At 41.9% G+C, this 70,999-nt stretch overlaps 4 protein-coding genes and 1 pseudogene across 6 annotated transcripts in view; 1 reads left to right on the forward strand and 4 right to left on the reverse strand.

Annotated features, from left to right (window-relative positions):
* Window positions 1-1,513: 1,513 nt before the first annotated feature.
* On the forward strand, window positions 1,514-13,552 carry klc3 (kinesin light chain 3). 2 transcript variants are annotated; one of them, XM_061047201.1, is made up of 15 exons: window positions 1,514-1,716; window positions 3,305-3,554; window positions 4,097-4,162; window positions 4,432-4,596; window positions 6,204-6,279; window positions 7,698-7,843; window positions 7,959-8,041; window positions 8,348-8,435; window positions 8,774-8,875; window positions 9,942-10,115; window positions 10,442-10,541; window positions 10,957-11,137; window positions 11,253-11,319; window positions 11,669-11,751; window positions 11,850-13,552. In XM_061047201.1, coding segments are annotated over exons 2-15 (1,542 nt in total). In that variant the 5' UTR covers window positions 1,514-1,716; window positions 3,305-3,344; the 3' UTR covers window positions 11,851-13,552. The 2 variants fall into 2 exon arrangements, with proteins under 2 accessions (XP_060903184.1, XP_060903183.1); XM_061047200.1 differs by having other exon boundaries at window positions 11,854-13,552.
* Window positions 13,553-14,240: 688 nt separating this feature from the next.
* ercc2 (excision repair cross-complementation group 2) lies at window positions 14,241-27,002 on the reverse strand. Its single transcript, XM_061047202.1, has 23 exons — window positions 26,861-27,002; window positions 26,467-26,566; window positions 24,543-24,620; window positions 24,367-24,429; window positions 24,120-24,233; window positions 23,821-23,937; window positions 22,501-22,617; window positions 22,245-22,368; window positions 21,606-21,702; window positions 21,321-21,454; window positions 21,057-21,225; window positions 20,804-20,922; window positions 20,175-20,244; window positions 19,710-19,779; window positions 19,059-19,160; window positions 18,458-18,521; window positions 17,465-17,586; window positions 17,208-17,300; window positions 16,906-16,978; window positions 16,624-16,694; window positions 15,951-16,094; window positions 15,616-15,759; window positions 14,241-15,325 (listed from the first exon to the last, which is right to left on the reverse strand). The coding sequence occupies exons 1-23, from the start codon at window positions 26,863-26,865 to the stop codon at window positions 15,233-15,235; spliced, it is 2,283 nt and encodes a 760-aa protein (XP_060903185.1). The 5' UTR covers window positions 26,866-27,002; the 3' UTR covers window positions 14,241-15,232.
* Window positions 27,003-28,891: 1,889 nt separating this feature from the next.
* Window positions 28,892-38,374, reverse strand: zgc:154093 (uncharacterized protein LOC777623 homolog). The gene is made up of 2 exons (XM_061047204.1): window positions 38,248-38,374; window positions 28,892-30,602 (listed from the first exon to the last, which is right to left on the reverse strand). The coding sequence occupies exon 2, from the start codon at window positions 30,286-30,288 to the stop codon at window positions 29,356-29,358; it is 933 nt and encodes a 310-aa protein (XP_060903187.1). The 5' UTR covers window positions 30,289-30,602; window positions 38,248-38,374; the 3' UTR covers window positions 28,892-29,355.
* Window positions 38,375-53,475: 15,101 nt separating this feature from the next.
* On the reverse strand, window positions 53,476-54,699 carry LOC132979900 (cilia- and flagella-associated protein 251-like; annotated as a pseudogene).
* An 11,181-nt stretch (window positions 54,700-65,880) lies between these two features.
* Window positions 65,881-70,999, reverse strand: part of zc3h4 (zinc finger CCCH-type containing 4) — a 13,765-nt gene continuing 8,646 nt past the window's right edge. For both annotated transcript variants that reach the window (XM_061047206.1, XM_061047205.1), the window contains exons 12-14: window positions 70,553-70,872; window positions 70,207-70,449; window positions 65,881-69,921 (exon numbers count right to left, since the gene is read on the reverse strand). In XM_061047206.1, coding sequence (XP_060903189.1) covers window positions 68,246-69,921; window positions 70,207-70,449; window positions 70,553-70,872 — 2,239 coding nt within the window. In that variant the 3' untranslated portion in view covers window positions 65,881-68,245. The remainder of the gene's footprint in view (window positions 69,922-70,206; window positions 70,450-70,552; window positions 70,873-70,999) is intronic.

A 70,999-nucleotide genomic window follows, 5' to 3' on the forward strand; every position in this document is an offset into this window, starting at 1 on the left:
GCTCGGTCACACATGGACCTCCCAGTTACTCCCACTGCATGAACATCTTAACCTTTGTTAGAGTAAGGAAACAACTGGACACATTTACAAATGTATTATTTACAACAGAGACTTTTAAAAATATTTAAAATGTTCATTTTTTAAAATGAGTTCAACACACCAGCTTTGTTCTCAGAGATTATTATCAATGAACACAGAATAAATCATTTTCATGTTTATCAAAGTCAGATAAGTTATATCATATGTAGTGTATAAGAATATGATTACAATAGGAAATAGAAAAATGCCATTAACATTATCTTTTACTTACACAATTATTAAAATAAAAAAATATTTAAATCACTTTGAAATGAATTTAATATATATTTGTAGTTTTTTTTAATCTTATATTTATTACAAATGATCTTTAAAGACAGATGATGTATTTAGATGATGTATTAGAACACGGCTGTGAAATACTGATGGCATGTCATAAATAATTTGTCATAAATAATTTGTAATAAATAATCTGTCAGTAATAATCTGTCAGTAATAATCTGGTTAATAATCTGTTTCTGCTCCCGGGAGGAAGTTCACCTCTCCCACAGATAGGTGGCCTTGTCCCGGGACGGACAGCCCCGGGTACAGTACAGCCCCGTTGGCGCAGTGCATGGTGGGAATTATGGGATCAGGTAAGCCCTTCAACTGCGTCAAGCCACGGGGACAAAACTGTGCAAATCCAGGAAGTAGGGCGATTTGGCCTTCAGAATAAAAGCAGTTCGTTTTACTTTAATGTGAAGACATGTCAACACTCAAAAAGTTTAACTTCATATAAGCTTTTGAACCCTGAATAATGAATATGTGGTTCATTATATGTTAAGAACAGAGTTCTTAGTTATTAGGGTGTGGATGATGTTTCTATTTTAAGATCTCTTTTAAATTAATTAAAAACAGCAGTTTACGTCCTTAAAAGTAATTTAAAAGTACAATATTTGCCAATGAAATGACAATCAGTAGAAATAAAAGATCTATAGAAATACTCAGATAATAATAATAACCTATGTGCAGTACTTGTGTAGATATGTTTTAACTTCTCAGTATGCACTCGTTCACTTGTAAACAATTCTTAGAACTGAAAACTCTTGTTATTTATGATATTCACATTATTTACTTTTATTAAGAACATTTGCTGTGTTCTTGTTTCCGGTGTGACTATTTGTTTGTGATGTAATGCTCTGTGTTACTCTGTGGTTTGTGTGTCGTCACCTGTATTTAATGCTGTTTTATTATCATGTGTTTTAAATGGTTACCTGCCAGATGAAAACTACCTTTATTGGCCTATTACCTTTATTTTTTATATGGTAAATCGTCTCTTTACAACTAAAATAAAACAAATAGAAACATACAAATGTCCTGTGATCATTAGTACACACATTGATGGCCTCTATAAGGCTTTTACTTTGAAGGCGAGAACCGGATGTCGGATGTTACCGCCGCCAGCTTGAAGCTAAAGCCTCTGTGATGACAGGAGGAGCTGAGAGCCGAGGAGGCAGCAGGTGAATAATTTACAGCTTCTACTTTTTTTTCCCGTCCCACCTGTTCAGCAACGATTCAGAAACAGAAACACATCGAGAGCCGACATGTGTAAACTACAGGTTCCACTTTTTATATGAAAATATAAAAACATCCGGTCAGTTTGGAGAATAAGACGGAACCACGCCGCCGGAGCCTTAGCAGGTAGGCTATAAATAAACTTAGTGTTGATGTGTCTGTCTGTGTTTACATCCTGTCCTGCAGCTTCATCAGCAACCAAAACAAACGTGTTGACATGTTTTTAAAACTCTCGGTTAAATTATCAGACAGATAAATTCAGCAGACTTCGTTTTGTGTTGTTTTTTTTCAATTAGCATAAAAAAAAAAAACACGATAATAATAATTCCTTTCACCTCCTGGCCTGCTGCACTGAGAGTGATTACTGTCACATTAAACTCCAAGAACCAGAGCTGGGAACTATTAACATACTAATCCATTATTCATAATGTCTGGCACACTTCATGTTTTACATATTTTGTATTTAAAAGCGTTAAAAATAATATTTAAAACTATAAATTAAAGTGTTCCTGATGGTATTTTGGCATTTTTGTTAATCAAAGAGGAAACATGTGGAGTGAGGAGCAGGGTAAAATACAGATGTGAGTCAGTTTTTGGGGTCAAACTAGTGATTGAGTTCTGCACAGGGTCAACAAAAAGATGTGAATAAATCAGATACTCTTCAAGGATAAAGGGACAGAGGTCAAAGGGCAAATAAAATAAAAGACTTTTCAGGTTGTTTGCAAAAAAAAAATGTTCAAGAAGAACAAAAAATCCGAGACACTGTGATGCAGCATTTCATGGAAATGTGATGTAGATTATTAAATGATAAAAACACATAAAATAATGAAGAACTGAGGATTCATTTGGAGTCAATCTGCTCTTGTTTTCTTCTGTTTTGTATCGCTGATGTTCTGGTTTATATTAATGTTGTATATGATGGGCAGAAATAAGCCTATTACTATTTTTTTAGTGTTTAAATTGTTTGAATTTTATGGTGACATGAACCAGTGTAAACATGTAAAGTGGTCTTCTTATTCTTTAATGAATGGACCGATTGTAAAATATTTATCATTCATTCATCACAGTATATATATACAGTACTATATATATATAGTCCCTGTAATTTAAAGGTGTAATGTTACCCTCAGGTGACTGTAAGGACTGAAAAAGAGAGAAAATTCAAAATACTGTATGTGACAACCTTCCTCTCCGTCCCTGGGGTTGACAGATTTGTCTTCTCATATTCATTTTGTTATTTTTTTGTTCCTCCGTTTACATGTTTATGTCAGATTTACGGTTGAAAAAGTGAATTTGCACGAGTGAACTGTCTGCATGTTACTGTAGGTAATGAAATACTTCTGTGTTTAGCTCTTAATGCTAACTTCAGCTTTCAGACTTTTTGTTTCGAACAGACAAAAAAACAGGAAGCTGAAAACCAGTATGTGTTTGCTGACAGTTCAAATGATTATCCACAGCTCGGTTACTATTTCTACTTCTACTCTCACTTTGACTGTTATTGTTCTTCTACAGCTTCAACCCACACTCTTAATTATTCTGTTACTTTTAACAGATACCTCAACGACTGGCAGCTAGTATCATTATTATATTACTGCAACAAACCCTGCTGCTGCTCTTAGTTATTTATGTACTTCTGACCCTTCATGAACACTAGGAGAACTCCTAATCACTTTGTTTTTACCCTTCATGTTTTCTCTTTTTGTTTTGTTCCCAGGTCAGTTGTTGCCAGACGAGGAACCTCAGAAAAGGAAACCATGTTGTCGGCGGATGAGATTCTGTGCAGCACGCAGCAGGTGATCGCGGGTCTGGAGGCGCTGAGGGGGGAGAACTGCAGCCTGCTGGAGAGCCTTCAGGAGCCGGTAGAGAGCCGGACGGCGCTGGAGAGCGGCAGCGTGGAGCAGGAGAAGACCAGCATCATCCGCCAATCACTGGAGAGGATAGAGCTGGGGCTGAGCGAGGCCCAGGTGAGAACAGAAGAGGAAACAAGAATGTGTTTATCCTCTTTTTTTGAGTACTACTAACATGTAGCATCTCTTAAAAATGTATTATTGGGAGTGATTTATCACTTACTGCAGCTTTTTGGAGCAATATAGCCTCTTTTAGCTTCTTGTTTTGGATTCTTTTTCTGCATACTACTTGTCATAAGCATTATATTTTTTCAGGAGACTTACATTATCTGATAAGAAACATGACTCCTGCAAACATGCAACCTTTTCCCACAAAAGAAACACGTTTACATTTGGCTCAAAGGAAGACTAGCTCAGAAATAATATCCAAATGTCTTAAAACTGAATTATCCTGCACAGAAAAGAAGATACATGAAGTTAAAGAAGGTGCATTTAAAGCAAAGGGTGCAGAAATGAACATGCATACAATTTTCATTTTGTAGATAAGCTCTAAAGTCTCGTCCTTCATCATTGTATTTTTGGGAGAAAAGCTTTCTTTCTTTCTTTTTTTTCCATCTGAGGGTATTTCTGTCGTTGTAATGAGCGTCTCGTCCCTCCAGGTGATGATGGCGTTATCGGCTCACCTGGGTTCTCTCGAGGCGGAGAAACAGAAGCTGCGTGCTCAGGTTAGTTTCTGCAGGATTTAAAAGAAGGAGAAGAATAAGAATAAGACGTCTGTCAAGTCTTCTCTTGAGCTTTAAGGAAATGTTGATCATCCGACAAACTACTCATCCCTCTCCTCCTCATCTGTTCCTCTCTGCTGTCGTCCTCCCTCTGTTGCTATTTCTACTTTTTATTCCCTTCCTGTTTCTATTTCCCCCACTTCTATCCTCCCCTCCCCCGTCTCTCCCTCACTCTTCTGCTCAACCTTCCTCTTCCTCTCTTTTCTCCTCAGGTGCGTCGTCTGTGTCAGGAGAACCAGTGGTTGAGGGACGAGCTGGCGGGTGCTCAGCAGCGGCTGCAGGATCGGGAGCAGGAGGTGGTCACCCTGGAGGAGCAGAACAAACATCTGCAGTTCATGTCCTCCATACGCAAATATGACCTGGAGGAGCCGCAGCTGGTGAGGAGACGACAAACTGACCGTACAAAAACACAAATATATATGTGTGTGTTTGAGAAGAGTTTGCTGTCAGGGGTTAACCACACTAGGATCTGAAGTAACTGATGATAATAAGATAAGGGAGAATTAAACTTTGAGGTTGAGCCCCTTGAAGAGTCTGCTTTTTAAAAAAAAACCTTTTAACACAGCGACTTGAACTGATGCTCTGTATTTATTCAGGACACCCAGGCTGAAATCTAATCCATGATCAATTTAAAAAGTGAGCCCGGTTTGAAGCCATCATTGAGACTGACTCTTAAATGTAGAGATATTTGGTGTGCGACTGCACCGTCCTAAGACAAACGGGACATAGTGCTGCCCCGCCCCCTCTCCTCTCAGACAACATGCATCTGTTGACAAACAGAAGGTGTGAAGACGTTTTCAGAAGCTAAACGAACACGTCGACTGACAGGGTCGAGTCATATTACCGGATTCTGCGCAAATATGTTGTTTGCAAACTGTTTGCGAGTGGAGTGTCTGGATGTTTATTCAACTGTTACCATGACGACCAAAGGCCGTGGCTAGATGGCTACGTTGGAGAGGATCATTTATTAAAAGCTAGTTGAGTTTTTAAGGATCTAAACTTGTAAAGCTAACTTGAAGATCAACAAGGAAAGAGAAAAGTTTTTGGATGTTTTTATTTATTTATTTATATGTTTCAATCCTGAGACATAAATTCTACAATTCACTTATCACCACTTTTATCCAAAGCGACGTACATCAGAGAGTAAGAACAACACAAGCAAGGATCTAGAAAAAAGGGAACAATGTCAGTAAGAGCAAACGATCAGCTTTGAGTCTGATTGGACACACAGGTGCTGACAGGAAGTGACCAGAGGCAAAGCACAACATTGAGGGCAGTTCTTGAGAGCTCTAATCAGTATAGAAACCATCTTATAAGTGAACTTAACTCGGGTTAGATGACTTCCTGCAGCCGGTGAAACTGCTAAACATGAGACAACGTTGACTTTGATAACAACACAGCCTAACTTAACGTCTCGATCTGTTACGATCTGCAGGGATGAACACTCTGCCTCTCCTCTCTTTTCCTCTTCTTAACTTCATCCCTCCTCGTCCTCTTCCTCTTAGCCTCGGCCATGTTATGAAACAGCACTGAGACGAGCTTTTAGAAACTGAAGTCTGCTGGATGAACTGGTTCCTTACTGTAAGATAAGACCTCGGCCCGCTGCCAAAGTTACATAGTGCAGTAATCAGATGATCAGGCAGCGCTGAGGTGTGAAAGTTACATATCTATTCCTTAAAGCTGCAGTAACGTCTTTATGGCATTGATAGTTTATTTGTTTATTTCGCTGCTGATTGCTCCGGTGCTGTGCTCAGTTTGGATCTAGACAGAAAGCATCGAGTGTGTTTATCAGAGTGGGAAGTAAAATCAAACCTGTTACATAATGATGATAATAAAAGATAATTAAAGAGTGATGATTAGTCGAGCTGTAAAAAGACTTTAGGCCCCTAAAGTCTGCTTCAAACAAATTGCTTCATGTTGAGAATATATTGAGATGATACTTCACTTGTATCTTGACTGAGTGTGACTCTCTCTCTCTTCTCAGGACGATAAGGACACTTCTGCTAACAAGGAGTCTCTGGATGACCTGTTTCCCACAGAGGACGAGGAGCAGTCACAGAGTAAGGTCACACTGTCGGTTCTTAATAAGATAAGATACTCCTTTGTTCATCCCACATCGGGGGAATGTACAGTGTTACAGCAGCAAAGAGCGAGCATTGAAAACAAAAGATTCCAGCTGCGGGTGTAAACAATAAGGTCACTGCTGCACGAGACCTCCGCGGTCACAGAGCAAACTCAACACGACTTGTGTCCATCTTGTGGTAGTTAATTGGAGTAATCAAAGAAAAAGAACAGGAGTAAAAAAAGCTACAATATTTAAAAAAACAAGGAAAAACTGAGCGATGGGCAGGAGCTGCTGTGACATGTGACCATTAGTGCGGCGCCATCTTTAAAGTCTCTCTGTCTGAAATGTAAAGTTTTCTTTGCAGAGCATGAACATGGTGCTTTTCTGTTTCCTTAAATGACGATGTGTCTGACACTGATGTGTTAGTAATTAAATCCAGTTGTTTTGATTTCTTCAGGAGGTTTTTTGAGTGAATTTTATCTGATTGTAAAAAAACAGGTTTGATTTCTGTTTCTGAACTGTTGAAGTCTCCACGGCTCTGTTGTTGTTCCTGCTCCACATGTTTTGAGTTTTTCACGCACAGCAAAGACATTTCAAGCTGTGATGTTACATTTCCAGCTCGTAAATCACACAAGGTGATAATGAGTTAAATGCACATGAGCGGAAAAGTCGGTTTGAGGGATGCTTTTAGAGTAATGCAAGTTGTTAATATGATTTAAATAACTTTTTGTTTTGCAGCTACAAAGCATGACAGAACTTAAACTTCACCAAGCTTTAACAATAATCTTAAATAATTTTTATTGAGGTAGCAATAATAAAACATTCAATATTACAGATATTTTCCTCCTTTTAAATTAAATTAAGAAAAACTAAAATAACAGGCAAACATACAAGTCAACAGGTGTAGTGAGTAACACTAAATGAACAACAACAACAAAAAAAAGGATAAAACAATTCTCAAATACCACCCAGCCCCAATACATTGAAGCAGGGGAACCCAAGTCTTGTTGTATTGCCTTGTTTATTTGACAGCGAGAGCTGAATTCTCTCCATATGAGAGAGTTTTAACATTTCTTTCTAACCATACTTTAACAGGTGGAGCCTCTGCTTTTTTCCAAAACATTAAGATGAGTTTTTTAGTTATTGTGAGTCGCTGCTGACTTTTATTCAACTGGGAAGTCTGATCAGAAACTCCAAACAGCACCATCATTTTGGACAGTCAAAAAAAACTATGAAGAAAGTTTTCTTAAACTATTTTTAACTTCATCAATAACATGTGACTCAAACTTGTTTAAACAAAATCTTTCTTACATTTTGTTCCTGATCTAAGTCTACTCTCATGTAAAGCTTAACTTGAGGTACTGAACTGTGTCTTTACTTCTTTGCACTTTTTGTCTCTTTGTGGATGTTCAGTGTCACAGCCTCATCACAGCAGTGCAGCGGCTGCAGCCCAGCAGGGCGGCTACGAGATCCCTGCCCGCCTCCGAACACTCCACAACCTGGTCATCCAGTACGCGTCCCAGGGACGGTATGAGGTGGCTGTACCGCTCTGCAAACAGGTGAGAGACGTGTCTCCTGACTCCCCTCACAGTGTCGCTCTTTAAGTATGAAATAACGGTAATGCAGATGAAATGTGTTTGAATGTCTCCTGATTTGAGTTTATATTCTGAACAGGCTTTGGAGGACCTGGAGAAGTCCTCAGGACACACACACCCAGACGTAGCCACCATGCTAAACATACTGGCGCTCGTGTACAGGTGAGTTCATGTCCTTTAGCTGAATGTCCATCTTGTCTTCAGTTTTCGGAAATATTTATGACAAGAAGAAGAATCCCCAAAAAAATGGCAAATTCATTGTTTCCAATTTAACAATATTTGTCTGAACGTTGGTAACTGAAGTTTGAGATTCTGACAAGTTTCCTCGTTTGTGTGTGTGTGTGTGTGTGTGTGTGTGTGTGTGTGTGTGTGTGTGTGTGTGTGTGTGTGTGTGTGTGTGTGTGTGTGTGTGTGTGTGTGTGTGTGTGTGTGTGTGTGTGTGTGTGTGTGTGTGTTTTTCTCCTCCAGAGACCAGAACAAATACAAAGAAGCAGCTAACCTGCTGAATGACGCGTTAGCGATCAGGGAGAAAACCCTGGGTATGGACCATCCGGCTGTAAGTTACACTCTTCAGTAATCTATTAACCAGAAGTCAGAATGAAACAGCTGCAGCACTATGATCAGATTATCATCAGATCAACACAAACTGAATCTAAACTGCTCTGAATATTAAATGTTTGCTTGATTTTCACTTCTTAATAAACTGAAGCCAAACTGTTTTTGTAGGATGTTGCAGTGTCACACCTCATTGAAACATCTTATTTATAATGAATACTTGAAGCTCTATTCATTTTCTATGCTGGGAGTGCTGCCTGTGTTTCCTGATAGTTTAATCAGACACATTAAGTTGTCATTAAATGTACATTATGTGTGTTTTTTTGTGCTTTCTTGCAGGTGGCAGCAACACTGAACAACCTGGCGGTGCTTTATGGCAAAAGAGGAAAATACAAGGAAGCAGAGCCGCTGTGTAAACGAGCTCTGCAGATCAGAGAGAAAGTGAGAAAACAAACAGTTTGACTCTTACACTTTCACTAACCTCAGCTTTCACACTTAACAAACTCATTATTCATATTTTAAAAGATAGAGTCAGTGGGTTTTTCTTAGAATATAATGTAGACTTTTGCACAAGAAATGCCACATCTGGGCCTCCGTACATGTGTGGTGGTGACTGTGTCTGCAGAGACTCTGTTTTTCATGTTTTAGGTTTGTTTAGTTTGACTCGGGATGTTTCTGGGCGGGGAGCTGGTGTGTTTCCTCCCAGCCAATGACAGCGTGCCGGTGAGTTAGGAGTGGATACAATCCAGCGAATAAAAATGGACGTGCACGTAGCGGTGAAGAAGAGAAAATATAATCAAAGTGAGGCCAAAACGCCAAGCGGATGAAGCTCGTTCTAAAACGAGGGTGAACCTCGTGTTTTCTTTTATCCCAGACGTGGAGTTGTTCTACTTCCTGTTGGTCAGGCAGGTGACAAACAAGTTAGCTTGTGCTAACGTGCGGTAGCTTGCAGTGTAGGTACAAGCGGTAAACGTACACGCTGAAGTCCTGCAGTGAGTGAGAGCTTCTCAGGGCGATGAGCGCAGGAGGAGGAGGAGGAGGGGCCAAGTTTGAATGTTGTGTTTACAATCTGCAACAAACATTTCTACTGACTCCACCTTTAACTTTAATCCTAAACAGTGTTCTGTTTCCCGTCTGAAGGAATGAAAACAGATATAAATATCTTCTGTTTGGAGAATGTACTTGTATCTGTAATGCTTTAAAGTTCATTAAATAAATATGTCTTCATAAAACTTAACTTGTATGTAGAGAGTCGGCCATTTTGGCTCTTTCTTTGGCTATATAACACTTTTTCTTTTTATGCTTTAAACTGGTACTTTAATTAATTTTGTTTTTTAATGCACAACAGAATTTTTTTTTTTTCAGTGTTTAATTATTTCTTTTAAGATCAGAATCTGAAAATGTTTTCCACTTTTGACCCTCAAACACATCCCTCAGTGTACGACCAATATCAAGTGTCATAGTGTTTTATGTCCTCAGTGTATTTATGGTCTTGAATGCCCCTCAGGTTCTCGGTACAGACCACCCAGATGTGGCCAAGCAGCTGAACAACCTGGCTCTGCTGTGTCAGAACCAGGGCAAGTACCAGGAGGTGGAGCAGTACTACGAGCGCGCTCTGCACATCTACCAGAGCAAACTGGGACCGGACGACGCCAACGTGGCCAAGACCAAGAACAACTTGGTGAGGCCGACCTTCTGGGAAATGTGCAAGAGACTCTTAATGTGTGTCAGTGTTTTCCACACAGAGTTTTTCATTTTGCATTTAACAGATTATAGAGAGATAGAATGATCACAGGTGTAAATGTGCAGTTACATCATAGAGAGCTGTGCAAGTCCAGTGATGCATCGTTTCCTGTATCTGGATCCTGGTTTCAGCAGAACCAGTCTGTTGGAGCAGCGGTCTGTCCAGCAGCTATAGTCCTCTCTTGCTCACTCTTATTTGTCGTTTAAAGTAAATTTGTCTCTCTGCTAATGGAACTCACTTGATCCGTCTCTGTTCCTCCTCAGGCGTCGTGTTATCTGAAGCAAGGGAAGTACAGACAAGCCGAAGCTCTCTACAAAGAGATCCTGACCAGAGCACATGAAAAAGAGTTTGGATCTGTAGAAGGTAACACAACCGTGCAGACGAATCAAATACAAGGTCAGCTACGATATTCTGAAGTCACAGATTGGAAAGAAAAAACTGAACCAATGACTTTTAAATGGACTGTGTGTTTGATTAATGTCACAGTTTATCTAAAGCTTTACAACGTCTCTCTTAAAAACAAGCAGATTATCCTTCATTGGTGGCAGGCAGAAAGTCAGTAAATCATTTTATTTAAGACACAAGAACACATAAAGGCAACGATACATTCTGAGGAGGGTATTTATAATCCTAAAAACGTCCCTTTTTGATTGAAGCTTGTTTGTCCTGTAGACAGATGTTGAGCAGAACAATGTGGATAATTAGTTTCCTAAGTTTAATTCAAGAAAGTCAAACACAGATTAATTATTATTTGTTTACCTTCTCTTTGTTTTTTCAGGAGATGGACGTCCCAGCTGGTCGGGTGCTGAGGACGGCAGCTCCGGTCAGGACGGACTCAGCAACCTGAAGCGCAGCGGCTCCTTCACCAAACTCAGAGAATCGATACGGAGGAGCAGCGAAAAACTGGTGCGCAAGCTGAAAGGAGTCGGAATGGAGGAGACAACCCCGAGGAATGCTGGGTAATATTTACATTTTCCTGTTAAATCAAAGACACCCAGTGTTGGTCCAACTGAGAGCAGGTCTCGTTTACTCCTGATATTAAGCCCTCTGTGACATTCTGCTTTCTGCTCTCAGGATGAAGAGGGCGAACTCTTTGAATGTGTTGAACGTTGAAGCCAGAGAGAGTCGAGACGGAGTCCAGGTGAGGTGACGGCTGGTGATGTCATCAGGGGGACAGTGATGACATCATGCAGACACTACAGTCATAGACCTGCCTAATAGACTTTCAGTTTTTGATTCAGTGATGTATTTGGTGCCATGTTTCACTCCATGGAAATGTTACACATTGAAAATCAAAAGTTGATGTGAAACTGAATCCACTTCCCTTATTTCTTTTTGCAAAGGCCCAAAACTATTTGAGAAGGAACCATACAGTATCAGAAATCAGTTGCATATATACATCTCCTCATCAAACGATTTACTTTCTGCACATTCAGGCACAGAAATCTGTAACCTGAACGTCTGTTTTGTGTTTTTATTTTGTTCCTCAGTCGAGCCATTTGACGGATGTTCGAGGGCTGAGCTCGAGCACGCAGAGCCTGACGAGAAGAGGTTCATTCGGTGGGACCAGCTAACACACACACACACACACACACACACACACACACACACACACACACACACACACACACACACACACACACACACACACACACACACACACACACACACACACACACACACACACACACACAGGGTCAACAAAGCCTCTCGAGGTAACTGGAGAGACGGTCACAGTGAGAATTCAGAGGTACTGCTTAAACGTGGATCCCCCATGATGAGTCCCTTTACAGTAAAAACTGAGAAACACCTCAAAATGTTTTTCTAAATACCCCTCATTAAAAAAGAAAAAATAGTTTCTGTTTTCTCCTCCCTTTCCAAGTTTTCCACGTTGCACCGTAATCACATCATTCCTTCCTTCCTGGTTTTTTAAATTTTTATTAAGTTTGTTAACAAATTAAGATTTTAAATCCAAAGTTAACTTTTAACTTAAAGAAATGAAAGAAAACTGAAGCTGTGTTTTATACAGAAATATATTTGTTTACACATCAACCCCTTAAGACTACCTAAACTAACATCAGCTCAGTTTTCACTCAACTTTATTTAAAAAAGACATTTTAACAGGTTAACAAAAGTTTAAGTTTTAACGTGGCTCCTCAGCTCTTTTAGGTACATTTGTTTTAACAGAATGGAAAATTAGTTATTTATTTATTTTAAATAAAGATGAGATGACATTGGCGTTACAGTAAAAAAAAACTTGATATTTGTTTGAATCCTGAAGGACACAAAGCTGTTTGCACTGTGATCAAAGACATGACATTAAAATGTAAATGTGTTTTGTTAACGAGGACAAATTTTATCTCTAAAGTTTATTATGTCGAAGATTTTTAAATGAAAATGACTTTTTGCCTTTTTAAAAAAAAATTGCAGGTCAATCTTCTTTTATTTTCATATTGTCAAAGTGATAAAACATGATGTGTGTTTCTACGTCGTTCGTCCGGTCCTGCCATTCCACATTATAAGAAAAAGGACCGCCTCTTACTTAAGTCCTCGTTCTTTATCTGAAGCGTTTGAATATAATGAATGAATCTGACTTTAACGACGGTACTCCTCTGAGACTTTTGCACATTGCCGACCAGCTGGTCCGTACCCAGAACTTTTTCTGTTCATGTTTTAACGTTGACAATGAATGACATATCTTTATAACACATTTCAATATTCAGTAATTATGTATCCGTCTTAATGTCTGTTCAGGCTCTATGGACACCACATGTTTTTTTGTCATATGCTGGAGTTCATGTGCTCTCTAACCGGCCTTGGATTTGACAGAGCTGCATTAACTCAAAGCCCCTCTGTGCAGGAGGGGAACGTCTCTGACCCCTCGGGGGTTTCAAAAACAGACGGAGGAACATGAATATCATGCATGTCAAAAGAATTTCATATGAAGCAGCACAACTTAACTTGTTTCTTCAGACGTAATCTTGTGACTCCGTCGCTGCGTAATCAAAACATTCACAGCATCTTCCATTTGATGATGATGTTAGGGTTAAAAACCATTTGACCTTCATGGATTTCATTCCAATAAACTCCTTTAAGGTTTACTTCCACTTGTTTGAAACACTGTTTTCCTGAATCGACAGAGAGCTACTGATTTAATAACTGTGGTAGAAGGTCTCACTGCTGTCAGGACTGAAGTCGCACTATGTTAGATACTGTAGGAAGAACAGTTTGTAAGAATGTTACGTACACAATGGTATAAAAATATGTAGGACCTGGAACTGTGTTTCCTCTGATGCTTTGTTTATTTTGCTTAATTTCAATGGTTGTATTTTATATTTGCAAATTTAAGTTGAAATAAATTACTATAAAACATGTTTTAGTGTTTTTCTTTGCATGGAAACATTACGTAATGTTGAGCTGATTTGAAAAAGTTAAAGGTCACATATTCTGTGAAATCCTCTTCACCTTGTTCCTCTAACTCTAACATGTGTCTCTAGTCTGTCTACAAACCCCCAATGATGAGAAAAGTCCATCCTCTCCGTCTTCTGCCTGCTCCACTTTTCAGAAAATGTGTGCTCAAACAGGCTGTTTGGAGATTTCCCCTTCATGACATCACAAAGGGCAGTAGCCCCTCCCCCAAGTGGGTGACACTCCCACAGCTAGGTGTTTGTTCTGCCCTCTGAGTCTGCCTTCTCACCGTAAACAATAGGACATGGAGCGAGAAAGCACCGAGTACACCCAAGCCCTTCCAGAGAGGGGGCGTGGTCAGACACAGCTCATTTACATATTTAAAGGTACAGACACAGAAACAGCCTGTTCTGAGCAGGGCTGAAATAGAGGGGTTTGTAGACATGATCAAATACAGGATCAGAGTGGATTTAGAACAAGAAACTTCACACACATGTTTTGAGGAGCTCTGAGACTTATTTAAACTGAAGAGGAGGAGAATATGTCACCTTTAATATGTGATATCTTTGAGTTCAGGACTTTAGTGTTAGTATTGAAAAGCCTCTAGTTTAAAACTCTTTTCCTGTCAAGATAACAAAAAAGACAAGTCAAAAGCTTCATACAAACATGTATATTCAAACTCCTTGGTTTATAAGCAGATACACAAATAGTCATGTTCAGTATAAAATCTTTTTACAGCTTCAGAAGCAAAGAAAACTAAAAGTAGTCTTGCCTGTATGACAGACGAAACACACTGATGTTACACCCACAGATGGAATAACATTTCTGTTGTTATTGACCCACAGACCACTGCTTACATCTTGTTTCAAACAAAACATGTTACTTATGAAAATAGCATCACATAACGCCAATCATTTTGAAAAACTGATTTTTTCCCCCACAAATTTGCAGAACTCTGAATGTGCTTTTAAACAGCTCATCATATGTTGGAGTTTTTTGTTGTTGTTATTATTTAGGATCGCTCCTGTCAGTGCATCTGAGAGCAAGTTTTAATACTGAATAGAAACACTGAAAATACAAAATGTTAGAGTTCAAAATCCTGCACACTCATGTAACGCTGTGTGGACCAATGAAATCAACAGTTTTGTCCCAAATCACGGCTGCTCTCTTTTCACTCGGGGGGGGAAACTAAGCAGATTTACAACAGGATGTAACAGTATTAAATTGTTCTAAGATGTCATTCTATCACTGTTTTACTTGTTTGATGCATCATGCAGTTATTCATGTACATAAACAGAATTATGTGCTGAGCTGTTAAAAAAGAAAACGTGATTTTAGGCTGTAATTCAGTCACAAACTGGCAAGTGGATTGATTTTACATCTAGCACAGACGTGGCTACAGTTCTTTCATATGTTCGTTTCTGAAGCTGATATGTAGATAATTACAACACCAGCAGTGTGTGTACACGCTTTGGTGTGACCTGAATATCTGAACGCTTTAACTACTTGACAGCGAATGGCAGCTTTCAAAAACCAAACACTTTCTTGATGGTGATTCTACGTACATCTGCCACGTCGGATACTCTGCCAATCACATCCTCTGGGTGTTGCTATGGTGATGACATTTTGTGCAGTGCATGTCACCTTCAGGTCTGATGAGCAATCTGAGAGATTTTCTGCAGCATCTCCTCCGACTCCAGCTGCTCGAGAGTCAGCAGAGACAGACCCAACTGGTCCTCCTGAAGACAGAGAGAGGGGGGAGGAGGAGAGATTTTTAGGGAAAGGTTACAAGAAATGGGAATCAAGAAAGGTGAGTTTGTGTGGGTAAGAGAGTCTCATTTGTTAGTAGCCATGTGTCCACTTTAGCACTTTCCAGTTTTTTAAAATTTGACTGCAGTAGCCATTTTAAACACTCCGCCTCAGAGCTACATATTGGTCCTTTAAACTACCCCGATAATAAGTTGAAGCAGGCCCTTTAAAGCACAGATTGTTCAGCTGTGGAGTGGTGCCTTGCTGGTGCGACTCGTACCTGTCTGAAAGGCTGAGCCATCTGGCGCAGGAAGTGCTTGGAGAGCTGGACGGTTTCGTCCACGGTGAGGTTCAGACTGCCGTCATTGATGTGCTCCTGGATCCAGCGAGGAAGCTTCCCCCGTTTGTCCGCTCGCGCATAACGCTGTGTGAGGGAGAATCATTTAATCATGACCTGTAAGAACTCAAAACACCAACTTTCCCACTGGAGCTTTTGTAAAGCTGAAATGTGAACACTGTGTCTGTAATGGGATCTCACAGAAAGGTATGTGAAGTAGGCTGATCTTATAAATGTGTTGTTCATAGAGAAGTTTGGACTGGGTGAAAATCACAAACCTTGTCAGCAAAAATCATGAGTCCATAGTCGGTCTTGCCTCTGATGGCTCTGCCAACGCACTGGGCAGCGTGCCGCATGGCATCAAACGTCAGGAAGTCATTTTCTCTGATCTGAAACTGATCCCGAAGGTACTCCAGACGAGCCTGAAAAATAACACTTTAATCATTATCAGAATATTAATGAGGAAATAATTTAAAGAAAGTTACTTCCTCCTAAATTAAATGCGGTAAAGAAATACTACAACAAGAAAGAGAAATGTTGAATCTGGACTCTGTTTTATGAACATACGTCCAAAGCTTTGGGGTAACAATTTGACGATTTGAAAAATGGTTATCTGAAGATACTAAACTCCTTTGAGGTTTGACATTTCTCCTGCTGCACAGAGGATTCTGGATCAGAGTAGAAAAAAAGCACGCTGGGTTGCACGCTGCAAAATGTACCAGTACTAGTATGTAGCTTACAGTGTTTGACGTTCCTCTAGAGGACACTGACTGAAACATTTAGGCACAATAACTGGCATGTAAATCTGTAAAGCTGCACTTTAAATCTATTCATGTAGTAATTTGTATAGGCAATATACATTTGACTTTCAAAAAAATAAGTACAATAAAATAGCAGAAAGTAAACACGGTGTGTTTTATAGTAAGAGTGACACACAGTGATGGTTCTGACCTTTAGGATGCGGCTCTGGGTGTAAACATAAGGCACTCCAAACATGATGACTGCTCGGCCAAAGTGATGAACTGAACAGAAAACAGAACAAGATGTGCGGTTATTATGTTGACAATTCGACAACCATCTTAAAGTTTTGTGGATTTATAACAAAAGAATAAATCCAACGTGTTGCTTTCACTGTTTGTTTTTTCATTTTATTCTTTCGACTGCTTCCACATGTCTCCACAGGGGGTTTCCTCTTTAATAACCTCTGTAACCTGCAGCCTCCTGAACATTTACCAAAATCTATTCCTTCGGAGACTTTTCCCCTGGCCACCGACAGGAGGATGGCTCCTCTGCCGTTCTCACACGCCTGAAAAGAGGAGACACAGAGAACCGTCCATGATCAGAAAAGTGAGACACTCCGGGAGAACAGGAAGAAGTAACACACCATCTTACTATCCTTATATAGAGTGCCAATGCTAAATGGATCACCACAGGCATTTTTTCACAGAGGAAGCAATGGCTACTAACTTTGGATATTTGTAACTTATTTTAAAATCTAAATGCATAAAAAACAAGACGACAGGAGTCTCACTGACCTCCTGGTATTTCTCCAGGGCCATGCTGGTCTCTGCAGCGTCTGGAGTCTCAATGAAGATCAGCTTGTTTCTCTGAATATTCTCCAAGATACCCTGAAAACAAACATGTACAAAAACACATCACACCTGTGGTCTTCTTCACATACACAAAGAAAAAAACAAAGTGTTATTATTCATAAGATAAATGTGGGATTCAGGTGTAAAAGAAGCAGCTCCGCCTCTCAGGTGTGTGTGTCTGTGTCTGTCCACACACTCACCTGCTCATACCAAGACGCCACGATGTTCTCCATGTACACGTAGCTGGTGAAAAACGCAACGATGCCATCGGGAACGATTGCAGACATCTCGAGGAGAAGGTTGCCGTAGTTACGGATCACAGCTGGAAACAAAGAAATGATGACATTGCACTTGAACACAGAATAATAAAATGGTTTTGTTTTTAAGAACTGCTTACAGATACGATCATTGAAACTGAGTTTGTTTTTATGTAAAAGTGAAAAATTTCAACAAATAGATAAACGTCTTTAGGACATAATGATCTACGACAACAATTAAATAATAATAATAACTTTATATATAAAGCACTTATCTAAACAAGGTTACAAAGTGCTTTACAGAACGCATACAATCAAACTAAATAAAACATACATTAAAAGTGCTTCACAAAATAATGAGGACAAAACATTGGTGAGTTATAAAAATGGATTAAATTAATTAAAGCAGGACATTAATTACTAATCAATCATTAAAAAGGCCTTCCTTTAAAAATATGTTTTGAGGAAGGATTTAAAAATAGGAGTCTGCCAGCCTAATTTCTTTGAGTAGGGAGTTCCAGAGGTTAGGGGCTCTGATGGCAAATGCCCGGTCACCTTGGTAACCAGCCTCGATCTAGGAACGACTAATAGAGGTGCTGATGATCTAAGATCTCGGCTTGGGGCATAGGGGGTTAAAAGATCTGTAATATAAGGGGGGGGGGGGGGGGGGTGTTGTGACCGTGTTGTGTTTTAAAAGTTGTTAAGAGAATTTTTAAATCAACCCTGTAAATAACGGGCGGCCAATGGAGGGAGGAAAGGATCGGGGTAATGTGGGACCTGCGGTTCGTAGTCACTTGCTGGAGTCCATTGAGGACTGATTAAAGCGAGTTAGGGGGTTAGGGTAGTCCAAACGTGGAAAGACAAAGGCATGAATAAGCTTCTCTAGATCAGGGAAAGACAGAGTTGATTTAATGAATTAAAGACGTATCTACTCACCAAAGTCTTCTCTGGTCTCAAACTTTGAGCTGAGTGCCACCTGATCGTTTCCTCTGCCGACAATCTAGATCAGGGAAGAAATAAAGGAGTCAAAAACATGAACATGTAGTTATGTATAATGTGTAATATGTAATATGTACTATATTATATAGTATAGCATAGTTCACTTAAACAGTCGAGGGGTCATTTTTAGCGGGTCGTGTATGTATGCCCCCCCCCCCCCAAAAAAAGAAGAATTGTAGTAATGCAACTTAACACCGGTTACCACAACTGATTAAAAACAAAATAAATTATAAAATGTAAAGATTTTTGTTATGCTGCCAGTTCAGCGTGGTCAAACTAAAAGAAGTCACAGAGTGCATGAAATATGTTTTTTCTTTCTTTAATCTAAATGACCAACAGGAGACCTCATGCACACCCTAAACGTTCTCAGGTGAGCACGGTTGCAGGAACGTGCCATGAAAAATAAATCTACAATCCGAGGCACACTGAAAACGACTTCACAGTAACTTTATTATGAGCGAGCAGCGCGTTACGCCTGCAGCTTCCTCTCTGTTACATCATTGGTCAGTTTTTAGTCTTTGAGTGTAGAGAGACGCACCAGAGGACAGAGGCAGGTCCGGGCCAGCGTCATGGTGAAGGACGCCATGGTAACCGGGCGGAAGTCGAGGATTTTGGGATAGATGTCGAGCGGAGAGAGAGTCTGAAGAAGAGGGTGAAAGAGGAGAAGCACATCAACAGTCCAGTGAACACAGACTGTATCAGAAACAAAACAACAACAATGAAATGATGAAACACATTCAAGATTCTGCAAAAGACTTTTGATTTGTGTCAATCAAAGCAGTACTTTTTTCTCTTTTCTGATTTGTTCTGTACATGAGTAAGTGTTGTCTCACTAAACATTTATCCTGCTTTCTTGTAACAGCTAAACGTCTCACTAACCAGCTGATAACTCCACAAAGGAGCATTATAATGAAGGCCACTGATGTGAACAAAATGTTGTTTTCTTACTACACGATGAACATTTAACAAACTATATTTTCCTCAACTACTAAAATGGAATAATGGGAGACTAAGTTGGTTATCTTTAAAGTTGGAATATTTTTTTTTACCACTCTGCGCTGTCTGGGAATTTAGGGGTTTAAAAATAAACACATGTTCTTTTCCTTTTTGTCAAAGCCACCAGACAACAGTTCCAGGACTGACCGTCTGTAAACGGAGCAAAAAGAAACAAAGTGGTGACTCAACTTACCCCCGAGGTTATGACAACTGACTGAAACCTTTGAAAAACAGGTTTGATGGCTATAGACGGATCCATGCAGCTGGAAGAGGACACAGAGGACAACAACTGATCAGTCACACCCCGAGGCTCAGAGGTTCATGTTTACATCACACAGGTATCATCACCTGCTTTAATCTACTCAATGAATAAAGAATAAATACATTTTAAAAGTGTCGTTCTTTTAAACAGTGACTTTTTGTCAGTCTGTGTAGTGTAACACAGCTGGTCCTCAGTCAGAGAGCAGCTGAATGTTTAAAGTAAGTATTGGAGAAGTGATGCTTACAGAAGAAAGTCCTCCAATAAAAACAGGTCTGAAGACATTCAACAGAATAATCAGGCATCTTTACTAATCTCCAGTGTATTTGTCTGCCTTGCCCATGAAGACATTGAAACTACAATCTTGCACGATTTGTTCGTTTGTCACTTCTAACCAACCTGAAGTGCAGCACGGGGTTGGCGATGGTCGGAGTTCTGTCTTCAAAAGGCTCGATGATGATGGTAAAACCTGCAGCAGAGCGGGAAAATAAATGATTAAAAGAAGAACAGAACAAAAATCAATCAGAGTATTGCAAAGTTTGAAACTTTCCTTTTAACAAAATAATATGTAAAATCATCTTCTCCATGTTCCTCTAACTCTAACATGTGTCTCTAGTCCGTCTACAAACCCCCCAATGATGAGAAAAGTCCATCCTCTCTGTCTTCTGCCTGCTCCACTTTTCAGAAAATGTGTGCTCAAACAGGCCGTTTGTAGATGTTCCCTTCATGACATCACAAAGGGCATTAGCCCCTCCCCCAGGTGGGTGACACTCCCACAGCTAGGTGTTTGTTCTGCCCTCTGAGTCTGCCTTCTCACCGTAAACAATAGGACATGGAGAGAGAAAGCACCGAGTACACCCAAGCCCTTCCAGAGAGGGGGCGTGGTCAGACACAGCTCATTTACATATTTAAAGGTACAGACACAGAAACAGCCTGTTCTGAGCAGGGCTGAAATAGAGGGGTTTATAGACATGATCAAATACAGGATCAGAGGGGGTGAAACTTATTTAAACAGAGTGTTTTAGTACCTTGGCTGTAGGTGCTGACCAGAGTTGCAAAGCTGGAGATGAGAGTAACAGCTGAGAAGTCTGCTATGTCTGCGATCTCCAGAGTTCGTAGTAACGACTGTAATCGCTCCGCACAGAACCTGAAGAGACACAGAAGATGAGTGAGGAAGAAGGGAGTGAGAAAGTGAGGAGAAGACTGTCTAAAGATCTGGTTAGTCCGGAGAGTTGAAGCTCAAAACAGATGTTGAGTTTTAGGTGGTTAACTGATTCTGACCTTAGCGGTTTGCGGTCGATGCAGACTTTCTCAAAAATGTCTTTGAGGAACTGCGGGGCGCTCTCCTGCACCACATGCTGGACCCTCAGGCGGGACTTCAGGTACTCCAGGAAACGCCTCAGGAACCCGACAAAGTGCTCCGCTGTACGGATCGTGCCGGGGACGGCCTCTGAGAGAGCGACGGCAGGAGTGATCAGCGTTATGATGATGAAGAATAAAACCAGAGACTATTTAGTTTTTTAAATGTCCCGCTGATGGTCGTACCTTTGAGAATTTCATCCGGTAACACGGGGTTCGCGAGGTAGACGTCTGTTTCCCTGGCAACATTTGCTTCCTTCAGCCCCTCCACCAACCGCCTGTACTCCTCCTTCAGTTTAGCAGAGTCTGTCTCTTTTATCCTGTCAGAAGAAAGGAAAGTGATTTAATTTCTTACTCTATAATGTGGACAAAATATAAAGGTGTCAGGAAACTCAAATAACTTTTGTAACTTTCTGTTCAGGCTGCTGTGAAGATAATAAGAAAGCTTGTGAAGGATATATGGGTGTGTACTTTTGTATGGTGGTCTGAAGCGTGTCCACGTTGGTCTGGCAGCGGTCGAGTGTGCGTCTGGTGATGTTCACACTCATGGCGTCGATGCACACATTGTCTGAGCAAGAAACAAGAGACGGAGAGCAGAGGGATGAAAAACAACAAAATGTAAGAAGACATGAAACACTTTTTTTTTTAATGCATTTTTTTATATAAAAATTTGACAACAAGCATTTCCTATCTTTTCTCTTTTCTCTTTTCTTCTTTTCTTCCACATATTTTTTTCTATATGTAAGGTAGTAACTGTACAGCGAATGATAGTACTATTTAATACATACAAAACAAAGCAAAAAATAATGATAATAATAACAAAGAGAAAAAAGAAAGAAAGAAAATAAATTAAAATCAATAAAGAAAATAAACGCAAATGAACCTTTCACGACGAAAAAGAAGAAAAATATATACAGACAGAGATTTAAATGTGTAACTGTTGTGGATAATCACATGTAAGTTAATTTACCTGAGATCATATTATTCAATTGTTTATATATTACTACATTCTAGGATGTTACATGACATGAAACACTTGACGATCTGTATGATTCTTTGTAATGAATTCATTGATTTATTAAATTGAAATAAAGTGAATCTCCTCCTCACCTATGTTGTGAGCCTCGTCGAAGACCACCACTGACTTCTTGGACAGCTCTTTGGACACCATGTCGGCGATCTTAGGGTCCAGCAGGTAGTGATAGCTGTACACCACGATGTTAGCGTGCAGGATCTGAGAAGACAGCAGACCGGACAAACTCAGAGAAACTTTACCCACAACATGGTGAGAAACTTTAAATTCAGCAGTTGTGAAAAGTTCCTCCTGATGACAAAACTTTAAATACTTGACGGCGGGGTAACGTACTGCGTAACGGGCCATGTAGTACGGACACCAGCCTTTCCTCCTGCCAAAGTCCTTCAGGTCGTCCAGGTTGTAGATGCCAGCGGGAAGAGGAACCTGTCGGCCCACAGCATCAAACTCCTGCAGACAGAAAGAAAAACAATCACAGGAGAAGTTCATGGACACAAACAGAACAGACCAGTGTGAACACATACAGGTAACATCACATTCAATCTGCACCTGATGGGAGCTTTGACTCTAACAGAGGTATGTTTCATTTCACAGTCAGTTTGAGCCCTGTCAGAGGTCAGAGGTCAGAGGTCAGGTGTCAGGTGTTTGAGTAAAAAGTTCATTTAAATGTTCCCAGTTTAAAACCAGCCGTCACTGATGTAATATAACTTACTGGTTCAGGACACTACCAGAGAAAGTTCATTCAGAAGACGACTGGTAACCAGACACTCTCTCCTTTAGCTCGACAACATGTAATGTGAGTTCTTCTTATTGTTCACTTCATCCTAGTGAGACATCCTAACAAGGCGGTAACAGATTGATATCAGTTACCAGGTGTGGTTGCCATGGTGCTGCAGGCCGCTGCAGTGAGCTTCTGATGTAAATGATGGTCTCTCACAGTCTTCAAATACACCGTTCACATGAAGTTAATAAAACATCTCAGTCAGAGCTACTTTACAGATCAGATGATGCAAAGTGATGAAGGTGAAGGTGAATTTATCAAACCCATGCAGAGATGAAAAACTAAGTTTGAATCACTTCAGTTGATGACACAAAATGCACCAACAGATTAATTATTAGATAATAATTTGAGTCTGTTTTAAAGCCTTAACACTGGGTTTATTTTGACATATTGTTTAACATACATAAATGTACTTGTTTTATACATATTATATACAGTGTTTCCCCTACCATTATATATATATATTTTTTTTTTTAAGATTTATTTTTGGGCTTTTTATGCCTTTATTGTAGAGATAGGATAGTGGATAGAGTCGGAAATCAGGGAAAGAAGTCATTTAAGGATACCTTTCCAATAGAACAGGACAGCTGTCATTAAAAGTAACACATGAACACCAAGATTCCTTAAAGTGTTTGTGTCGGCATGTCGCCTTGTCCCCACCCCCCCAACGCTGTAAACCTAGGGGAAACACTGATATATATATAGATTTACAGAATGTGTTGGTAAATGTTAAACTTTGAATACTTAAAGAAACACAGTCATCCTCTCCTGAAGCTCACTCAGATGTGACTGAGGATATTTTCTGACCTTTGCCTCGGTCTCTTTCACTTATAAAATCCTGTTCTGAGCAGGATGAATTCAGAGTTTCTCACCTCGTAGAAGCGACACACAGGCTGGTCAGGGTTGGTGTGGCGCTGCGCTCGAATGTACGATGCTGTCAGACTGTGGCACTTCCCATCAACCTCCTTACCGAAGCGCAGAGCGCTCACCTGAAGAGAAGCAGACGATCGCGGTCAGAGTCAAAGCAGAGAAACATTGATTTAATCCTTCAGACGAGAGCAGGTCAGAAAGCATGGATCTGTATCTAGAAGTCAGATTAAGGCTGATTCATTGCTCAGTCAGCTTTAAAAGTGCATGTTTGCAGTGATGTACGTGCAGCTGCTGTTTTTACCTCGGGGTGGATGCAGAGGTTTTTCCTGGAGGAGAGCGCCAGAGCCAGGAAGTTGTTGCTCTCTCCAGTTTGCTTGGAATAAAACTCCATCAACTTCCTCAGCTCCTCCACGACCTGATCACACAGCAGATCAAAAATGATTAGATTGAACTTATCTTTTTTAGAACAGAAGAGAAAGTAAGACAGGATAAAGTGTTCTTCTACGTTCTCTTTCACTGAGTGTGATCTTCATTTGACACCGACTCACCTTCTCAATCTCGGGGACCGTTCTCGAGCAGTAGATCAGCTTTGTCACCTCCAGGGGAAACATCTGGAGAGAGAGATCGTACCATGAAAAGGTGCTTTTGTGGTGTTCACTGGTGGGAAGCAGCAGATGACCAAAACAGGAACACATATAAAGAAACCCACAGGAGGTCAACTCACCTTTTGATAAGCTACGATGAGAGACAGCAGAGAGATGGTCTTCCCTGTTCCTGATGGCATCTCCAGGACTCCATGACCCTGAACAGAAACAGCATTTATGAAAACAAAACACACGCTCAAATAGAGTGAACATTGTGTAGCTGTCCTCCCGATTTTTCCGATTCCCTCACGATTAATTTTACAAAATGAGACTGTAGACAAATGAAGACAGAAAAAGAATCCTTTAGGGAAGCGTGGTTTGGCCTTTTCATGTTTTGTTTCTCTCAACAAGGGGAGGTGATGGGCTCGTTGTGGTGTGGATTAAACGCTGCATCATGTTGGTCGTGCTGTTTGTGTAGTTCTCTGTCTTCTTGCAATATTTGCACTCAGTTTTTGTCTCATCTGTTATCTTCTCACCTCTTTCTTTTTGTGTCTTGAGGAAGCCAAAATGCTTCCTCACCTCCGATTTAAAAGACGGTGGTGCGTCCTTAAATTTCAAAATCTTGCTCTACAGCTGCTGACGCTCACTATATTGTTGTAATTCATTTTTCAGAGTACAGATGTGAATCTTGACACCTCTGAATCGATTTATCACGATTGACTTTTACATCCCTAATGTATAGCTTAATCACAAACAAGCGTTTTACTCTTACAGAGAGAGAGTGGTACTGAAGGACGTGGTAAGGCGGTGTCGGTTTGAATAATTCTTCAATTCTACAATTCACTTATCAGACGCTTTTATCCAAAGCGATGTACATCAGAGAGTAAGAACAACACAAGCAAGGATCTAGAAAAAAGGGAACAATGTCAGTAAGAGCAAACGATCAGCTTTGAGTCTGATTGGACACACAGGTGCTGACAGGAAGTGACCAGAGGCAAAGCACAACATTGAGGGCAGTTCTTGAGAGCTCTAATCAGTATAGAAACCATCTTATAAGTCGTCGTTATCAAACAAAAACCATCGTCATTACCATCATCATCATCAATAATATGGAGACCATCATCATTAAGTTAGTAGGTATTCATGAAAGAGCTGGGTCTTTAGCTTTTTCTTAAAGGTGCAGAGGGACTCTTCGTTTCACCACCGGGGGGCGACAGAGGAGAAGAGTCTAGTCAGAGACTTAGGACCCTGTTGTGAAGGTTGGATCAGACGCCTTTCATTGGCAGAGCGTATAATAATGAATAGTGGATGAGCTGTCATTCTGAAGGTTGTGTCTCTGTGTGTGTGTGTTACATTACAACACACACACACAGTGTATATGTGTGTTACATTACAACACACACAGTGTATATATGTGTGTTACATTACAACACACACAGTGTGTATATGTGTGTTACATTACAACACACACACAGTGTGTGTTACATTACAACACACACAGTGTATATATGTGTGTTACATTACAACACACACAGTGTGTATATGTGTGTTACATTACAACACACACAGTGTATATATGTGTGTTACATTACAACACACACAGTGTGTATATGTGTGTTACATTACAACACACACAGTGTGTATATGTGTGTTACATTACAACACACACAGTGTATATATGTGTGTTACATTACAACACACACAGTGTATATATGTGTGTTACATTACAACACACACAGTGTGTATATGTGTGTTACATTACAACACACACACAGTGTGTGTTACATTACAACACACACAGTGTATATATGTGTGTTACATTACAACACACACACAGTGTATATATGTGTGTTACATTACAACACACACACAGTGTATATATGTGTGTTACATTACAACACACACACAGTGTATATATGTGTGTTACATTACAACACACACACAGTGTATATATGTGTGTTACATTACAACACACACACAGTGTATATATGTGTGTTACATTACAACACACACAGTGTGTATATGTGTGTTACATGAATCTATTGTTCGTCATCATTAACTCACCTTAGCATCCAGAGTCCTCTTCAGCTCCAACATGTAGGAGTACTGCTCCGGATAAATGTAATCATATGGAAAGTAGACCAACAGACCATCTATGTTGAGCCTGATACACACACACACACACACACACACACACACACACACACACACACACACACACACACACACACACACACACACACACACACACACACACAGTATTAAATATCATCTTCAGGGAGGGTTAATTAATTAAATTCATTAGAATAACCTCTGTTAACACTTCTTCTTCAGCTCATATTTAAATAAACATCTTGATGTTCAGATAAAATGTAAACAATAAAAAGCTAATGACGCCATCAGCAACACATCATCATGTCTGTGTGGATAGTTTCTTATTTAAGTTTTAAACACTCACTTCATTTCTGTAAAACGTGAAGCAGAAGATCCTCCTCTTTGTCAAAGTCGATATTTTTAAATATTCATTGATAACTTTAAGTTTTGGGTCCTAAACATCAGTGAGACACACTACTGCGACTACAGGACCCACGAAGAAGACGCTTCTTCTTCTGCTTCTTCGTGTATATTTATGTCGGTCTAAAATCCCGTGCGCTCACTACCGCCGCCTACAGGGTGGAAAACATATTAATATATAACATATTAATTTAATCCTCGTCTGTAACGTCGTTTGTAACGTTTTTTATTTATCAAAAATACATCTACACACAACATGGCATTTAGATTCCTGAAAATAAATAAAGAATTAAATCGTATACACAATAAAAATAATGATGAAATAATTATGATAAATAAACAAAATAAACAACTAAAGAAGTAAGTTATATTCTTCTACAATACTGAGGAGCTTCGTTGCATTACACGTTGTCATACCTTTGAGGGTCCTCTTACGTTTAAGATCAATCTGTGTCGTGTATTTTATATATTTTTTTTTAATTTCCTGATTGACTACATTTGAGTTTAGTTTTTTGTTAAATATTTTAACAAGCAAAAATAATCTTAGTATTAGACTCAAAAAAAACCAGCAATAACATAAACAGCTGTCTGTTTGTTTTATTTTCTAAGCTTTTTGTGTGTATTTGTTTAGTGAACGTTTAGATTTTATTCCTCAGTATGTTTTTTAGGTATGTTTATATGTTACTTGTCCTTTTCTGTCACACTGCTGGGGGGAGGAGACAAGCAGTGTTTTTTAAATCTATCATCTAGATTAAACATTTTAAAATGTTAAAATAACATATCTCAGGTTTAAACTACAGTAACGCACTTTGGCCGCCAGAGGGAAGCAGAGAGAACCATTTCACGTCCACTTCTGATTACTTATATTTTATCTGATATTATGTTGACATGCTGCAAATCCTTTAAAGAAGGTTTATTGAACCACATTTATTAAAGATATTAAATATATTTTCTGTTTACTCTTCAGTGTTCAGGCAGAGCGAGCAGAGGAACCGGGGAATCCTTTTTACCCTTTCGGCCTCCCAGAGGGTGAATTTGAGTTTTAATGAGTTTCTGTGAGCTGTAAAGCTTTTATTTATTACCTTTCACCTCGTAAATCAATACATCACATATCAAAAGAATATCAAAGAACATCGGCTGAATACTTTTCCAAAAAGAGACTTTTTCAAAAATAACTTAACCACCTAAATCATAGTTAACAAACACACAATAAATGATAAATGAACTGGAGCTTGAAAAAAGCTTTTCTAGTCAACTCAAAACACTTTTACACCACAGGTCACACCTACACACTCACACACTATTTCTAACTATAATAGAAGTATGTGTGTGTGTGTGTGAGAGAGAGAGAGAGAGAGAGAGAGGAGAGAGAGAGAGAGGGAGAGACAGAGAGAGAGAGAGAGACAGAGAGAGAGAGAGACAGAGAGAGAGAGAGGGAGAGACAGAGAGAGAGAGAGAGACAGAGAGAGAGAGAGAGACATGTATGAGAGTCTTTCTGTCTTTGTTTAAACATTATATATTTTGTAACTCTTATTTTCCTGATTGTAAGAGAGAGAAATAAAATTGTCCACACAAGTTTTAATATATTTTTGTAGGAATGTTTTATTCGTACATTTACAGTGATATATACGGATATATATAAGCAGCGTAAATGACATTTGAATAATAGGCTACTGTGATCCTGCAGACGGTGAACATGTAAGAGGAGTGTTTTTTAAGATGACCAGAATTTGATGATTATCTACAAAAGCAGCACATTCTTATAGTTAAAACATAACTTTAGTGTAACTACAATATTAGAGTTTCCCTTTGATCGAGATCATGTTAGCTTACATCTTTATTACAGGATTTAAATCACTTCTTCACATTTCATCCAGAATTAAAGCTTTACAGTAAAGAGGATGTAACAGGCGGGGAGGACAAAGTGTAGCCTTCAGCTTCTGTGTTTTCAGGTCAGCTTAGAGTCACCGAGCAGTTTCTTTTTTTATCTCAATGCAGAAACAAACATCCAAAGATACGAGACGTTACTTATTAGTAGCTGCGGTTAGAGGTGACGTTCTTCTGTTCACAGCTGCTGCTTCTTTATCAGTCTGCAGACATTCATATCAGGATCTGTGAGAAACATTTAACAAGCAGAGGACTGTCAGCATGAGTCGGGGGAAGAGATAGTTTGGTGTGCAGTAGCTGCTGTAAAGTCTCTTTTTGTCTCAGTTTAAGAGTTTGTGAGTTCAGCTGTGATGACCTGAGGACCGGCCTGCAGCCCATCAACGCCCCAGCGCTGAACATCAACATCCATATCTTCCTGAAGTCTTTTAGTGTCCTTTAACCTCAGCTGTCATTCCCCCCCCCCCCTCCTCCGCCCGCCCAACCCCGCCCCCAAAGTGTCTTTAATAAAATGTATAAAAAAATATCTGTGCATCTCGTTTGTGTCTCCGTTCTTCACAGCTCACAGCGGTTGTCATCACTCTTGTAGCGCTCCATGATACTCAGGACGTCCTCCATGATGGACGGGCCCAGGTCCAGGTTCAACCCTGCCAGAGAGTCAGACCGGGAGACGCCTGTTGGCGCCGTGAGACCGGCCGGGTGTTGGGTGGTGCAGGGCGAGTCGCTGCGGTCGCTCCTCAGATCCTCATTGCTCAGGCCGGCGTCGGAGTCCAGACTGAGGCCCCGGCGGACGTCCGGGGGCCCGCAGGTTTCCGACATGGAGTCCTCGGAGGAGGCCTCGGAGAAGGAGCCGGAGGAGGGGACGAGCCTGCGGAGGGTCGGCGAGATGGAGATGTCTCTGCAGGGCTCCGACGCCAAACGACCCACCACCCCGTTCTGGAAGAGCGACAGGGTCGGGTGCGGCTCGTCCGCGTGGCTGTGGCCGTTTGTCTGCCTGCAGCTGGTGTCTCTCTGGGGGACGGGCTCGAAGTGGTTTTGGTTGGAGGGCAGAGACGGAGGAGAGGGGTCGTCGAGGTGGAGGCGGGGGGGTTTGGGCGGAGCCTGCTCGTGGGCGATGAACACGGGCATGGAGATGGTGGTCTTCAGCAGGCCGGTGGCGGTGTGCTGGTAGTGGTAGCCGTTGTAGGCGTAGCTGTGCGTCTCGTCCTTCGAGCCGAAGTCGTCGTCGTGGTGACGCTCCACGCTGTGCGAGCGCGTGTGCCCGTTGTTGTGCGTGCGGCTCAGAGTCGGCAGCATGTTCATCTTGCCCTGCAGGAAGCCCACGTCGCCGAACATGTCGCCCTCGCCCTCGGGCCCCACGTGGGCGCTGTGACGCACGTCGCCCAGCGGGGGGCTGATCATGTCACCCGAGAGGACGTCGCGGAGCTTCATCTTCTTCCCCTTCTTGGGAGTTGTAGTTTTTAAGTACATCGGCGTCTTGGCCGGCATTTTTGTCTTCTCGCAGGGTTGTTGTGCGGCGATTTCTTTATCTGACAGGAGTTGAAGTTTTCCTCTCTCAGCTCAGATCCAGCCTGTTTCTTCTCCCACTGAGTACACAAGTATTCAGGTCGGTTTAGAGCGGTGTTAGTCTCACACTGTCATGTGACTGCCGGGGGAGAGGAGGAAGGCCTTGACCTCAGCTCAGCTCCCTCCGTCCCTCTCTCTCTGGCACAGAGAAGTCATTTCCAGTGAAAACTCTCTGCAAGCTTTCCCCCTCCGGTCTCAAGAAACTTCAGGAATGTGACAACGCGGACTCTGGAGATCTGTGAGGAGACACAAGAGAGAGAGAGAAGAGTCAGAAAGAGATGAAGAGAGGGAGGAGGAAAAGCCGGGGGCTGATGGATGGGGCGAGGGAGGAGATGGGGGAGAGAGGAGTAAAGGTGGGAGGAGATTTACAACCTCCTCTTCAGAGAGCCGGGGGACATTTTATAGAAAAGACTCCAAAGAATCCACCAGAGTGTTTGCTAACTCTGGAGTGTTTGGTCGGCCTCCTCATAATGACGAGTCGAGGTCTTTGCTCTTTGCATGAGTCAGCACAGACTCTCCCTCGACCTCGCTCGCTGGAAACACAAAAAAAAACCAAGCGCTCGGAAATTGTTGGCTTCTTTGTTTTTTATGTCACAGCCCGTGCGTCCTCGTCCTGTTATCAGAGAAAAAATCTGAAAGGCTCTTTCCGGAGCAAACACTATGAATTATGGGACGTCAGTCAGGTCAGGCCCCGGAGGCTCTGTGATCTTGTGATCCCGTCACCGTCCTGAATGTTGCTCTGGAATTTTAACCCTTTCAACATAAAGAGCAGCTCTGTTTGGAGTTCAGAGGTTTGACCCTTTGAGGAATGAGAGTCACTTCACTGATACACAGACGATCCAGATCAGTGGAGGATCTGAAGACTCACTGCAGGACTTAGAAAAGTAGAATCAAGTTTTACAACAAAGTAGAGAAATATTTAGATTAAACCACCAACACTGAGTTCCTTCAATTTCAAAAAACAAAAGTTATCGATTTAATCATAAACTGTTTTTTTATTCTAGTCTAAAGTTTGTAATGCTCTGTCTCTGTTAATAATAAGATGAAGAGATCTGTGTGAAGAGATTCATGTTGGGACAGTCGGACTTTAAGTTGAGGAGAGTTTCTGTTCTCTGTGTAGAGGAATGTGTGAACGACCGCAAAGAAAACTAATTCACTCTGTTATAAACTCTGCATTAAAAACAAATATTTAAAGTTTTTATTTTTTAAATGACAGCAACAACAAACGTCTTTCTCCACAGAGTCATCGTCACATCGCCATGGCAACATCTGAAGTCTTCCTGTGAACGTTCACACAGTGTTCACGTCTAGGTCACTGAAGTTCACTCAGGATTTTAAAGAGTTTAAAGACCAACTTTTGAGGGAATAAGTAGAAGATAGTCTAAGAATTACAAGTTATTCATTTGAAAAGAAGAAGAAGAATGAAATAAATGTTACACTCTGTTGTTGAACATGCGACACACACACAGGCTGAAACACACACACAAACAGGATCTTGTGGATGTGCACTAACAGAGAGATGTCAGAGTGAGGGGGCTGCACACAGAGAGCGATCCTGAGCTGGTGTGGACGGGGTTGGTGCCTTGCTCAAGTGGAGAGGTGCCAGGAAGTGAACTGGCACCTCTCCAGTTACCAGACCAATTTCCAGATTTGGTCCGCCCTAGAGACAGAGCTACTGCCGGCCCACCTTCTACCACCCCTGAATCCTCATCCTGTCCTCGTGTTCTGGGACAAACTGTCCTCAGCTGAAGTCGATTTCTTTGTATTTCTCTGACGAGATGTTTGGAAACCAACAAACACAAACTGTTCAAGGATTTTCTTCTGAGACACGACTGAAAACTATTTTTAACTTTCTGCAGAGTTCACTTTTAAACAAAACTTCAGATGACGTCTCAACACCAGCTGCTGAGTTCTTCCTCGCCTTTAAATATTTCTATAAAGATCAGAACATCTCGTCCAGGAAATGTTCATGTTGCACAGATTTTCTCTAAGAGGCACTGACGTTAAATTGTTTGTCTACATGGAAAGAATCAATACTGATACATTATGACGCCAGAAACCTCATCAGTAATCTCGTTTTTCTTTCACATCAGGAGTTCTTATATTGATAAAAAACAAACAAATACTGTTAATATTAATGGCCAAAGCCTGGAGTGATGGAGTCACACGTCTGTTCCTGTAAGGGGGCTTTGGAGTCCCATCGCTGGCGGTCTCCATCCTGTCTAACTCTAACTTTAAGTCAACCTAACGACAGACTGAGAGCTGGAGCCTGTCATCAGGTCAGCTACACGCCTTATTGTGAATAACTCTTATCCTTCATAAAATCAAAACAGATGAGTTATCATAAAAATCACCCCCCGTACAGTGTGAGCTAATCACACCTATTTTGGTTTTTGAACCAGGCTGTAAACATGTTCATCTGTGCTGTAAAAACAACCTCTTTAGAATGGGTGTGTATGTGACTTCCTGTGTTTCTGCAGCCAGCCTCTAGTGGACACTCGAGGAACTGCAGGATTTTGCACTTCCTCATCTGCTTCATTTTTCAAAACCAGAAGTTGCGGCTTTACCAAAAACTAAGTAAGTTTAGATTTAAGGTACTTTATGTTTTTACCTGATTAAAATCAGGCTGGACTGATATACAGAATGAATTAATTAGATGTTATTTAGTCTCCCACTCGAAGTTCACAGCACTGATTGGTTGATTTTCAGGTCCAAAAGGTTTTATAATATTTTAAAAAGAACTGGACTAAATCACTGGAAAGGTTAATGTTTCTTTCTCATAACTAATGTCTGAGTACTTCAGCGTTCTGTAAGGATGAGCGTACACTGAAACCAGCCAACTGTAAAGGACAGAGACGTTAATCTGTGACTCATCATCTTTTGCAACAAAGCGCTGAGTAACCGTCTCAGGAGCGACTTCAGAGGAACGAGTGATGAAACACACGAGTTTAAATCTGCTCATGATGAGACAAACACGTCTGTTTCATCCTCTCAGATCAGACCATTAATCCATCCTGTAATGTAACTTATTGTTGTGCACCAATTGGGTCAACACTGACACATCTCAACAACTGTTAGATGGATATTATTACATTTCATAATGACCTCAACGTTTCCTGGAGGACGACCTTCCCACTTAAACCACCATGGGTTTCATTTTGACTCATTTTGAACACTTGATTTCCCTGAACTTTGTCACAGATTCATTTGGTCCATGGAGCAATAACTTTAAAAACCAAAAAGGTTCATAGCTCCACCACACCTTCACCTTTTCATCTCATCTGATAATCTGGTTTCATATCTAAAGAGGGTTTAAGTCCTCGTACCAAACCTACTTTGTTAGGTTTAGGAAAAGATTAAAGTTTGGACTAAAGACATTCAACATTGACTTTTGGTTGTTGGTGGGACACAAACAGAGATTTCCCTTTGCTGCAGGTTTGCATGTTTTTAAGTGATGTGAATGTTCAGTTAGAATTACGCCTGCACGATATGAGAAAAACCTGCAATGTGCGATTACATGGTTCAGGGGCTTGAACTCAAAGTTTATTATGTCTATACCTGCTGTTCCTCATTTAACACCTGTGTTTGCAGCACGTCTCTCCTGTTTCCAAACTCTCTTCTTGTGTGATGCCTGCTGGACTAAATCATGAAGGTGATGTCATTCTATACAGATCTCCATCCAATAGTTTGAATGTATGCATGCCCAATGAGAGAGCAATGACGGTTTATTAAATATGTTGTCTTACTCGTTGAGTCATAAACTCTTTTGTGTTTGTTTGTTTATTGCGAGTGGTCATGATGTGATAAAGTTAATTTGAGATTAATTGAGCAACCCTTTCATTATGTGGTGGTCATGTCTAAAACTATAACCAGCTTCAGCTAATCTTTAAACTCAAGCAAATGTTTGCATGCTAACATGCTAACATGCTTACCTACTGGTTCTGGTTTTACCTGCTTAACACCAACATGTTGGAATTGTCACTCTGGCAGTTAGCATGCTAATGTTAGCATTTAGCTCAAAGTATGATTAGTACATCTGAAGACTTTTAATCTCCCTTTTATTCAGATAGAAAATTAGGGGAAATAAGCCTTAAAAGCCAACGTTAACATTAAAAATATGAAAGGAAACAACAGGGCAAGATTTATAAAATGGAAGTAAGATCTGAAAATGTTAATCTGCAAAGTAAACAGTGACTCAATGCGTGAGTTTATCTCTACCACTGACTGGACACGAGAACAGAAGACGTGTGTTTGGTTTCTGATTTTACACGGTGACATTCAAGGTGAAAGTTAGAAAAAGGCTTTAAGTTTCTGAGGAGACAAGAAGGAGGTTGAGGTTCAGGTTCAGGATGGAGGTTTAGGTGAGGGTCCAGCAGGACACTGACCTGAACTTGGGATCATTTTGGGAGCTCACAGGACAGATTAGTTCTTACTTTTCACATTTATGTTTGGGCTTTTTTGTGACTGCATTAGAGAGACAGCACAGCGGATTGAGTGGGGGATGAAAGAGGTCGAATTCAAACCCAGACTGCCCACTTTGAGGACTGTAGCCGCTGTACAATGGGCATGGAAAATAACCACTAGGCCATGGACGCCGCTTTGATTTATTTAAATGAGAAAAACTTCATAAATCCATGAACAACAGAAGGGGAAGAAAACAGTTTCTCCGCCCGACTGTAGGAAAATGAGAACAACAGATGAACTCGAGATGATTGTGCAGAGCTCTGAGAGTCGTAAAAATGAGACATTAACTTGTCAGAACTCATTTTAAAAGAAAGAAAAACAATCTTTCATGAGCAATGATAAAAGCAAAGTCATGGAATGACTAGCACGTCTAATGAAGGGAGGACGAGCACAGTCTGCTCCTCCATTAAAACACATGAAAACAACCAGACGATGAAATGTGATAAAAAAATACACACACACACACACACACACACATATATATATAAAATACCACCGCTGTAAAAACTGGAGCAGTCAGACCTGGTTCAGGAGGGAGGAGAGAATTCTGCAGAAATGATGATGTGACAGTTTCTGACTTGTTAAAAAAAGAAAACGTATTTCTCTCCTGACTCAGAGGAGAGATGGTGTGAGGGCTCGGCTGAATCCGTTTAAAGGAATAGTTCATCCAAATAAGGAAAATGGGAGAGTCGTAAATCTGAGTCTGAGTCATCGATCTTCTTCTCACTGCAGAACCACTGATCTGATTCCGGACATGTTTTGGCAGCGACTGCATGTTTGAAGGTGAAATTTTTAGAGTATTGCAGAAGACTCAAGACTTTTATTTGTCACATGCTCATACAGATGTGCAGTGAAATGTAAAGATTGTTCCGCAAGGCCATGCAATAAACACTCAGATTACTAATACACATAAATACAGTAAGATAGAAATATAATGTAAAATTTAAAAAAGAAATATTTGAATATACAAAATATAGAATAATGTAAACAGTGTAAAGTGTCTAGGGTGTCAAAGGTCATTTATACAATTAAAGTAAATGTAAAAACAGCGCTATGGATTTAAAAAACATGGATTTATGCTGATTTCAAGCCAATGCAAGACGGTCAAAGATCATTTTTAATACATCAATTTTGTAATAGCCAAATATTCTGCACTGAGTCACAAATCTGAACACAAAATAGATTGTGATTATCATTTTCCATAAGTAATTTACCTTATCAAACAACTTCTTTAATATTTATGGTTTACCTTTATGATCTATAACTTTACATTTCCAGGTCAAATGAGACAAAATTTAGACAACAAAAACCTGAATTTGACCTGCAGAGCAAAGACTTCAGGGGCCTCCTCACATTTTCAAACAAAATCTGTCTTCAATATAAGCCACAAGCCGAAATGTTATATTATATTAAATGAGTTCCCACATATTTTCAACACACATGTGAACAGATACAGACCACATGTGTCCTAATGAAAGCTTTCCAGCAGTGAAGCACGAGCTGAATGTTTGTTTGTCCTTCAGTTCAGCCTTTAAGAAGGTTCCCACACACGCACACACAATAACATGAACCTATAAATAACTGGAGTTAACGTGAAGTGAATAACTCTGAACCCAGATATCCTCCATCCTGCTGACCATAAAGCTTCTACACTGAGGGGAATAATTAATTAGTCCAGCGAGTTTCTGTCGTGTTCTCTCCATTCATCACCTTTTCCTGTAAGCGGTTATTTGGGAGCTCTGCTGGTGATGCAATCAGCCACAGAGGAGTCTGATCTGACATCTGTTACTGCTCTCAGGCTCCATTAGCTCAGTGTCTCCTCTGCAGCAGGACAGACACAGACACAGACAGAGACAGAGAGAGAGAGGGAGCCACCCATGAGCTCTGTCATCTCCGCGACAAAAACACGACGGCGCCTCCTTTCATTGTTGTCTTCCTCCTCCGCGTGTCTCTCGTGGCACGCGTCATTGCGCACAGCAGGCGACTGGTGACAAAAAGCCGTTTGCTTGTCTGCTAATCCGTTTGTTTTGAGCAAAAAAAGTTAAGCTGATTTCGTCAGCCATCCAGCTTCATGCTTTTTCCCCCCTCCATTAAGCTGTCACTTTATCAGAGTGTCCGTGATGCCAAGATGACTCATTTAAGTGCCAAGATGACTCGTTCGTCATAGCTCAAACATCAATGAAGATATAGTGAAGAAATATAAACAAGACATGCCAAGTCGTGATTTATCTCCAACACGGTGTGGAAACACGGCTTTTCATAAAGTGTGACCAGGTTTTTATTCACACCTGTCCCTTCAACGAATCTATGAACCAAAGTATTAACCACAAATAATCACTAATAAATGTTCGCTCTGCTGATCGAACATCGAACACTGATGTGTGTGTGTGTGTGTGTGTGTGTGTGTGTGTGTGTGTGTGTGTGTGTGTGTGTGTGTGTGTGTGTGTGTGTGTGTGTGTGTGTGTGTTATGTAAGTGCAGCCTGAGCTCATCCCTGTGTCCTCCTGGAGGCTTTCACCGGCTGACTTATTGGCACCAGTGGAACTGATTGAACTCTTTCTGGTCTAATCCAGCCACAGATACAGCTCAGCTACTTTAATCAGGATAATTACAAAGATTCACTCTGTAACACTCTGTATCTTTTTATGTTGCCTCTGCCTCAACAAACTAACAAACCCTGATACAGGCCAAGTGGCTACTTTTCATTTGTTCTATTTTTGTAAAATAAAGACACATCAAATGTTCGGGTTCTCATCCAGATCACTGACTCCCTGTTTTTTTTTTGTTTTTTTTTAACCTGAACGCACCTTCAGCGCCTGGCCTGCACCTTTCAAATTCCATTACGACATTAAAACCCACGACTTGATATATTGGGAGTTAAAATTCTCACGGGCTTTTTTAGAAATCTATAAAATAAGAAAGGTAACCCAACAGAACATTTAAAATACAAAAGGCATTTTGGAAAACGTGAAGGAATTCCAGAGGCTTCTATACAGGGAGAGGCGGATATCCTAAAGGACTTTGTGACTCATAAAACATCTTGTTCATTCCATTGATCTTGTAAACAGCTGATCAATTATGAATACGATTTAATATCGAAGCAACTTGTCTGAAAACTTGGATTTAAAAGTTTCCCCTGTGGATAAGAAATGCAGGTCTTCTCTTCCCTGTCCTGTCAGGGCGCGTTACGCATGTTGAAACCAAAGGGAGTGTCAGCCACACGCTCTCTGAGGAGCCCCATTATGTTGACAAACAAAACGTCCCACCTGGCGTTTTTCTCACCTTTTTGTTGTTCACACAAAAGAAAACAGTAGGTATATTCAGCAGGTAGGCAGAGACCACCGACAGACCACCGACCACAGTTTAACCCCCACAAAAGAACCCTAAAATAAACAACCTGTGTATCAGTGACATTTACCTTCAGGATGAAATCTCGCGTTGTCCTCTTTCTTTAAATAAAGTATTTATTTCTGAAGTTTAGTCGAACAATCCTCGATCGATCCTGAGACGGAGAGCCGAGCTTACTGTGTCTGCACAGCTCTGGAGCGACTGGAGTCAAGCAGAAGGGGGCTCGGCTTCTCGTGGAGGAGAGGTGTCAAACCAGCTGGTAGAACATGGGGGACTTCCGGTACGGAATTTCAAACTAAGATATCCAACTGTGAACATTTTCTGTAACGTTTTTGAGATATCTCACTGTAGGAGCTTTTTATTTATTACACATATGAAGTTAATTATTCGTTTGTTTCATTAGTCTTAAGTTTAGTAAATTTAGTTTTGCATGATTTAACCCTTATTTGCTCAGCTCCCTATGTCAATACTGTCCATTTACAACTCTGTTTTTACACATTTACATTTAATCTTTATATTTAAGACTAGTAATGCTAAGTTAAATCCTGGTTGTATATATTCACATTCTTAGTTTTGATATTTTTAGTGCTTATTTACTTTTTATTTAACATTATATTGTGTTTAAATTTGCTAACATTGTGTTTTTTACTCATATTGTGTGTTTGGACAACCTGCTGCTGTAACGCCACAATTTCCCAGTTTGTGATGAATAAAGTACAGTACAGTTGAACCTGAGGTTATAGGGAAGAAGGCAGGTAGTGTGCACCTTTGTGGTCCTAGGTATTTTTTTGTAGATTTTTTTTTATCAGCACAAGAGAGGCAGCAGCCAGGATATGTTTTTATGTGGTTCTTTGCTTTTTGAGAAATAAATCATTAGAAAAACAGACCTTTTGCATGGGCAAGGCACTTTTTTTGGATCCACATTCCCATGATGCATCAGTGTTGTTTTGAATATGTTTGATTTTGATTTCTTAATAGCCACTAACATAATAATTGAATCAATGATTTTTTTTACATTTAGAGAAAGGTCAGTGTTTAGATAGAGTACGAGAATAGCTATGAAGACAGTTTTTAACAACCTTTAAGTAACATTTGATAACGGCATTATTTAATCAGGAAACAGAAAATGATTACGTCTATCAAGCTTGTTGTATTAGTAGTCTGATGACGAGTATCTTAATAAACAATAAACTGAAAGGGAAATGAAAGAAACAATCTGATTTAATATGTAACTCAAACTTTTCTAAGAGGTATATTCTTTTATTTTGAAAGACGAATATTTATGTTCCGGTATTACTTCGGCACACATTCATAAATTTGTCTTGGCAGAATCCAGGATAAAAAAAAAACCTAATAAAGAGGACTTAAATCAGACCAGGATAATAAAACCGTCAGATCTGATGAGATTAAGAAAGCTATTGGGGATGAGAGTCAAAGATATTAAAGAGAGAGAAGCTGTTTCACCTGAGTCACACCTTTAGTTACCTGTGAAACTTTCTTTGATCAACAGGTGTGAAGCCATAAATGATCAAAGGGGATTGGTCCATTTATTTTGTATTCAGGTTACATTATAGAGAGCACAGCCACGACCCTCTCTAATCTGCTTTACAAAGAGAAAGTGAGGGATCATGTTTTCTGACCACCTGTCCGCCTGGCACAGCCAATCAGGGGGCTGCATTACTGTTGATCTTTCTGGACAGAAGGTGCTCAAGAGATGCTTTGAATTTGATGAACAGCAGGCAGAAACGGACCACACTCGTACAGCCAGACAGACCTGTGAGGACTAACATCTCTCCCACTCAGTTTAATGTTCAGACGACTTTGATTCAGTTTCCGGGTTAAATGAGAAACAGTCAGTTTAGCTATCGGGCACTGTTGGCAGTAATGGATCAATTTGAAAGCTTTTTTAAAGCTGCTCGAGTTCAGCTCATGATTGTGCACATAATGTTGTTAGAGCTAAATAAAACCCAACCGAACCAATTTCTCAAACTTGTGAAACTTTGTAGACTGACCATAAAGAAATAAGCTGTGAGGAAAATATAGAAGTTAAAGTTGTGGGTGTTTTTTTTAAAATTCAGATAAATCTTGTTTTTCTTTTTCTGCAAAAACAAAAGAAGATTTGTTGCTGCTACTTTGACTACGCTGATGTTTTCAAAATGAGTATGTCTTCCCCTTTTGATTCTGTGTTGGAGCATTGAGCTTCATACTAAATCTCAAGACCCTGATTTATAAGTGGAGTCCGTACTTGAGTTGGCTGACCTTCATTGACCGCTCCTAATCATTGGCATTTCCCTACAGCAATTCTAACCTGCTTCCTTTCCCCTCTGTAATTTTATTAATTTGGAAAAATGCAGGAAGCTTCAGTGTTTGCTCTGCAATTCATCCACTAAACGTCTTCTTGTAACCTGTCCACAAAGTGTGCTGTCAAGTGTGATTCCCAGCAAGGAATCTGCTACAGGAGGATTTGGATCTGTGGGGGGGGCCGGTCTCTTTAAATCTTTTTAAAAGTAGATTGAATGTGTTGAGGGGGGAAAACACATCAGGAGGTTCTCTGTGACTCTCTGCTGTGTGACCCAGGATATGTTGATGTGTGTTTTGTAATTGTTTTGTGGTGTTTGTCTGTAGCTTGTTGTGTCGCTGCCTGTCTCGCCCAGAACACACTCGTAAAACAGATTCTTGATCTCAATGAGGTTTTCCTGGTTAAAATTTCAAAGAAAAGTAATCATATATTGTGTCTGAAAACATGGCATGGCTAAGTAAAGCATCCTCAACATTTCTTGTCTGTTCTGTTTAAGTATTTATGAAGTGATCACAGGAGCATGCCACAGCTGCTGTGACTGTGTTTGTTTCCTTTATGTTCTTTCAATGGCTCGGTCGGCTGTGAAACTGAATTGCCCTTCTGGGATAAATAAAGTTGTCTGAATCTGAATCAGCTCATGAATGACTTGTTATAAAGTTCCTGAAAACTGACGTTCAAATGTTTGAGATGAAAACTGCAGCTTAAAAACCCTCGATGTTTGGCTGAAGATCTGTGCACAGCAGCAGCATCATCTGGGTCAGTCAAATAAAACATTTGTTTGTTTTCTCCTCCGAGTAATGAAGTCTCTGCATTGTAAGGAATAATTAGACATTTAATCAGGCCTTCAGGTTTTTACTGCTGGCTCAATGGAGACCTGCTGGAGCATAAAGTTTGGAAGGCACATCACTGTGGCCCTGAAAGTGTTGGCACGGGGAATAATTACAGCGAGGTAATGAGGACTTTTAACAAATGGAGATTGCAGACGTTTGCTTTTCGTAGGTCGGGCTGCAAACACATCTTGTTTACAGCTCCTGCGGGATGCCTGCGAGGCAAATTAAACCCACTCCCTTCTTCACTCATCCACTGGTGTGAGCTTTGTGCTCGCCTGCACAGAGAGAGAGATGGGCGTCTTTCCGCTGAAGCAGCATCGCAGGATAAATCTGCAAACATGCAAACATAGCAACCTGCAAACAACTTGGTAGGTAACTCTGAGGGTTTGGGGTTTCAGAGGAAGGATTGCTAAGAGACCAAAAACTCTTAAAAACTCCAAAACATGAATCATATAAAGACCAACGTTGTCAGACAATACATTCATGTGCATGTTGTTATAGGTCTGCTCTGTTTCAAATTAAAGTTGAAGTTGTTATATCATGCCGGATTTTGACCTCATCGGAGTGTTTTTTTTTTTTTTTTGGTTCAAACCTCAAAGTTTCAAAGTAGAAGACAAACATGAGGAGAACACACAGTCTTTATCCGTCTCGCTCACGTTATCACTCTCTCTCTCTTTGAGTCTGTGAAGCAGGAGGGAATGTGTAAACTAGATAAGAAGAGAAGTGTGCCAACTCTCTGAGAGATGTGGTTATATCACACATCAGGAACAGACGTGTGCACACACACACACACACACACACACACACACACACACACAGATATGACATCACCTAAGTAAATCAAGATGTAATAATCAGTGCAGAGTCGGGGCGGGTCTGCATCATGATCTCTCTCTCTCTCTGTCTCTCTCTCTCTCTCTCTCTCTCTCTCTCTCTCTCTCTCTCTCCACCAGGCCCCATGGCGAGACTCCAGACCCCCAGGTGAAGCCCCATGCTAAGACCTCCAGAGAGACCTGTGGTTTTTTTCCGGGGTGGGGGGGGGGGGGTTCATGTTTCTGTTTAAGGATCAATGTGAGGTCTTGTATCTGTTACTGATAGGTTGCATAAGAACAAAAAGTGAAAAAAGGAGAGGGAAGAGAATTACACGGAAAAAGGAAGTAAGGTTTGTGTTTCCTCGTTCTGTGTACAGGACTCTGAGCTTGTCCTGCTAAACGAGGACGGCAGACGGGAACGCAGCCGGAGCCAATCTGTCATCTCATTGTACGTTATTATGCAACACACTCACTCACACACTCACTCACTCACACACTCTCTCACTCAGCCAGGTGGAGCTACTCTCTGTCCAACTAGGATTTGAAGTCTCTCAGATTTCATAATAGAAGACACAAGATTAGGCAAACATTTCCGATGCTGAGTCACATCAAGTCTCCTTCCCAGAAAGTTTACCAACCTGTTGCGTAAACTTGGACGCGATCACAACCGCCTCCTCAAGCGTACCCTTGAATTAATCCCTCTGGGTCTTACTCATTATTACATATCATTGGGTGCAACATGGTGAACTTATTGTCTGATAGTCACAGCTCTGTTACAGAATCCACCTCAGTATTTGTAGAAGTTATTCACTGTACATTTAAAATGGACAACGCTCCCTCTGTTGTAAAAAAGTGAAGCCAGAATCCCCCTTGAAACAGGCACTGACATATTACAACGCCGACTTCATTTGGATCCAAGAAGGGATCTGGTGGAACTGCAGAATTGACGCCATCTTCTGCTAACCAAAGCACACACAGACGTTCACAGTTAGGGAAAAAATAAACGTCATCATGGTTAGTTTTCGTCAAGCCCTTGCTGCAAAGAGCCCCATTTGTCAACAGAGCTGTCAATCATTTTGTTACATCCGCTCTTTAATGCATTAAATAACTAATTAAAACAAAACAATTTACTTGCAGATAAATCAATACACAGATAATTAACAATCACGACAGACTCTGGGTTTGACAAAAAAATGTATTTGACTTGTGTTTTCATTTTATGGTTTGACCCATGTCCTATCTGTTAACATGGAGGAGGCGGGGCTTATGACCTATACTACAGCCAGTCAGCAGGGGGGAGCTCTAAATATTTTGGCTTCACTCGCAGCTGTTCTCCTGTCCATCTGAATGTAAAGTCTATGGCAGAAGTAAATATTTGAGTAAAATCTGTTTTTGTCTTGTAATCCCTTTTGTCGATATGTGTCGCATTTTAACGTTCTTTTGTTGCCCTGCTACACACTCACAGTATTTCTTTATAAGGTAACACCTAATCTCTTATCTTTTAATTTAGTTGAAACTACATCTTTCTGTTACACAATAAATCTGACAGAACTGCAGATTTTATGATTGTTGGCTGATCCTCTTTTTGAGCATTTTCTGTGGAAGAAGAGATCTCATATCTCACTTTGACCCTGGTCCCTTCAGTAGAACTCTGACTTGAAAATCTTTTTTTTTAAATGATTTGGTCACTCTCCACTGTCTTGACCAACAAAGGCCGACAGTGGTTGCGGTAAGCGCGGGGTCACATTTCCATTTCCGAGCAGTGAAAGTCATGAGCGACACACAAACGGAGACACTGAGTGACCTCATAGCCAAGAATTCTGGGAATCTGTGAGTAAATTAGACTTCACATGTTTCCATTTAGTTTGCTTTGATTGAAGCAAACTGCAGAGCCTCGGGGGGGGGGGGGGGATCGGCTGAGGAGGGAAGAAAGAGGAAAAAGATCCGGAAAGAAGTAGCAGAAAACACAGAGAGTAAAGAAGAAAAAAAAAAGATTTAAAACATTTTGTTCAAGTTTTCAGCTCGAGAGACACAAATTATGAGAACCAGAAAGACAAACAAGAAGAGGAGAAGAGAGGTTATCTGATCAGATAGATGATGTCAGGTTTCCAGCTGTGATACTAAAACATAAGAGACTCATTCAGAAACATGGAACCATCTTCTGTCGACCTTTGACCTTCAAGCTTCCCCAGCTAAAGCCAAATAAACTTCTCAGTCAATAATCTGATCTGTAGTTCAACTGTGAAGAATTTAAGTTCTCTTCAATTGTCTCGATTTGAATGACTGGGTCTTCCATATATTTGTGCAACATTAACAAAAACAAATTCAGAGAATTGTGTTAAATGCTGATAAATAAAGAACTGACAAATAGCATCCTAAAAATGTTTTTTGACTCTACTTCAATCAAATTTATCTCTTTGCTATGTCCCATTGAGGTGGTTAAAATTAACCCAAGATCTTATGGTTTCACAGTTTTTTAATTTTAACCCTTGATGAAAAGATAAGTCGCTCATATTCTATCCTGCATCTTTAACTTTTGCACAAGGGAAAGAACAAAAAAAGACTCAGGACAGTTTTTATCTCTCTCTGCCAAATCTGTTTACGTGCCGATTAATCTCTGAGCGTACCAGCATGTACAGATCTGCTTCAGTATGGTTTTGTTAATATAATGTAGCATGTTTGTGTGTCAGCTTTGAGCCAAAGAGGAATCTATTTCTTGCCATTAATGCGGCACATGAATTAAAGGAGCAGCGCGTAAGATTTCTTGACATTGAGCAGCGACTATAGGATAACTGGCCTTAAAGCACATGAAGGCATTCTCTTGACAGTCTTACACACAGGTCTTTGTAAGTGTTATTTGTAAGACATAAAACTTTCTAACTTTCTTGGAGATGCAGGGTTTCTGTAGTAAATGTTAAATCGGCATGTTTTCTGAAGTCAAAGACAAATCAGTAGTTTGCTATTTTTTTTTTTACTTTTTCATCAATATTAATTAAATTACTGGTAAACTTTTTCTTGAGTGATCCCTGAGTGATTGCAGGGAACACAGAGAAGCTCCTGTTTTTTCCAGCCTTGTGTTTCCAAAGAGAGAGAGAGAGAGAGAGAGAGAGAGAGAGAGAGAGAGAGAGCGAGAGAGAGCGAGCTGTGGTTGGAAAGCAAAACAATGAATGATGTAAGAGCACTGAAGGGGCAGAATAACACAGGACACCATAAATGTGTCACTCAAGCCTCAGAATACAGAGCTGTGAACATAAACACTTCACAGAGAAGTGCACGAGCACACACACTTTGAGTACTCAAACACAGTTTCACTTCTCGAGCTGCAGAGAGCTGTTACATAAAATGCTAATGCAGAGGGAAAAACACATCAATTAAAGCATGTAAACAAAGGTGGAGGTTCAAACATTCTTCATGCTATAAGCACTATAGACTGGTTTAACGGATTCCTCCTCCAAAGCTGATCCTCCTCCCGCCCCCCGGCCTCCTTCCGTTCCCACAATACTTTTCTACTCTCCTCTGCCCTCCGAACATTTCTCTCTCTCTCTCTCTCTCTCTCTCTCTCTCCTCCCCATCATCTACCCCTCCCCCCCTGTAAAGCTCAGGGGTCGTCGGGGAGGTCAGAGTCCCTGCCCGCCTGAAACAAACACACACAGAAATAGACAAAGCTAGAGAAAGAGAGGAAGGGACGTGGCCGGATGGTCACCTCTTTAATTATCTCCGAGTCTGAATCAAGCGGCGACAAAGTCTGTACGTATGTCAAAAAACTTTTTAGACTAGATTTCTAGGAAGAGAGGACATTTACTCTGATAATTCATCACAGGACTATTTCAGGGCTGTAGGGGAAAGTTACATGCACAAAACCATGCAGACATTTTCTGGGTGAGCCGCGGCGGTGAAAGCAAATGGCCATAACTTTCACTCCGACTTAACCTGGACTTATTCCTCCCAGCGCCTCAGGAAAATGTCCCTGTGAAGTCAGGGTGAGTTGAATGGGTGAGTGAGTGGGCGGGGCCAATAACGGTTACATCACACAAACGGTGCAATCCCCATGCACAAAAAGAAGCCTCATACTCGTTTCTGCTCGTCTTCTTTTCCATGAAAATGTTTAATTACACAAAGTAGTAACGGCAAAGCATGTTCATTATAGTGTAGAACACTTTATGCGCCATCTTGGATTTCAACAACGTCATTTTTTACATAATTTCTTGCCTCGAGACCTCCCGCCCCCCTACTGTCTGACAAGGAAAACTTCAGTGTGAGGGTCCAATATGAATAAGAAACCCAGGATGATTTCAGGGGAAAGCTGTCCTGATAAATATTCTAAACATTTCCAGGAGTGCATGTATGAAAAAAGCTTTTTAGCTTAGCTAAAAGACAGGAAGCACGGGGGTAACCGCTAACCCTCGTCCTGTCAAATGTCACCAAAACCAAAATCTACCTCCCTTCATGCTCGCCAATTAACAATTAGTTTCTTTTTGTTGACAGACAAACGGCTATTTCACAAGGTATTGGTGATAATTAACTCTGCTTTGTAATAATGCATCTTATGAATATTAAAAGAATGATTTATATTCTTCCTTTTTTTGCAGGAAAAGCACAAAAAGTTGTAATTTGTGACCTATTGATGGATTTATATCAGGAGAATCTTGTTACCATTAGACAGGACCAGGATAAGTGTTTACGCTGTTTCCAGGCTTAATGCTAAGCTACCAAAAGATTGCACTGCTAGCATAGCTTTATGTTTGACTTGAACATGAAAGTGTCATCAGTCTCCACATTGAACTCACATGAAAACAAAAACAAACTTTACTTTTAGACTTGGTTTAAGGGTTAAGGTCTTTAAGTTTCATGTTAATGTAGAACGGGCTATATTAGGTGTGTGTGTGTGTGTGTGTGTGTGCGTGTGTGTGTGTGTGTGCGTGTGTGTGTGTGACTGACAGAATCAACCTGGGAACCTCAGAGGCTAAACTTCAAGACTAACAAACATCCAGCTCATGCCTCGCTTATGCTGGAAAGCTTCCAGATGATTTGTGCATGTGAGTTTGTGTGTGTGTGTGTGTGTGTGTGTGTGTGTGTGTGTGTGTGTGTGTGTGTGTGTGTGTTAGCATGAGAGGGGGAGAGAGTTTGTGTGTGTTTGTCTATTTGCAAAAGCAACACATTTTCAGGCAACAGTGGGAAACTTGGCAGACGGAGGACTTAAAACTCTCACCAGTGTTTATCTCGGGGTCGAGAAGTGGGTGGTGTTTATGTGTGTGTAATAAAATGTGTTTGTGTGTGTGTGTGTGTGTTGGTTGCACAACTATGTTTATGAGACCACGTTTAAGTTTTAGACTCTGGAGTGAGATCATTTTTTGGGGATTATAGTTTTTGGCTGCTCCTCACTTACAAACAAACCTTCAAAGGGCATTTTGAGAGTTGATGATTTAGGTACGGTGATGGTCAGAGGAAGGGGAGGGGGGATGCATTATGCATTAAGTGAAGGTCCCCGCAAGTATAGCAAATCTCACAGTCCTTATGTGTGTGTGTGTGTGTGTAAGTGTGTGTGTGTGTGTGCATGAAATTGAAAATAATAAGTATGTATCTCCGTTTTTAAACAACACCCAGGAGAGGTTAGTCCAAAATCCAGAGACAATGTTTACTCCAGTTTTAAAGCATTTGTGTGTGTGTGTGTGTGTGTGTGTGTGTGTGTGTGTGTGTGTGTGTGTGTGTGTGTGTGTGTGTGTGTGTGTGTGTGTGTGTGTCATTCTGCTTGAGTGGGCATCTGTTTTGGAACATAGTCAGCCATGGTCAATTTTAATTTTATCCTGTGGAGGTTTCAGTCGCTCAACAACAGGAAGTGAAGATGTTGATGTTGGCGTCTCTGGGAACCGGGGGAAGACGACGAGGCCCGACTGACGGACTGACACACAAAACTACAAGTCGTGTTTACGTCATTTGAAGAGTTGCCCCCCTGAGTTTAACAAATGTGAAACTCCTGAAGAAGAACTGAATCAGTTTGAAATGAAAGCCAGTGCACACACGTCTTTATGTTCCCTTTAATCTGAAATTATAATCATTCATCACTCCTGAAAATGTTTTGAAGATTTCAGGACAGCTTCCCCCGTCACATGTTTCTGTTGTTGTTGTTGTTGTTGTTGTTGACATTTGTCCCTCACAGCATGAACTTTTTCCTGTTGAAGGAGGAGGGGGCTTTCTCAGGAGGCAGGACAGGACGTTAAAAGGACGCTTTGTTTGTGTATACAAAATATCCAAGATGGCAGGCAAAGCAAAGTCTGACACTATCATAACAGTTTTATATCAATGCTATTGGACGTATCCACAGTATCAACTTAAAGGCTTTATATGTGATTTTTTTGATCCAGCAGATGTCGCCCTTGAGCACCAGCATGAAACCAAAACAACTTGCGGTGCATTGTTGTGTTAGCATGCTAATGCTAGTGATCTTTATTATGCTCGTATCTTCACACTGCATGTAAATTTACCTGAAATGAGCGTGATCTAGAAACACAGTTAAGCAGTGAGTACAGTATGTTATTCTTCTTTTCTCTAGTCCCTCAATTAAACAACTTTTATACGCGAGGGGAGGAGTCAGCCGGCCGTCCGGGCGATGTAAACAAAGTGAAGATAGGACTCTGAAAACTCTGAAAACATCACAGACAGTGGGACTCGGGTGTTACACCCATTGTAGACAGTCATGACTCACAGAGTTATTTTCAGAGGATATTATATTTAAGTGTGAAACATCACATATAAAGACTTTAAGAACAGAGAACAACACATAGAGAAGCAGAAAAGAGTATGAAGCTGCTTCATGATGAGCATAAAGATTGATTAATCCCTAGTCTGTGATACAAACATCCTCGTCCCCTCCTGCTCACCTGCAGTGAATTTTCCTGACTTTTACCTGCTCAGCTCAGCCTGACTTCACACAGATGCTTCACGCGTTCACACATGCAGCTCACCCTGATCATTTTGGAATAATATCAGGAGGTTTGTGTGTGGAAACCCCCTGAAGGATTTGTTTTATTTTTATAAGGTTTGTTTATCTTCTCCTTCCAGAAATGTTAGCCTGTGAAGTTCTTGTTAATGACCTGGGTGAGTGATTTGTTCTCTTTGTAGTCCAGTTGATACTGATATGGAGTGAATCTCATTGGCTGAACCGGCCTTTCTGCTCAGGAGGTGAAGCAGCTTTCATGTCTTATATTACAGACAAGAATAATAAAAAGTAAAGTGGAAAAACAACAAACATGAACAGTCTTGTAATCCAAAATCAGAGATATCTAGAGCTTATATTTCTCCCTCGAGCTTCAAGAAAAAAAAGACGTGTTAATAAGCTGGTGGCAGTAAACCAGCGACATAAATTACTAATATGGAACATGCTATTATCACCAGGGTGCAAGAAGCCAACAAAGCTATTTGCACCTCGGATGGAGAGCCAGTGTCTCTATTTACACCCAGGTGTAGGTGTCATGAGACAAGCACCCAGGTGTTCACAGCTAACAATGCTATTTGCAGTTTTGCACCCAAGGGTGGAGTTTCTCTGAAGTCACAAAACCACCTGACTTCAAAAACAGACCTGTGGCCAGCAGCGCTAAATCCTCACATGGGAGAAGTTAGCTGCAGGGCTGCATGCCAGAAAACCTCTAACAGCAATGAAGCTTTTAGTTTCTATATGTGAAGCCAAAAGTCAACAATGACGTATAATCATGATCTTTTCCTGAACCTAACAGAGTCATCTTTTTTACAAACACATACCAAACTGCAACAGGACCATCTCACTCTCAACACCTGCCAATAAAAAACCTTCTGGGGGCCTGAGAAAAAAACTCCCTTACACAAGTCTGTAGACCTGTGACCTGTTGCACCAGCTACATATAACTTCTGTCTTAAGTTAGGGTTTAGAGTCCACACTAAACCAAACATGGAGACCTGTCATTGTTTGGTTGCACTGCCAGGTGTAAGGTTCCCGTTAACTGTTAGAGCTCGACGTCCCAACTAACCAAAATATTGCGTCAGAAGTTTAATCTTAACTGCATGAGAATAAAGTGTTTTTATGAATGTGGTGTTTGTCAGTGTTTTTGCTTAATTCTCTCTGAACAACGGCTGAAAATAACTGAAGTTAATCGACAAATAACAACCAAAAAAAAGAGCGTTATGATTAGGTGATAAGTAAAGTCTAAGACCTTGATCTACAGCTAGTGTACAAACTTTTAAATGTTTAACTAAAGCATAATGTCATTTTAAAGTTTCTCTATAATTTGGGAAGTTTAAATTATCTCCGGTTACGCTCATGGAAAAAGCGGGAGTATAAATCAAAGTCAGCATCCATTTCTGAGGGATGAAATCCATCGTGGAGAATGCAATTACGTTCAAACCAGGCGACAGTATGTTTGTACTTATGAATAGCTGGTGCTACACTGGGTTCCCTCGGTTACCACTCTACGGCTAATGCTCAACACTTAATGCTGCACCAAACTACAGCAAGCTTATCAAACGACTGTTAATTATTAAGATACACGCTTTAAAATTCAGCAATCTAGTAGATTTAAAAACTGCTCAGATAATGTACAAGGCACACAATCATTTGCTTCCCAACAGTATTCAGAGGTTTTTTGAAACTAGAGAGAGCCGGTATGAACTAAGGGGAATAGGAACAGAAGTGATGCTAATAAGAAGTGTGCTGGATGAAGAAGTGGATGAGCAATACTTACCTCTCTAGTGACCTGGTAGACCATGATCTCAGTAACCAATCAGGCGGCCAACGGCTTCAGGTGAGATCTATCTGTAATTCAGATGTTTTCCAGGAGAATCCTGGGAGAACAAATATTGTTGATGACATTGTTGTTAGAGAAGGTGATTCTGTGAGAAGATAAAGTTACAGGATCCCTGAGCGCCTGCTGGCGGGAGGGAGGTTAACCTGATGCCTTCCCTGGGGATCATCGAGGCTTCAAAGAGCTAGTGGTGTAACCCAATGGTGCTTGTACCAAAGAAGGCTGGAAGCATAAGGTTCTGCATTGATTTCAGGTACCTGAACTTAATTTCTCTCTTTGATTCCTATCCAACACCAATAATGTATGAACTGCTTGAAAGGCATAATACTTGACCACAATAGATCTCTGCAAAGGTTATTGGCAGATTCCTCTCACCGATCGGTCACAGGAGCTGACAGCCTTCAGGACACCATGGGGCCCTTTCCATTTCACAGTAATACCATTTGAGTTTCACAGCGCTCCAGCAACTTTCCAGAGACTCATGGACCAGGTAATTTGTTATTTCTCTGGTTTTGCTGCAGCATATCTAGATGACATTGTCATTTACAGTAACACGTGGGAGGAACACCTGCAAGCTGTCTTGGATCGCCTTCATTCTGCCCGGCTGACTGTCATCCTATCGAAGTACCTAGGCCACGTCATCTTCTACAAACAAGGAAGCAGCTCTGATCTTTTTTGGGCTATCAGGCTTCTATCACCGCTTCATACCCAATTTCTCCAACAGGGCAGCTCTTCTCACAGACTTGACTAGATCCCGGAGTCCCAATCAGATCCAGTGGACAGAGACGGCAGTGGCAGCTTTCAGTGATATCCAGCAATCACTAAGTAAGCAACCTCTTCTGTACAGCCCAAACTTTGACGAACATTTTCTTCTGCAAACTGATGCTTCTGACCGGGCTTTGGGAGCTGTGTTACTCCAGGGACTTCAGGATGATCAGCATCAGCCGGAAACTGTTCCCCAGAGAGGTTCAATATTTGACGGTGGAGAAGGAGATTTAAATTTTTGTTTAAAAAAATGGTGTTTAACAAATATAAAAGGTCGGTTTCATTATTTTTTGTGAGTGTGACTTCTGTTTTGTTTTTTTGTTTGTTTCATTTGTTTTGTTTTGAAATAAATTCTTGGAACAAATTTTGTTCTGATATGTTTTGTTTTCTTGTAACCAAACTAGTAGTGTCTTAAATAATAAGATTTGTAAAAAGGGTATATATGTTTTTTTCTTGTGACTGAAATAAATTATTACTACTACTAATACTAGTACTTAATAACTATCCTCAGTCAAGACCGAAAACACCTCGACCTAAACTTAAAAAAACACCCACTGCAAATCAACTTCAGAGCCTGACGCTAGGCATCCCTGAGAGTCTACAGACTTCATGGAGGCTCCCTCATTTACACAGATGTGAATTCTGGTCTGTAACTTTTTTTGTTGGCGGATTAACAATGTCAGAGGAGCAATGTCGTCCCCCTAGCCTGTGTTTGTACCCTGTTATACACAACAGTAAGACGGTAAAATAGCACAACAAATTAACCCAAAATGGGTTGTATGCATGGGTCTACTGTCTACCCCTATGCTAGCTGATCTGTAAGGTGCCATCCTGCAGAAGGCCGTATTGCTTTTGTTGCACCCTTGAAATGAACTCAGAACTCGTCCATCTTCACTTTAAGCAACTTTTATTAAAGAACTGCCCACAGCTTTACACAAGCTTCATATTTTCAGTCTACACACACCTCTGTGTCTTCTTCCCAGAGCCTCCCTTAAAGGGCCAGTGTCTTAATCTTAAAAGGTAGATAAAACACAGTATTTACTGTTTATAACTTTGTTCTCTTTCACTAATGATCTTACAAATATAAATTAACTTAAATACTTCTGGAAATTAAATTAATTTAACTAGACACACATATAACAAAATGACAGAAGAAAACATGAAAATATGAAAAAGCATTTTCAGCATGTTACACTTTGATGCTGAAAACCTGATTCAACTGTTTCATTGAGAGACTTCACCGCTGTAGAAAAAGCTCATTATTTTACACCTCAGAGGGAATAAGTTAAATCTTAAATGAAGCATGTGTCCAGTGTCCTCACAGTCTCGTTCCTTGTTGTACTGAGCATGCTCTGTTTACTCCAGCTGATCAAATAAATATGAAGAGAACAGCAGGAACATCAGCGCCAGAAACTCAAAAAAATCTCCCGAGTTGCTCCGTCCAGATGTTTATTAATCTGACTTCATGTAACCAAAGTGCAACATCAGAATGAAAACAAGTTACGCAAGAAACTCGATTATAACTGACCCATCGATACCAAACAAGAGGGAGCAGGAGGAGATGAAGACTTGAGAGAGAGAGCACCTCCTCTTCCTCCTCAACCCTCCTCCTCCTAACACCTCCTCCTCCTCCTCTTCCTCCTCAACCCTCCTCCTCCTAACACCTCCTCCTCCTCCTCTTCCTCCTCCTCCTCAACCCTCCTCCTCCTAACACCTCCTCCTCTTCCTCCTCAACCCTCCTCCTCCTAACACCTCCTCCTCTTCCTCTTCCTCCTCAACCCTCCTCCTCCTAACACCTCCTCCTCCTCCTAACACCTCCTCCTCCTCCTCTTCCTCCTCCTCTTCCTCCTCAACCCTCCTCCTCCCATCCTCATCTTCTTCCTCCTTCTCTTCCTCCTCCTCCTCCTTCTCTTCCTCCTCCTCCTCTTCCTCCTCCTTCTCTCCCTCCTCCTCCTCTTCCTCCTCCTTCTCTTCCTCCTCCTCCTCTTCCTCCTCCTTCTGTCCCTCCTCCTCCTCTTCCTCCTCCTCCTCCTCTTCCTCCTCCTCCTCCTGCTCTTCCTCCTCCTCCTCCTCTTCCTCCTCCTCCTTCTCTCCCTCCTTCTCCTCTTCCTCTCCCTCCTCCTCCTTCTCCTCTTCCTCCTCTCCCTCTTCCTCCTCCTTCTCTCCCTCCTCCTTCTCTCCTCCTCCTCCTCCTCTTCCTCCTCTTCCTCTCCCTCCTCCTCCTTCTCCTCTTCCTCCTCTCCCTCTTCCTCCTCCTTCTCTCCCTCCTCCTTCTCTCCTCCTTCTCTCCCTCCTCCTTCCCCTCTTCCTCTCCCTCCTCCTCCTTCTCCTCTTCCTCCTCTCCCTCTTCCTCCTCCTTCTCTCCCTCCTCCTTCTCTCCTCCTCCTCCTCCTCTTCCTCCTCCTCCTCCTCCTTCTCTCCTCCTCCTCTTCCTCCTCCTCCTCCTCTCCCTCCGCTTCCTCTTCCTCCTCCTCCTCTTCCTCCTCCTTCTCTCCTCCTCCTCTTCCTCCTACTCCTCCTCCTCCTTCTCTCCCTCCTCCTTCTCTCCTCCTTCTCTCCTCCTTCTCTCCCTCCTCCTCCTTCTCTCCTCCTTCTCTCCCTCCTCCTCCTCCTCCTCTTCCTCCTCCTCCTCTCCCTCCTCTTCCTCTTCCTCCTCTTCCTCTTCCTCCTCCTTCTCTCCTCCTCCTCTTCCTCCTACTCCTCCTCATCCTTCTCTCCCTCCTCCTTCTCTCCTCCTTCTCTCCTCCTTCTCTCCCTCCTCCTCCTTCTCTCCTCCTTCTCTCCCTCCTCCTCCTCCTCTTCCTCCTCCTCCTCCTCTCCCTCCTCTTCCTCTTCCTCCTCTTCCTCCTCCTTCTCTCCTCCTCCTCTTCCTCCTACTCCTCCTCCTCCTTCTCTCCCTCCTCCTTCTCTCCTCCTTCTCTCCTCCTTCTCTCCCTCCTCCTCCTTCTCTCCTCCTCCTCCTCTTCCTCCTCCTTCTCTCCTCCTTCTCTCCTCCTCCTCCTCTTCCTCCTCCTCCTCCTCCTCCTCCTTCTCTCCTCCTTCTCTCCTCCTCCTCTTCCTCCTCCTTCTCTCCTCCTCCTCCTCCTCCTCCTTCTCTCCTCCTCCTCCTCCTCCTTCTCTCCTCCTCCTCTTCCTCCTCCTCCTCCTCCTCCTTCTCTCCTTCTCTCCTCCTCCTTCTCTCCTCCTCCTCCTCTTCCTCCTCCTTCTCTCCTCCTTCTCTCCTCCTCCTCCTCTTCCTCCTCCTCCTCCTCCTCCTTCTCTCCTCCTTCTCTCCTCCTCCTCTTCCTCCTCCTTCTCTCCTCCTCCTCCTCCTCCTCCTCCTCCTCCTCCTCTTCCTCCTCCTCCTCCTCCTCCTCTTCCTCCTCCTTCTCTCCTCCTCCTCCTCCTCCTCCTCCTCCTCTTCCTCCTCCTCCTCCTCCTCCTCCTCTTCCTCCTCCTTCTCTCCCTCCTCTTCCTCCTCCTCCTCTTCCTCCTCCTCCTCTTCCTCCCCATCCTCCTCTTCCTCCTCCTCCTTCTCCTCCTCTTCCTCCTGCTCCTCCTCCCCCTCCTTCTCTTCCTCCTCTTCCTCCTCCTCCTCCTCCTCTCCTCCTTTTCTCCCTCCTCCTCCTCCATCTCCTCCTCCTCCTCTTCCTCCTCCTCCTCCTCCCCCTCCTTCTCTTCCTCCCCCTCCTCTTCCTCCTCCTCCTCCTCCCCCTCCTTCTCTTCCTCCCCCTCCTCCTCCTCTTCCTCCTTCTCTCCCTCCTCTTCCTCCCCATCCTCCTCTTCCTCCTCCTCCTTCTCTCCCTCCTCCTTCTCTCCTCCTCTTCCTCCTCTTCCTCCTCCTCTTCCTCCTCCTCCTCCTCCTTCTCTCCTCCTCTTACTCCTCCTCCTTCTCTCCTCCTCTTCCTCCTCCTCCTCCTTCTCTCCTCCTCTTCCTCCTCCTCCTCCTTCTCTCCTCCTCTTCCTCCTCCTCCTCCTCCTCTTCCTCCTCCTCCTCCTCCTCTTCCTCCTCCTTCTCTCCTCCTCTTCCTCCTCCTCCTCCTCCTCCTCCTCCTCCTCCTTCTCTCCTCCTCTTCCTCCTCCTCCTCCTCTTCTTCCTCCTCCTCCTCTTCCTCCTCCTCCTCCTCCTCCTTCTCTCCTCCTCTTCCTCCTCCTCCTCCTCTTCCTCCTCCTCCTCCTCCTCCTCCTTCTCTCCTCCTCTTCCTCCTCCTCCTCCTCCTCCTCTTCCTCCTCCTTCTCTCCTCCTCCTCCTCCTCCTCCTCCTCCTCCTCCTTCTCTCCTCCTTCTCTCCTCCTCCTCTTCCTCCTCCTTCTCTCCTCCTCCTCCTCCTCCTCCTCCTCCTTCTCTCCTCCTCCTCCTCCTCCTTCTCTCCTCCTCCTCTTCCTCCTCCTCCTCCTCCTCCTCCTTCTCTCCTTCTCTCCTCCTCCTCCTCCTCCTCCTCCTCCTTCTCTCCTCCTCCTCCTCTTCCTCCTCCTTCTCTCCTCCTTCTCTCCTCCTCCTCCTCCTCTTCCTCCTCCTCCTCCTTCTCTCCTCCTTCTCTCCTCCTCCTCTTCCTCCTCCTTCTCTCCTCCTCCTCCTCCTCCTCCTCCTCCTCCTCCTCCTCTTCCTCCTCCTCCTCCTCCTCCTTCTCTCCTCCTCCTCCTGTAACTATAGAGTTGATTATATTGATGTTGATCAGAATGTAAATGAAGTTCTGTGTTAAAGTGTTTTATTGTTCCTTCAGTGTTATAAAGATGTTTACAGTTTCTGAAAATAGGATGTCAGCGCAGGGATGATGTGACAGCCTTCACTCACTTCCTGATGATGATTATTCACCAGCGTCACAGACTTACAGACAGACTGACTGTCTGGCTCGGGGCGTTTACGAGGATATAATGTTCTTTCAGCCATTAGCAGGAAATCACAGCATTGTTTAGTTTGTTAAGAGTGATCCATCATGCAGCAGAGTAAAGGCTCGTCTCTCTCTGACAAGCACGGAGCATGAAGAGGAAAACGGGGGGGAGATATGGAAGGAATTTGTTTTGATGAGAGAGAGAGGACAGTGACCATCAAACCACGAGCGGAACACATGGACCTGAACTGAAGTAACCTCGACACGGCGAGAAAGAAAGGAAAGCGACAGACGAGGAAAGAGGACAGGGAAGTACAAGAGAAAGAGCAGGAAAGGAAAGGAAAGGAGGAGTCTTCCCAGGATGAGAGCTGTGATGGCTGGAATTCTTTGGACAGGGACAGGAAGCAGCGTGCAGGGGGGCTTCAAGTGTGTGTGTGTGTGTGTGTGTGTGTGTGTGTGTGTGTGTGTGTTTGCCAATTAGGTTCACATGGGAACTGCAGACTTGACAATCCCAGACTCTTAGCCTGACAGGGATAAACACTGTTATCCCTGTACACACACACACACACACACACACTCTTACACACACACACACACACACACACACACACACACACACACACACACACTCTTACACACACACACACACACACACACTCTTACACACACACACTCTTACACACACACACACACACACACACACACTCTTACACACACACACTCTTACACACACACACACACACACACACACACTCTTACACACACACACTCTTACACACACACACACACACGTAAAAGAAACTCAACAGGCCACATGTGCTTTTCCTGAACATTTGTTTTTGTCCTCAGTGAGTCCATGTCCCCTCTAATGACATAACAGGCTTCAGACCACACTTGAGGTCTTTCACATGTCGTTTCCTAAATCCAGATGCCCACAAAAAGTTGATTCATCACATTTCATAATCCCTGTGTTACTCAAAACGAGTCTCTCCAGCTGCCAGGAAGACTTATGACGTTAATAAAACCCTCAGATATGAAGCTTAGGATCTCCCAAACAGGTCGAGTTCACTGACCCTCTGGGTGCCGGAGGATGCTCTGGGGTGTCATAATGGGGTGGTGGTGGTGGTGGTGGTGGGACGTTGTGTTTCTGGACACCTGGTGAATACAACTCCACTATTCATTCTTCTGTCTGCTCTGTTTTTTCTTCTCTAACATCCTCTGTGAGAGATTTCTGACTTCTCGGCTTCTTAAAGCTCCACTACGTTCACTAGAGAGTTGCTAATGTCGTCTTTTCTGCTAGTGGCTGGATGGACTAAGGATGTGGTTGAGGGGGCAACCATGTAACAGGCAAAAGCGCACCAGCAGCAGCATGCGGTATGATCGAGTGTGCAACATGTAGGTCAGCTTATATGTCACTGAATCAGGGTTTCTTCTCCACCAGACGGGCATTTGAAGGTCACATTTTTCAAGGTTTATCCGGGATATCAGCATGCCAGTAGACAAATCTATTTAAGATAATCAAAAGTGTTTCTGACTTCTGCTGAGTCATGCATCCTTTCATTCTTAAAATATACTCTGGAGGAGACCGTCAGCTGATTTTGTGATGAGTGCACAAAGTCAGCCTGTCTGCTAAGTTTTATTTAATGTTGGCTAAAAGAGGCGAGAGCTGAATTTAATAAATCCGTCTTCTTGTTTCAGTGAAGTGTTGAAAGATATAAAAAACACATGCAAGTTTTAACCACAGTACAGGGTGCTTTCTTTACCAGAGATGAACTGCATGAAGTATTTTATCACACATATGGTTCCTCCAGTCAGTCCCCTCTGAGGTTCACATTGACACTGTCGAGTAATAATTCAAAAATACAGACGGTTTGAATTTGAACATAAATGTTGGTTTGATTGGAGAAGACTGATCAGAGAAGAATATTGACAATGAGAAGACCACCAGCACACACAAAGACCCACACATACTGTACAGTCATACACACAGACACTGAATTGTGTGACGGTTCAGCAGAGACTTATAGGAACACACACACACACACACACACACACACACACTAAAGCATGTGGCTGCCACAAAGGCCCCTGTCACATGTTGAGCAGATACATACCAACACGGTGATGTCAGTTTGTTCATCTCAACCTCAGACTGCTGATCTATTCATCAGAAACTCTGCAGCTGAAGGACCAACGCGTCCAAGTCTTTTTTTTCCCCGTCTATCTGACGCTCACGGTTGGTAAACTCAGACTTCTGTCTCAGACACTGAAAATGTTTTGCTCTTTAAATTGTTAAACACACCGGAGTATTTACATATATTCTGAGATGATTAGTTTCATATAGTTTAAGGCGCCAGGTGGGAGGAGTTTAAACAGAAAGTCATGATAATTCTCCTTGAAGTGAAACTTGGGCTGCAGGAGAGGAGGTCAGTGGATTGGGCAGAAGCTGTCAAGCCTTCCTTTAGAAATGATATAATTTATATTAAAGGCCAAAATTTAAAAACATTTAAAAATATACAGAGAACCTTTATTAATCAGGTCAAGGATCTAAATCTGTGGTTCCTAACTTTTTGTGGCCCGTGACCTCGCTTTGGCTCTGGCGACGCCAAACATCTAAAACACATCCAGCTTTTGATAAAAAGCTTGTTTTTAATCATGAAGTAGTCAATTTGAATCTGTAAGTGTTTACAAGGTCAAACTAAAACATCTCTTCTGTCCCTGAAGATGAAATCTGTGGAAGGTGTTTCTGCAGACAGACTGACTTCAGGAGTTGTTTCACTATCACACAGATATGAAACATTTACTGCAGACAGAAATATCTGAATACAAGCTGATGTTTTAGGGGCAGGAAGCACAATAAGATTAGAGTATGCATGAAGGCGGGATAACGAGCTGAATAAAGCAGAATGCTACTCTCTGTTTAACATTAACTTTCTGTATCACTCCATCAGGTGTACCGGCAGAATCCTGGCTCACTATCAGGTCTCTCTTGAGAACCCGGTCACATCACTGTCCAAACACTGAGGAGGTTAAAGTCTGTCACCTACAGGCAGGTGCGCCACCAGGACCTCCAGGCCCCATGAAAAGATATCACATTGGGTAAATACTGACGCTGTCATAGTGAGGCCCCTGTCAGTCATGGGCCCTTAGAATCTTCTTAAAGGCTTTATATGTGATTTTTTTGATCCAGCATGTGTCGCCCTTGAGCACCAGCATGAAACCAAAACAACTTGCGCTGCATTGTTGTGTTAGCATGCTAATGCTAGCGATCTTTATTATGCTCGTATCTTCACACTGCATGTAAATTTACCTGAAATGAGCGTGATCTAGAAACACAGTTAAGCAGTGAGTACAGTATGTTATTCTTCTTTTCTCTAGTCCCTCAATTAAACAACTTTTATACGTGAGGGGAGGAGTCAGCCGGCCGTCCTGGCGATGTAAACAAAGTGCAGATAGGACTCTGAAAACTCTGAAAACATCACAGACAGTGGGACTCGGGTGTTACACCCATTGTAGACAGTCATGACTCACAGAGTTATTTTCAGAGGATATACTTGATTTATATTATATTTAAGTGTGAAAAATCACATATTAAGCCTTTAACCCCCCCCCCCCCCCCCTTATGCCGCCCCTGCCTATAGGAGTAATTATCTGTCAACATGGTAAAGGTTTCATATCATAGTTACTGTTTTTCAGCGTGTAAAAGTCCAAACACTAAAAGTCACATTTGATTAAATCAATCAGATATTAATGGGAATTCATGCTTCAGGATTTGTGAAATGGATAGAAGCAGATTTTCTCAGTTCAGTTGATTCATTTGGGAGACGCTCAGACTTTGTGTCTTAACAATGACACAGTAGCTGACATTTAAGGTATTCTCCCTCAATAAGCACTTTCTACTGATCAACTATCGGGTCACATCACAGAGGGTGTGGCCTGTGTGCAGTGTTTTATCTGTGTGGTGCAGCACTCACAGCTCTTAAACAAGGTGATAACATTACTCAAACATTTTGCAGATATCACACAGCAAATGAAACCAAACATAAGATGTATGTTCAAACGCCAATGAGGAGATTTTTCTGTCAATTGAAGGCACACTTTTTAAGGATTTCTTCTCTCGCAATATAATAAGACAAATTGGAAAAAAAGGGAGCCAGCAGGAATTTACATTTGTGCACATTTTTGGCATCTAACGGACGCTCTTATCCGGAGCAGTTTATAACAAGCAGCTCACAAAGAAGAGGCGGACAGACAGACTCCCAGACTGGAGAGTGTGGGCGCCGCAGAGGGAAGACTATAACAGGAAAACTAAATGTTTATTACTTTCATTCTCTGTTTGACGCAGATAATGACAAAAGCTGAGCTGTCGCTGAATGCTGATTAATTGTTTTTGAGTTAAGAAGGTTTTTTAAAGTAAGAGCCAGCCCTCTGGATGGAATAAATATCCATCATTTCCTTAATCCTGGTGTTGTGCTCTCTGTTCACTGCAGCTTGTGGGAACCGTTTTTTCAGTCATTTGGTGTTAATGAAGCATTTATTCCCAGGATAAAGAGACAGACAAGCAGACACTGAACGTCTCTAGAATCTAAACTGAAGGTTCAGTCGAGTTTGTTCACACACACAGCACCCCCACAGGCCGCAGAAGCAGCACTGCAGCTGACATGTCGTCAATCTCCAAATCCCGGCCCAAGTCGTCCTCTAAGAGGATCGGATCTTCTAAATATACACTCTCCACAGGTAGGCTCCCTGAGGAAGGCGCTAAGCAGATTACCGATAAAAGATACAGTGACCACACAACTCTGCAGGGAGTCGAGGAAACTCTGAGAAAAAACATCAGGACTGAAATAGAGTTGGAAAACAGAAAAAGAGCCCCAGATGTATTTTTAAATCACGGCTACGTTTTGATCACGCACTCACAGATTTAGTTTCATGAGGGTCTAAATATCACAAAAAGATAAGACACTGCTGGCATAGAGTTTAAAGATGTTGCAGGTTGTTCACTTTAAATCAGAGACACAAAAGATGTAGAATTGAAGAATTGTAGTGTTCAAGAAATGCTCAGCGGTTGTGTTTTGCTGATAACAGAGATAAAGAGTCACAAATGATGATGGACATATAATGACTGTCTCACTTAAGATAAGATTTTAAACACTAGATGAGATAACACTTGTGTTTCCCCCTGAGGGAATGTAGCGGTGCAACAGTTTTAAAACAAAGTAGGAAGAGTGCAAATGTATGGAAGCGACTAGTGATCAGAATTCAAATGATAAAGCTAATTTGAAAATGAAAATGCTTTTTATTTTTCAGAATATGAGTGTATTATCTGACTCAAAAATAAAATGATGACTCATTTATCTAACTTGCATTTTAGTTTTCAACTTCAAAAATGCACATTCTTTGACTCAATTAAAATGAAAAAGAAAATAACATTTGCTTTTTCAATTTAAAAAAATGCCACGCTAAATTTGTATCATAATTCAAATGAAAATGATCATTCCAAAATGAAAATACAGAAACAGAAATGCGTTGTAATTTTCAGATTATAGGTGCATTATTTGACCTATATTTAAAATGAATATTCAGTCATCCAGTTTGCATTATACTTTTACTCTCTATGTCTGCATATTGTATGACATCATTCAAATGAAAACTAAAAGGTCTTTGGCTTTTCATTTTCAAACTTGACGAGCTAAAAAGTTCTCATAATTCAAACCAACTCGAAAATGAAATGGCAAAGTGGACGACGCAGGAAAGTGACATCAGACAAATGTAAGTCTATGATATGAAATGAGAAAATCAAAAAGGTTAAATGTATTCCAGGGTCTGAAAATGAAACAGATTATGATCAGATCATAAATATTATGCTGATTAATTTGTCAATCCAAACAGTTATGGATTGGATGCAGTAGCTCAGTCTGTCTGGATTTGTGTGTGTGTGTGTGTGTGTGTGTGTGTGTGTGTGTGTGGGTATGATTGCTCTACATGCTGAAAGCTGTGTGTGTGTGTAGGTGCTTTATAATTTGTTCCGAGCATTATTTCCTGAACCACTGTGTTTGAACGTCTGTGACTCATTGGATAAAAAAGCTCAAAATAAACCAGTGTAATAAAGCATGAATAAAATGACAGTTTAAAACAACAAATGTTTTATTTCTGAGAGTTGTTTTATTTGCTTTTGTGCCCGATGTGAAGAATCTAACCCCTATGCCCCGTGGGAAAACTTCAGGTCGAGACGAAACCACTTCCCTTTTGACAAATTTCAACAGAGCTGATGGTTGAATCCACACAGATAATTATGGGTGTCTGCAGGATTTGTGTGTAAGTGTGTGTCTAAGTGTGTGTGTGTGTGTCTCAGGTAACTGTGGGAAACAAAATGATTCATGCAGCAGCTCCAGTATGAGGAAAGACCTGCACCACAGGACCATGACCTCAGCTTTTATCACTCATTAGCTGTTTTGACAGGAAAAAAAAAAGTAGACACGCCCCCCTTCCAGCTAACTCTGCACTCAACAGGTGGAGGTCACATAGGATCGGAAATCTGAGCAGCATTCCCAGCAACATAGTGATCAGATGATGTTCAAAGGAGCTCTGATTGAGCTTTTAATAAACTGCTCCACAGACGTTTAATAAACCATAAAACAGAGCGTCATGCAACATGTTGTAACAGACTCAAGTTTGTTTTCCTCCTGCTGTTAGCTGACATGTTGCATGTTTTATTGCTGTTATGATTATCTTACATCATGCCACACTTGAAGGGCTGCTCAGGGATTTTCAGCAGCTTTAATCGTGCATAAGTGACGCACAAAACATGTTGAAGAATCTGAGATAAATAGCAGCTGCTCTGAAGGTCGACAGAGGTGCTCCAAGCAGCCCCGATAGGTGTTGCCAACAAACTGGCAGCTCAGTGTGTGTGTGTGTGTGTGTGTGTGTGTGTGTGTGTGTGTGTGTGTGTGTGTGTGTGTGTGTGTGTGTGTGTGTGTGTGTGTGTGTGTGTGTGTGTGATAGGAAACCTTTGAGGTATACGGGATGAATAGTTTGTCTTCCTGGAGCCAGTGTTGCAGGATGGGAGGGGAGCAGGAAGTGAGTCACCACTAGATCGTAGCAAAACCAGGAAACAGGCTGCGTGTGCTGCTGCCGTGCTGATCCCAGAGCGTCACAGCTTCAATCACTGCCGGCTCCTAAAGATAGAGAGGAACAGTTTCAGAGTAAGATGACAGCAACACGACTGTTTATGGAGAGTGGAGAGATTCAGGAATGATTGTGTCAAAAGGTTATTTATGGTTTAACTGATGAACCAGAGAAGATCTGTAAACAGTCAAAGCAGAGAGGGGTCAGCTTAGTGACCGCAGCTCAAACCCAACCCGTCTGATTCTCCCAGTATCTTAAATAAGTGTTAGAACATGTCTGCAAGATGTGAAGATAAGATAATCCTTTATTTATCCCACAACGGGGAAATTTACATTGTTACAGCAGCAAAGAGCAAAGATTGCAAACAAAAAGTGAACACAGTACAATTTAAATAAAAAAATAAAAATTAAGAATGTACAAAAAAATAGATTTAAAAAAATAGATTTTAAAAAATAGATCAGCTGAGCTGCAGTTTTGACAAAAATGTAGTCAGAAGTCAGAGAATAAGGAAATGAACGCTGCAAAGTTTTATTTCAACTTGAAATGATGGACGACATGGAGGGTTTCACAAACACTGACATCCACATGAGACGGTTACACTGGTTAGAAAAAACAGAAAACACTGATCCTGTGCAGAAAAGCTTTAGTACCCATTATTACTTATCATAGTGTGTTTCACACCTTGTATGTTCTGCTGTTATCAGTGAAAGTATCCAACATGATGAGCGGGAGCAGTGGTGACTGTAGAGTCTGGTGGTCTCCCTCCATCCAGCGTGCATCTCTATGATAGAAGTAATCATTTCATTCCTCTTCATTTTTCCTTCAGTGACAAACTTTTTCCACAGTAACGATGCAACAAGATGCTGTCAGGTTTCCTACTGTCAAAGCAAACTTTGCACATTTTGTGCCCCTGCTGTGGTTTACAGTTTGTCAGCCCTTGGGGGCCCCCTACTGGCCTACATGGGCCCTCAGGCATTTAGCCCGCTTTGCCTGTTGACGAGCAAGCGTCTCTGAGTGAGAGGTGAGAGGTGTGGACAAAAGGTCTGTGTGTTTGCAATGCGGCAAATATCAAGATGCTTTGATTAGGAGTTTAAAAAAAAAAAACTTTCACTTCAAAGATAATTTCACCATATGCATCAAATCTCAGGCAAAAAGAAATATGGACTATGGACTATTACTCCACTAAAACTGTGCAATCTGATGAAAACTGGACAATATCTATACATAACCGTGCAATATCTACGCATGTTAATTCATCAGTGTATATTCATATTTGTAAATATTGTTTATATTCTCAAATACCTGTGCTTGAACATAGCTTATTTCTTATTAATACTTTATTATTGCTTTCACTTGGTACTTATGCTTATTATATTGTTATTACTATTTTTTTATTTTATTTTATATTGTGAACTTATCTGTACTTCCTACTGATTTTTGGTGTTATGAGCAAGGGTGATGGGATTAATAAAGTATTTCTGATTCTGATTCTGATAACTTTTTGGATAAAAACAAATGAATGGGGTCTTCATGAGTATTCATCATAGTCTCAGCAGTCTGAGTGTCTGTTGAGTGTGCTGTAGTCTTTTTCACTCTGAGCAAAGAAGTTATCATTTACAAGATAAATATGACCATCAATACAGTATCATAAAATGCATCACATACTAGCATGCATCAATATTTACTCCTCTGCTACATTGGGTCTTGTATATAAAACAGTCTATATATGGACTGTAAATATTAATGGACCCAGTCTGAGTGACGTCACCCGTCTGTTCCTGCAGGGGGCGCTGGAGGCTCATCAGCAGCAGCCGCCATGTTGGAAATCCTGCCTCAGACTAACTTTCAGTCAACCTAAAGACAGACTGAGAGCTGGAGCTGAGGCGGGTTTTAACCCCCCGACAAACCCTTACATTGCACGCAACTGTCAATCAGGTCAGCTACAGGTCTAATTATGGATAACACTTATCGTTCATTAAATCAAATATAATTCAAATATAATTCACTCCCATACATGTGTGACGTGAGCTAATCAGACCTTTTTGGTTTTTTTGTACCAGGCTGTAAACATGTTAATTTCTGCTGTAAAAACTACTTTTTTGGATGTGGTGTGTATGTGACTCTTGGAGCCAGCCTCTAGTGGACACTCGACAAACTGCAGGATTTTGCACTTTAGCATGGGCTTCATTTTCAACACCGGAGGTTGCTGCTTCCTTTATAACTTGAATACAGATTGAATAAGTAAGAATGCGATTAGTCTCAGCTGCTCAAATGAAATACAGAAAAGAGTGTTTAGTGGTTGATGATGAATCAACTTTATTTAAATACTTTGACAACCTCACCTACAGTGTACAGTTAGAAAACTCCACTCCTCCGAAGACGGGATACTGGTCAATTTACAGAGCAAGAAAAAAAATAAACTTATAAAACAACAAAGCCGTAAAGGAAAGAACAAATCAACAATTATTTCACACTTGATGTAGCAGACACTCAGAATCCCATCAGGCTTTTTTTCATGGCCCGGCAGGATGAGAAACAGTGAATCTGTTGTTAGTTTGAACCTTTATACACAAAACCAAATAAAAAAATAGTCTCTCTCTTTTCTGTCTGCACACTGCTGCAGGCTGCCGACAACCCGCCGAGGGGTGCAGTCATCACATATTCCTGGCATATAAAATGATTCAGTTCAAAAATGTTAAGTGAGGAAGTATTATTTACCCCGGTATAAAAAAATAAATTAAAATGATCAACATTTTTACAAAGACGGATGACGAGTGGAAGTCTAGAGAATCAGTAACTTCTAGCGCTTCTCCTACAGTGACCGAGCGGTGAAAGACTTTCACACAAACACATGTTAAAGACAGACGCATCAGGCAAACAAACTGCTTATTCTCACCCTGATGATTCAGGGACAACAGCTCCTTCTAAGAGCAACTGTTTCAGATAAAGGGGAAGAAACTCAGAGGGGACGAGAACGGGAAGAATTTAATATTTATATCAAAACTGTGAATCCATCCCAAAGTGTGCATTACTTTTGAAGCCTCAGAGGGAAAAAAACATGTTTTCATTTGCATCTTAACGCAGACATTTGATATTTCAGTCCCATGGTCCTCTTCACCAGAGCTCAGGTTGACAGTAGAGGGCGCTACCTGACAGATCAATGCAAGTTCATGCTTTAGAAGAATTTTAGGTCCAAGTGGAGCTTTCGATTGTCACACAGCGACCAGCCAAGAAAGCTAAAAAAAAAAGCTCATGAATGAGGCTGCAAATGATTCCATTTTCACCAATCAGTCACAGAAATCATGCAGTCTGCGCGTTTTATTTCTGATCTGGTGAGATTCTTTACATCCTAACAGTCTGAAATGAACCAAAAGGAAAGGTGAATTCTGGCATAGTTTTCAAAGTGTCTTACTCTGATCAAGGTGTAAGAGATGGAAAGTAAGTGAAACAAACAAACGCTGTTGAAATAAACTTCTCAGGAGAGAAATAAATTCATTATTGTTCCCTATTAAATCTATAACCGACCAAGTTAAGCTAAAATGTTCCACTAACTCCTTAAAGCTACAGAAGCTGTGACACAGACGCTCTCCACTCTGAAAGGCAGATTAAACAAAATGTTCATGTGAAAATGTTCAAATGGTTAACAGTGTAGTGGTTAAAGAGGCAGTACTGAAAGGTAACAGGTGAGTTACCTGTTTTGGGTAAGAGCTCATTAAAAATAAAAATGAAACAGTATGTGAGCAGCTGGAGGAGCTACACACAAAGAGATCAATAACTCAGCCAGAAGAGGACACAAACCTAGAGTGCAATGAAATAAATACTAAAAAAAAAAAAAAAAAAAGCAGAATATAGATTTAAGTATTTGCTATAGTTTCTGCAGAAAGTGTGACAATGTGGGTCATAATGAAAACATGCTAACCAAACATCTCTCACAGGTTCAAGAGGACAGTGAGGCAAAGGCAGCAATGCACATGTGATTTTGTTTGTAAAGAGCGACTGTGTTCAAGGAGTTACCGCAGTGCAGTTCATTAAATCAGAAAAACTCAACAGATAAGTTAATATCCTGACTGCTCTGTCCGGTGCTTTTCATCTGTTGTCACCTTTTGACCGTCCAAAACGCAGAGACGAGCACATCAAACAGTTCACAGATGAGGAGAAGGTGTACAAAAAAAGTTGAGTGGAGGAGCTGAGATAAGGGTATAAATAAAAATAAAAAAGTTATGAATCTAAAATGTTGATTCTTTTTATAAATGTGTTTTTGCTGCTGTCTGAATAACTGCTTACATTAAGCAATGAGATGAGAAGAATACATTTAATTATACATCAATAAGTCTGTTTAAAATAGAGCTTTAGAGATTTTTACTTTAAACCCTCCCCATAAACCCCGGTCTTTTATAGAATCTGAATCTGCAACACTGGTAAATTGTGTGTGTGTGTGCGTGTGTGTAAATGAAACCCGTTGTGTGATTGGATTTTGATCACAAAGGTTCGTCTTCTTCATCAGTCTTACAGGCAGTTACCTCAGTGTGCATCTCTCTCTCCTTCTCAGTGTTCAATAATGTTAAAACAAGACAACGAGCCGACCACTTGATGGGCTTCAGAGTTCAGTGTTCAGTGATCGAGGTGGGGTTGAGGGTCTTTGGGGGTGGGAGGGGGTCACTGGCAGAAAGGTGACGCTGTGGGGTCAAAGCCTTTGAAAACCTCCTTGAGGGAGGCTTTGTCCTGCTCTGTGGTCGCCTGGTCAGGCTGCACCGGGCTGCTGCCTCCAAAAGGGCTACCAGTCCCGCCGGGCTTTGCCGCCTGCTTCACCACCCCAAATAAAGACGACACAGGTAAGTTGTGGACCCCTGAGGGCCCCTGATCCCCTGCAGCTCCAGACGCACCCTGACCTGCACTTGTGGCTGCCCCGGCTGCAGCGGCCCCTCCCTGGGCTGCAGAGTTGGGCGAGGGTGCTGGCTTCGGTCGCGGCCTGTTGTAGCTGTTGTATCGATCAGTCCCTTGCTCTACGCTTTTCTCCGGCTCTGGTTGGTCCAACGCAGACTTCCGAACAAACAGGGGCTCCTTAGACTTGGGTTTACTGGGTGGGGGGTCACTGGGTTTAGACTCTGTGCTGGCTGAGTTGGGGGAGTTGTTAGAGCCGCTGCTGGTACCAGGGCTGCCTGGTTTGTTAGTCCTAGGGTCATACAGACTGATGTTGCTCAGTACACTGGCTCCCCCTGGTGACCCAGTGCCCACACTGCGCCCTGTCCCACCAGTAGAGAGCAGCCGGGGGTCGTAAGGTGCGATAGTGGGAGGGGAGGAACTGGAGGTCGTTGCTGAGGAGAGGGAGGGGACGGGAGGAGGCGCAGGTTCTGATGGTTGCTTCAGTGCTGACTTCTGAGGTTGGAGGCGGGGGTCAGTAGGGAGTTTTCGAGCCATACGGGGGTCAACAGGCTTTTCTACTGGGGCAGGAGTCATGGGGGGAGGTGGTCCCAGCAGGGACACGGGGGCAATAGGGGCAGATAAAAGAGGAGGGGAGGGGGTCTGAGACGGGCTGGAGTTGACCGTTTTCAAGATACGAGATAGTAACTCAAAGTCTGGGATGGACGAGGTGGAGGAGGAGGCAGCAGGGGGGTCCAAGGGGGGAGGAGGCTGCGCAGGGGCGGGCTGTGGAGTGTGGAGGGGTGGCGGAGCACGAGACAGACGAGGGTCTATGGAGGAGACGGGAGGGATGCCTGGTGGGAGAGGGAGGAGGTCCTGCTTGGGGATGGGGATTGGAAGGAGATCTTCAGGTGACCATGTGATGGTTTTTATGAAGGCGGGCATGTGGAGAACAATGTCCTTCTTAATGTGGCTGAACTTCTGCAGCTGCGTGCGGGGGTCTCTCAGAGCCATACCCATGAGGGGGTCGAGGGGGATCGGCACCGGCTTGTCCCGCAGAACTCGCTCTGTCTCCTCCTCCTCCACAGGCGGGGCTGTCAGAGGTGGGGGCTTGTAGACCAGAGGAGGCTCCGGTTTAGACGCCGGAGGCAACAGGGAGGATCCGGCCGAGGCGGCAGCAGCAGTGAGTCGGGCTAACCTGGGGTCTGCAGGTGGTCCGGAGGAAGATGGAGCGGGTATGGAGTGAGTGGAGTCGGACTCGGCGGCACGTGACAATCGTGGGTCCCGAGCCATGCGGGGGTCCGCTGGGCGAGCAGGAGCACCAGGAGGAGGGGCCTTCTGGAGGCGAGGGTCCAGAGGAGGGCCTTCAGGTTTTTGGGGAGGCTGGGTCTGCTGACGGAGCGTCTTTAATATCGAAGTCACACTTCCACCTCCGTCCTCATCCTCACTGGAGTACCAGTTCCCTGAGTCACCTGAGAGAGAAAGATGGATGTGTTTTTGATTTAATTCTGGAGTTAAAAGTGTGCAAGAAAAAACCCACCCCAACTACAAACATGGAAAAACTGATTGTATATTATTTATTAGGATGATTCATGGTTAGCTTCGCTTTTGACACTTTCTTAAAAAAAAAAAAAAAAAAAAAAAAAACCTTTCAAAGACATAGTGACATAGCTATCAGGATGTAAAAAGGGATATTTATTAATCACTAACGATGACTAAGGAATGAGGAGGTATGTAAAAACAGCCTTTTCTTCTACCTTCAGTGTCTCGGCTCCTCTCTGCTCCTCCCTCGGCCATCCTGCGAGCTCTTTCCTCTTCCTCCTGCTGCTTCTGTTGGATCCTCATGAACAGAACGCGCTGCGCTGGAGGCAAGAAGTCGGGCACAGAAATCCCTCCCTGATTGGTCGAAGCTCCATTTGCTGAGCTTTCTTGGCCAACCGACTGATTACCAAATTTCCCCGCTCCTCCTCGTTCATCAAAACTCTGGTAGTCGTTGTCACCTGTGGAGAACAGTGATTGTTCTTATAAGTACGTTCTAAGACAACTTCAAATCTATTTTTAGCTTTTCATTATTTATGTTGCTGATTGAAAATTCCCTCTCACCTTCTTCCACCACTCCCTCCATGTTCATCCCCTCCTGCTGATTGTAGTAGTTATTGAAGAAGTTTCCTCCCCCTTGAGGAGGACCCGGAGGCATAGCGCCCCCGTGTGGAGGGCCGTCGCCAGGTGCAAATCCTCCCATCATAGGCGGCCCACCAGGGCCTCCCATGTTGGGCGGCCCTTGGTTCATCCCGAAGTTGGAGCCCATGTTTTGCATATCCGGGGGCATCATGCCTTGAGGGGATGGAAAGTGGGTGGGAGGAGCACCGGGGGCTCCCTGGGGTCCAGGGGCTGGAGTCTGACCGCTGCTAGGAGTCTGGCCCCTGATAGAGGAAGTAGATGAGGAGTTAAGTTTTAAAAATAAGATCTCTTTTTACATGAACAGTCACATTTTTACAGATTTAATTTTAAAAGTCGTAATTGTAACAAAAGTTATTTTTTGCCTTTAAA

Source organism: Labrus mixtus, chromosome 9 (genome assembly GCF_963584025.1).
Source record: "Labrus mixtus chromosome 9, fLabMix1.1, whole genome shotgun sequence".
In the NCBI taxonomy this organism is placed as follows: domain Eukaryota; kingdom Metazoa; phylum Chordata; class Actinopteri; order Labriformes; family Labridae; genus Labrus; species Labrus mixtus.

Coding starts and splice junctions, on each gene's coding strand:
- klc3 (XM_061047201.1), top strand. CDS start 3,345: ATGTTGTCGGCGGATGAGATTCTGTGCAGCACGCAGCAGGTGATCGCG. Junction 4,163..4,431: donor AACAGAAGCTGCGTGCTCAG/GTTAGTTTCTGC, acceptor TTTTCTCCTCAG/GTGCGTCGTCTGTGTCAGGA. Junction 8,436..8,773: donor TGGGTATGGACCATCCGGCT/GTAAGTTACACT, acceptor GCTTTCTTGCAG/GTGGCAGCAACACTGAACAA.
- ercc2 (XM_061047202.1), bottom strand. Junction 20,245..20,803: donor GGTCAGCACCTACAGCCAAG/GTACTAAAACAC, acceptor GCTCTGCTGCAG/GTTTTACCATCATCATCGAG. Junction 16,979..17,207: donor CCCTGGAGAAATACCAGGAG/GTCAGTGAGACT, acceptor TCCTCTTTTCAG/GCGTGTGAGAACGGCAGAGG.
- zgc:154093 (XM_061047204.1), bottom strand. CDS start 30,288: ATGCCGGCCAAGACGCCGATGTACTTAAAAACTACAACTCCCAAGAAG.